Genomic DNA, 72,089 nt, shown 5'->3' on the forward strand with positions numbered 1-72,089 from the left:
GAGGATGAGATGGTTGGATGGCATCACTGACTTGATGGACGTGAGTCTGAGTGAACTCTGGGAGTTGGTGATGGACAGGGAGGCCTGGCGTGCTGTGATTCATGGGGTCGCAAAGAGTTAAACACAACTGAGCGACTGAACTGAACTGAACATAACAAGAAGTCTATACATAATACTGGGTAGAATTTTGTACTAATTTTTGCCTAAGTGCTCTTAGGATTTGCTTGTGTGAAATTTGCAGCATTTGACAAGACAAATGCTTAGAATAAATCAGAAGACTCTTCCTCAGTTACTATTACGGGTACACTACAATACCCCTTTTGCCATATCATTCCCTGCCTCTCCATGTTCTGCCTTCCAGCATCTCGCCCGTTCTCCATTCATTTTCTGTCCATTGTAGACCCTTTGCTCACATCTATACAAGCAAGCACCTAGGCCTGAAGGATAACATTTTCTAATCAGCTTCACTCACACCCCATGGCTCTAGTCCCAAAATTTAAGAAATTTCAAGTTTGCCATTTATAGGGTCATGTTAGCTTTGTAGGTAAGATTTCTTTACTATAATCTTATGATGACTTAATTATAAAAATATGAAGAGTCAAGGTCATTTCTTCCAACAAACATTAAATTTAAGTATGAAAAATTCATCAATAGAAGTACAGAGAAATTGAGGAAAAGTTCAAGGTTAAAGTAATTCCTATTTTTTCTCTGGACTCTTGCTCTGGTATAGATGGCAGGGCCATCTGATGTCTTATTGTCTCTGACTTGTAAATTGCTTTAGAGACAAGTTTAGTTGTGTGTTCTCTCTTGGTTAACATTTTGTTTTTATTGAAAAGAATAGAACTCTGGTAGTTGGTGATGGACAGGGAGGCCTGGCGTGCTGCTATTCATGGGGTCGCAAAGAGTTAAACACGACTGAGCGACTGAACTGAACTGAACTGAACTGAAAGTTGTATCGATGCTTGGGCCATTCACTTGATTAATTTAACACGATAATATTGTTATAACTACTTTCATAATATATATACCAACAGAAATACATTGTTCTTATTCTTTATTTTTCTATAATTGATTTAGTACAACCAACACTCTCTGAACATGCAAGTAGGTTAAGAATTAGATTTTTTAACATATAAGAAAGTAAATCTAAGTTGCCAAGCTCAAATATGTACATAATACTATTTCCTTAATTATCATGCAATAATGAAAAGCCATATGAATGTTTAAATGGAATATCACAAGAATACACAATGTTTTTACATTGCTTTTCAAGTTTTACTACAAATGAATGATAAGTGTACAGTCACAAAACCTTAGTCTCCAGGATTCAGAAATTTCTTTTAAGTTATTTAAACCAATTTCCAAAACTTTATTAAAAATAGAAAGTAGGACTGGACAGATTAAAGCATTTAATTGAGAATACAGGGTAATCTTTTTATATATTCAAATACATGTCAAATTTGCATATCTTATTGCATTTACAGAGTTATTCAGAAGTTTCTTTTTGTAAGCAAAGTCATTAAGTCTTTTCCTCAGGATACTCTGCCCACTGACATAATTAAATATTCCAGTGGAACTCAGTTCATGTCTGTGCCCCGAATGACTTAACACTTTAGACTTTCAGACAAGTTATCGTAAATGAGTGCTTTATACATGTGTACTATCCCACTTCTTTTAATAGGAAAAAACTTTTGTGTTGATTTATGCATCAAAGGATGAATGTGTATGTCATTTTATATATTTAAATCTATTCCACGTCTTTATCTATGTATATGTACCTATGTGTATGTATGTATGTAGGTATGTATGAAAGGCATTTCCAAGCACAAGATTTATTAGTGTGATTAAAACATCATCTTTAATGTAACACATACCTTGCCTGTTCAGCAATGAAGGAAATAATAGCATTTTGCTCTCCTTTTAATTTATTCAAAATAATGAAAATAGACTCAGAGGTTTAGAATGAGAAGAAAACTTAGATTTTATCTAGATGTTACAAACCTGTTCATTTGAAAGCATAATCATTAAAATGCCAAAGAATAGAATGTCAGTCTTAAAGAACTGTGCATGAAGCCAACTAAAGTTTTGAATAAGAATTCTAAGTCATTTAATTATAAAAATTATGTTAACATACAAAACCAAGCATGAAAGAAAACATTTGTCACTGGACTCATTATGATGAAATTTTTATCCTGAAATTGTACAACTTGGGAAGGTATACAACATATTGGTTTTTTTGACATGCTCATTTTTCACTTGACCAAAATGTACATGTTTATTTTTTACATGATTGAAGTCTTGTCTTTGAGTTCTTCCAAAACTTGATTTGGTGAACCGACTCTCATTGATTACTGTGGCAGATCTTCTAGAGAAAAAACAAAACGGTGGTATTAAACACAATTATATTTAAATACAGTGGGAAATCAATTCATAAAATAAATTTCAGGATTCTATATTCTTACAGAGTTGTCCTTGAATACAACTGTTAGGAAATGAAAGGAATTTCTTTTCAGATTAGCTCTATTAGAGTTCTGTGTAGTGAAACAGAATTTCTTAGAAAATCTATTCTAAAAGCCTTAGAACTTAAGGAACAAACATAACTGCTCTTGTCCTAACTTCTGCAGAGACGAGAAACTAATAGAGAACTTGTGAAGGGGTGGAATAGAGTGTATGTAAATGATACATACAGTATCATGTATGTATCGTGAAAGCAGTAAATGGTAAGTGGGTGGAATTACACATACGTGTTTGAATTTAAGACAAGGTTCCTAGTTTGTAATCTCTTTCAGAAGTAACTGTTTTTTCTTAGACATAAGCACGGGCAAGGCTGTACAGAAACTCACTGCTAAATTCCTCTCTGATTCTACCATGTGAAAGAAGGGCCGGCCTCCCACACCAAGTGTGATATCCCCCTTTCCTTAGCTAGTAGGTTGGATTTATGTTACTTCCAGAAACTGTGTGAAACAGATGGGCTAAAACTTTGCTGTTATGGAAGCAGAGCATTTCCCACAGTCTCCTTTGATTGGGGAATTACAGGAATGGTGCACCCCCAAATTCTGCCATAGCAAATGGACTGGTAGAAGTCACATGTGGCCATCACTGTGGGCAGCTAACTCAGATTGACTTATTCTCATTTCCCACCAACCATTAATCCTGTGCAAGTTCAAGGAGGTAAAAGCAATTCATTCTTTATACCCCAACATCTCTTGTTCTTGTTGAGATGGCATGATCACTCCCATCTCTTATTGCCTTTGACTTGTGAGTTACTTTAGAGCAGTATTCTACAAAAATAGGGCTAACCCACTTCTTGAAATCTTGTGTGTTTTCCTAAATTTCCTGTGAAGTGGGGTCTGATTTGATAACCCATTTTGTTAGAACAGGCAGATAGCTAGAAATGAGCAGACAAAGGGAGGCACAGACCAAATGGCAGGAAACCCCACATCTTGTAAACAAAGCAGGTCCTTGGGCAGACAGAAAACAGGAAACCTTTGGACTGACAAGAACCCATACATTTGGGGGTAACAAGTGTCCTGGAGGCAGACAAAGAAAGGTAGCGAAAGGTGGAATCTCCAGTGTCCAAATGTACCTTTTGCTCATTATGTTCTTGTTGCAATACAATCAGCTGTGCAGATAAGAAGTTTCCATCATGTACTGATGCTGTGACACTTCTGATCAAGACTGAATAAGGACAAAGATCCCTCCTTTTCTTAGAAAGGTGGAGCTGGGTTAAAAATCAGGAAGTATCACTCTAAACCTCTCCCCTCCCAAATGAACATTCTGCCCACTCATTTTTACACCCCATATAACCAGTTTGTTAAAGGAATTCAGGGCAGCTACCCAACCTGAATATACTCATCCTCACCCGAGAACATCCTATCACTTAATAAACTCTATTTTCTTGAGTTACGTGTCTCATCTCCTATTTCTTTCTGCCAAGAATTTACTCTCTGGTAACAATTTCACTAACTTACTAGGACACATTTAATAACTTCATTTGCACAAATATGGAGAAATGAATTGAACCTAAAATCTGATTCATCTCACTTTCCACTGCCTTTATGTATATTTGAGACATAAATGAAGAACTGAGGCATTAATCTTGCTAATGTGGAAATCCAAAATCACTGCAGATGGTGACTGCAGCCATGAAATTAAAAGACGCTTACTCCTTGGAAGAAAAGTTATGACCAACTTAGCATATTAAAAAGCAGAGACATTACTTTGCCAACAAAGGTCTGTCTAGTCAAGGCTATGGTTTTTCCAGTAGCCATGTATGGATGTGAGAGTTGGACTATAAAGAAAGCTGAGTACCGAAGAATTGATGCTTTTGGACCATGGTGTCGGAGAAGACTCTTAAGAGTCCCTTGGACTGCAAGGAGATCCAACCAATCCATCCTAAAGCAGATCAGTCCTGAATATTCATTGGAAGGACTGATGCTGAAGCTGAAACTCCAATACTTTGGCTACCTGATGAGAAGAGCTGACTCACTGGAAAAGACCCTGATGCTGGGAAAGATTCAGGGCAGGAGGAGAAGGGGACGACAGAGGATGAGATGGCTGGATGGAATCACCGACTCAAGGGACATGAGTTTGGGTAAACTCCAGGAGTTGGTGAAGGACAGGGAGGCTTGGTGTGCTGCAGTCCATGGGGTCACAAAGAGTCGGACACAACTGAGCGACTGAACTGAACTGACTGAACTGAATGTGGAAATGCACACAGTTCCTTGACTACACCATATTCTGTCTTCTTTTATTATTTTGTTCAAGCTGGACTTTTGCCTAGAACGGACTCTTCTCTAGAAACATCTATCCATCCTTAAGACTGACCTCAGCTGATTTCATCTGCAGAAGCCTTTGCTATTAATGCCTGCCCCTATCTTTTTAGATACTAATGCCTCTGCTACCTTAAAACCTGTTCCCTACAATGACCACAGTCTGTTTCCCCCAAAGATGCTCAACTTCTAGAGGACAGAGACTCCTATTGGTATATCTAATAAGCATGTAGGTGCCCAAACCACAGTAAGCATTTGGAAAATATCTGTTGCACTTAAACTTACAAGGATATTTTAATGAACTTTGATGGATTAAATTGTCCCAAATTTTGTGGGCTATCGCACAGAAAGATTCAAGATTATATGGGAAAAAAATCGGACAAAACATTAAACACTAAAATCATCACCAAAATAAATCAGTAGTTAAAAGCATATAGAAATTTAGGTAACCAAACATTAGGTCTTGCCTAGTAATTGCTCCATTTTAAAAACAGCTTCAAAGCATTTTTTTTTTTTTTGGAAACAGTGCAGAATGTAGGTAAAAGAAATAACACATATTTGTCCTAGCTTCAAATCCTATAATGAAGTAACCCTAGTTAAAACAAGTGAATCTGGTTCAGGACTCAAAATGTATGTTGTTTAAGGTATCTGCACTTTGGGGTTTTATTAATCCTGCTAGCTGAGAATGACATGTACGCCATTCACCCTACCAAGCATGAACCTTCTATGACTAAACAATTACATACTAATCATCTTCAAGCTTTAAGAACCTACAAGGTAGTGTGATGAACCTAGTTCTGCATATAGGTTACGTGGCTGGGTTGGAGAGTTTAAAATTCTGTTTTTTATGACCCCAGAGTCTAAAAAACCTAGCAAGTCCTTTAAAGATAAGTGCTAGGTCTAGGGTTAAATATTTGAATCTGGGAATTTACAGCCCCTAAGATCTGTCACGATTTTTGATAATTATGGGAAAAACTTCAATTTTGTAGAAAGCAGGATCAGTTCCCTTTTGCTTGAGCATTTAAAGCCCATTCTACAGCGACTTGTGTTTGGTTATTATCTCCCGAAACACATGTCATTTGGGTTCACACCTCAGGCAAAATTTAATAGTAATAGAACTATATACTCAATTAGTGATATTATATAACAGGTCATAATTAATAAAATTAGTTAGGTATTAAAAACACATAGCAGAGGCAGCAACTACTACTCAGCTCTTATGAATTTGCTCTCATGTTGATAATGGATACTTCAGTCTTGTTAGAGTTTACATTTTTTTTTTCCTGCAGGAAAGTACTAATACCTGGGTGTTTGTAAATGTAAAAATTTCACACTTTTTAAGGTTGTCTCTTTTTGGAAAACACTACTTAAGTCAATAGTGTTCTGGGTGAATAAGATACACCTGCTGTTTTCACCATGTTTATGTATCCCCTTTCCACCTGAGAGTGGAAATGATAAAGGAGCCAAGTGACTGGCAGAGATCATTGGGTGTGGAACCTGCAAAATTTTTAACAGCTACTAGGCATTGGAGAAGTCAATGGCACCCCACTCCAGTACTCTTGCCTGGAGAATCCCATGGACGGAGGAGCCTGGTAGGCTGCAGTCCATGGGGTCGCTGGGAGTTGGACACGACTGAGCGACTTCACTTTCACTTTTTCCTTTCATGCATTGGAGAAGGAAATGGCAACCCACTCCAGTGTTCTTGCCTGGAGAATCCCAGGGACGGGGGAGCCTGGTAGGCTGCCGTCTCTGGGGTCGCACAGAGTCGGACACGACTGAAGTGACTTAGCAGCAGTAGTAGCAGGCGTTGGGTGCTTACTCAGTCCAAGAACTGCTCTAGGCACTCTAGTACTTATGGTAGTTCATTCGATCCTCATGAAACTCTGTGAGGTGAACACCATCATTATGCCCATGTTGAATTATCAGCCCACTCACTATTATTATCTCCATAAGAATAGCTGGCTTAGGGTTACACAGCTGCTAAGTGGTGGAGTACGGATTCAAACCAAGGTCTGGCTCCAGATTTGGGGCTATTGAACTAGCCGCCTACAGGTTCTCCTATACTCAACTTTGTAGCTTGAAAAATAAAAAGTACAGAAAAGAACTTGTTTTTTGCTTTATGTGTAGCATTTTTTTTTACTTTTTTTTAAAAGATACTTTACACCTAAGAGAGAATTTTATTATATTGAAGAGTATAAAAGTAAGTTATTAATTTATTTTCCTTCCAAAATGGCAAAAGGCAATAAAAATATTAGCACCAACCTTTTTGTTCTGTTTGTCCAGGAGTTTCAGAAACACGTGGTGATACTTGATTTCTCTATGAATAAAAGGGAGAAGAATGTTAGTGCCACAATTTTATACACTTAGACACAGTAAGAAAAATACCTCAGATTAAAAGCACATTTTTTTGGCTAAAGTTTGTTTTCTTTCAATTAAATTCACGTTGTAGAGTTCTTTTGTGGAGAAAGCAGTTATTTTATAGATACCTATAAACTTTGGTTTAAACTTGTATTTGTAAATAGTATTTGTTATTTCCATAGGAGAACTATTACTCCAAACACTGACTGTGTCATAGTTCCCTGCTGTAATGAAAAGCTGAATTGAAATTTTTTTTAAAAAGCGATAGTTCTTTTAGTCATAATAACCATGACCCAATTCTACTATATTCGTATGCAAGATGTTCTCTGAATTTTGCCAACCAAGTATGTCATTGTCTTTTTCAGATTTAGGTCATCAGCCAAGAGAGAAGACAACTAAATTTCTCATCTGTGCCCAAAAACAAGGGGATGACTTTGTCCCCAACATTTAAACTGCAAACAGAGGAGTCATCTTCCACTCAAGTCCTTACAAAATCTCTCATATTAGAGCAGACACTCTCAATTACTTTACTTTTAATAAGAAATTATTATTTAGAGAAGATAAATTTACATGGAGTAAAGCTAATCAACCATAGATTTGAATGATTATCAAACTCACCTAACAAAAATAGTTAAAAAAGAAAAGGGCAAGGGAACTCTATGTAGATTTACTATCAATCTTGTTGTTATAGCCCTGACATTGCAGTTTTGTGAGCTCTCGAAAACAAGCATTTTATAAAGAATATATACGTATATAGAATGGCTGTGGTATGGAGATCACAAAGAAAGATAAAAATAGAGGGTGAATGAGAACTCAATTGCACCACTCTTTTGTGACTAGGTACTTAATGACCTAGGATTATAATTCCAAATTACTAGCATTATAATCACACACACAAATGTTGTGTCTGAACTACCTTAAACAGGAGGTTATAGCAAAGGTGATGTGCTTTAGAATGCTGTCATACAGACTCAAAAGTATCTTTAGTGATGAAAAACATTATTCATGGCTGAAAATTCATAGGTGGAATTTGAAAAATCTGTCCCAGGAAATAGAATAAAAAAGCAAATATTTTCAGCATTAGTAAATATATCGTGTTATTTTAAAGATTTTTCATATGCAAATTAAACTAGATACTATAATTAGACATTTGACTATTTCATACACATCCATCAAAATATATTAAACCAAGTTAGAAGCCTTGGAGGATGTTTCGTTGGAAAACAGGTAGATTGGTATTTGGGGATTCTTCATAGGCAAATGCCAAATAAAAAATTCTGCTAGAGTAACTCAGTGACTTCTCTGTGTTCAGTTGAAAAAGATGGAGTTTCATGCGGTTTGTTTTCCTTTTGAGTTTAGTTGAAGCCGTAGAGTTAAACCCTCCTGGAGCTATTTATACCAGAACTTAAAATTAAAACTGAGTCCTCACCATTTGCAGTATGAAAAAAAGGCTGACACTTCCGATGGTAATTCCAATGATACCAGCAATCAGCGCAAGAATAGCGATTACCATTGCTATAGGAGAAAAACAGAGGAGCAAATTATAAAAGTGTAAAGTAAATGACCACACAGCATATGTAAAATAAAGCAGGTAAAATCAGGGTAATATCGCTTTGTCTTTTTATAGGGGAAAGTGATAGTCCACAAACAGTGTTGGGAAGGTAGCTCCAAAGTGGTAGCACAGAGTCTAAAACAAATCTGGACTAAGACAGGAAGGATCTGTATTTATTCTGGATGTACCCACGGTTGGCTAGAAAGCTGAAGATATATAACTTAAAATAAAAATGATGATCAGATTATATACTGCTGTTTCTAAAATGTTTAAGGAAATTGGAAATGCCTATTTTGGTTCTGAAAAGAGCATATTTTATTTGTTTTTACAATTTGTGTCATTGAAATAAGTAACACTCTTGTTTTTGAAATTAGCTAGTGGTTACCAGTGGGGAGAGGGAAGAGGGAAAGGCAATATGGGGATAGGAGAATAAGAGGTACAAACTGTCATGTGTAAAATGAGCTGCAAGGATATATTATTGTACAGGGCTTCCCTGCTGCCTCAGACAGTAAAGAATCTGCCTATAGTGCAGGAGACCTGGGTTTGATCTCTGAGTTGGGAAGACCCTCTGTAGAAGGGAATGGCAACCCACTGCAGTATTCTGGCCTGTAGAATCCCACGGACAGAGGACCCTGGTGGGCTACAGTCCATGGTGTCATAGAGAGTTGGACACGACTGTACAACTAAGCACAGCACGTATATTGTATAGCACACAGGGAATGCAGCCATATTTTATAACAACTATACATGGAGTGTCACTTCTAAAAGTGTGAATCATTATATTCTACACCTAGAACAAATAATAATGTACAGTAACTATACTTCGATTAAATTTTTTTAAGCAAAATCAGAAAGAAAATAAACTTAAAAAAATAAAATTGATGCTTCTGTTCCAAGGCATTTAAAACTCTCAAAACAAAATGTTAAATGGAATGATCATCATTCTTTGTCAAATATTAACAAACCTGGCTGTGTCAAATCAGGTTGAACTACTATCATTTGTCCTAAAAAGACAATATTGAAAATAAGGTCAGAAAACATATGTCATATTTAAAAAATACCCCTTTGGAATTAGACTGTCTAGTGGATTTTTGTTATTCCTTAACTGTGTTTAAAGAACTACATAGTTTATCTTTCAACAGTGAGTAAGTAAAATATATGAGGTGATGTGTCAGTCTTAACATTAATAATCCCAATATCTACTTTCAGCTACCCAACAAGTTTCCATTCATCAGGAATTAGTAAACTCCCTCATGCACTAAAGGGAAGGATATGAGAAACTATTTGAAGAACCATCTATGGACTTCCACAAGAAGCAGTGCATTTTTTAAAAATGTAAAAATAGTGATCAGAAAGAGATATATTGAGCTGTAATCCCACATGAACATCAGTCCAATCCTCAAAAAGAGCTGGACATGACTGAACATCCATTCAGTTAGAACTGGACATGGAACAACAGACTGGTTCCAAATCGGAAAAGGAGTATGTCAAGGCTGTATTCCGTCATCCTGCTTATTTAACTTATATGCAGAGTACATCATGAGAAACGCTGGACTGGATGAAGCACAAGCTTAAGTCAAGATTGCCAGGATAGATATCAATAACCGCAGATATGCATATGACACCATCCTTATGGCAGAAAGTGGAGAAGAACTCAAGAGCCTCTTGATTAAAGTGAAAGAGGAGAGTGACAAAGTTGGCTTAAAACTCAACACTCAGAAAATGAAGATCATGGCATCTGTTCCCATCACTTCATGGCAAATAGATGGGGAAATAGTGGAAACAATGGCAGACATTATTTGGGGGGCTCCAAAATCACTACAGATGGTGACTGCAGCTATGAAATTAAAAGACATTTATTCTTTGGAAGAAAAGTTATGATCAACCTAGACAGCATATTAAAAAGCAGAGACATTACTTTGTCAACAAAGATCCGTCTAGTCAAGGTTATGGTTTTTTAGTAGTTATGTATGGATGTGAAAGTTGGACTATAAAGAAAGCTGAGTGCCAGAGAATTGATGCTTTTGAACTGATGAATTGATGGTGTTGGAGAAGACTCTTGAGAGTCCCCTGGACAGCAAGGAGATCCAACCAGTCCATTCTAAAGGAGATCAGTCCTGAATATTCATTGGAAGGACTGATGCTGAAGGTGAAACTCCAGTATTTTGGCCACCTGATGCGAAGAGCTGACTCATTTGAAAGGTCCTGATGCTGCGAAAGATTGAGGGTTGGAGGAGAAGGGATGACAGAGGATGAGATGGCTGGATGGCATCACCGACTCAATGGACATGAGTGAGTAAACTCCAGGAGACAGTGATGGACAGGGAGGCCTTGCGTGTAGCGATGTGTGGTTTCACAAAGAGTCGGACATGACTGAGCAACTGAACTGAACTGAGCTGAATTCTTTGCTAGAGTTAATACCCCCTTACCAGTCCACAATAATATTTCTTTTTCTGCTGTCTCCCAATGCCATTTTATGTCATTTCTTAAATTTACTACTAATAACATACTGCACTACATTCCATGACCTCATCAAAGACTTGATTATAGTGGGTCATTCTTTAGCCACTCACTATTTACAGGATTCATGGCATGTGTGCTGTGTGTGTCTGCAGTGGACCCATGAATGTTTCTGGTTTGACACTATCATGTGGGCTTCACACTGAAATCACTTTGAAAAGTAGATTATTTAACTGGATACAAAAGTCCAGTAATGGGTTCTAAGCACTTAGCCTAATTTTCTTCTCTTGGTCTCCATCCTCCTGAAAACCCATTGCTTCCCTTTTTCTGTGTTTCCACTAGCTAATGATCCAAGAGCTATGCTGTCTTCCTTGAGACTTTACTTTAAATCCAGAGGACCCTGCTGAAACCCCACCTACAAAAGACCTTCTTCTTTTCTACTTTCAACCTGCTCTTCAAAGTCATCTTCTTCTCCATAGAAGAATAATCAGAGAGACAGTGAATGCCACCTGATCATCCTTATCTCAGGACCCAGATGGCTTATACTTTACTGGGCACATATGATGTCTTGGGCTCTCAGTCAAGCAATTTTACACACATTTTCTTATTTAATTCTTAGAGAAACACTGTGAGATAGGTATAATGAGCCCCATTTTAAAATTAAGAGATGGAGACCCGTTGGAGAACTCAGGGCTCGATCTACTCAGGTCAGCACCTGGGACAGGGCCAAGCTCAGGGCTGATTCCAGCCAGGTTTGACCGTAAGCCCCTCTCACCACTGCACTACTGGATCCCTTATACCTGGCCTACTATTTCATGCTCACATTCATCATTTATGTGTTTTTCTAGAATGTTTTAATGTCTTTAATCTACAGTATTATTCTTGTCCAACATTCCAGAAGCGAGAGTTCCTCTAGAGGAGAGAGACTTTGACTATTTTGCTTTCATTTCTCGGTCTTTGTCAGTTTCCCTGCAGTAGTCAGTCCCATTAAGTAGAGCTGCATCATAACAGTGACTCCAGAGAAAAACTGTTTTAAAACATCAAGAAACCCCTTGTTGCTGTTTCAACAATTATATGCTCAGGAGCGAGTGGCGCTGTACTAGGAATGGCACTGGTCGAAGAAGGCACAGCTGTATGAAAGAGAAGTTGAGAAAGGGATTAAGGTTGAGGGAATGAGTGGACCACAGAGCACATCACACAAGACAAATTCATCCCACATCTCTCCCAGTGGCAGCTCCAGAATTTTCATGTGGCAGGGCCTTACAGGTGAAGAAGGCGAGCCTTGATTTCCCCATCTGTAAAATGATAATACTTCAAAATGTCATTGAGAGGACTAAGTTAGTTTAATATATAATTTGTGTGCCTTCACACACACACATTAGTTAGTATAGTGTGTAGTTAGTTGCTCGGTCATGTCCGATTCTTTGTGACTCGTGGACTGTAGCCCCCAGGCTCTTCTGTCCATGGGATTTTCCAGGCAAGAATACTGGAGTGAGATGCCATTTCCTTCTCCAGGGAATCTTCTCAACACAGCGTCTGAATTTGCATCTCCTATGTTGCAGGTAAATTCTTGACCACTGAGCCACCTGGGAAGCTCCACCTGACTCATTCAGATCAGATCAGATCAGTCACTCAGTCGTGTCCGACTCTTTGCGACCCCATGAATCGCAGCACGCCAGGCCTCCCTGTCCATCACCAACTCCCGGAGTTCACTCAGACTCATGTCCATCGAGTCAGTGATGCCATCCATGTATATAAAAAATTATTACACAAATTAGGTATCAATTCAGTTTAGTTCAGTCGCTCAGTCATGTCCGACTCTTTGCAACCCCATGAATCGCAGCACGCCAGGCCTCCCTGTCCATCACCATCTCCTGGACTTCACTCAGACTCACAGGCATCGAGTTGGTGATGCCATCCAGCCATCTCATCCTCTGTCATCCCCTTCTCCTCCTGCCTCCAATCCCTCCCAGCATCAGAGTCTTTTCCAATGAGTCAACTCTTCACATGAGGTGGCCAAAGTATTGGAGTTTAAGCTTTAGCATCATTCCTTCCAAAGAACACCTAGGACCAATCTCCTTTAGAATGGACTGGTTGGATCTCCTTGCAGTCCAAGGGACTCTCAAGAGTCTTCTCCAACACAACAGTTCAAAAGCATCAATTCTTCAGTGCTCAGCTTTCTTCACAGTCCAACTCTCAACCATACCCTTGACTAGATGGACCTTTGTTGGCAAAGTAATGTCTCTGCTTTTGAATATGCCATCTAGGTTGGTCATAACTTTCCTTCCAAGGAGTGAGCATCTTTTAATTTTGTGGCTGCAATCACCATCTGCAGTGATTTTGGAGCCCAAAAAAAAAAGTCTGACACTGTTTCCATTTTTCCCCATCTATTTCCCATGAAGTGATGGGACCAGATGCCATGATCTTCGTTTTCTGAATGTTGAGCTTTAAGCCAACTTTTTCACTCTCCTGTTTCAATTAGGTATATGGTGTGACAAATAACTAGTATCTCTAAGTTATCCTTCATCATTTTGATGCAAAGGTGTAAAGTATAATGTAAGAACAAGTGCTTTTCTCAATTGAAATATAGTTGATTTACTATAATTCAAAAAGAATTCAGTTATACACACACACACATACACACAGACATATATGTATATTTTCAGGTTCTTTCCCATTAAATTATTACTAAATATTGTATATAGTCTCCTGTGCTATACAACAGGTCCTTGTTGTTTATGTATTTTACACATAGTAGTGTGCATCTGTTAAGACCAAGTGTTTTTAAACAATAACTAGATCATAGGAATGTTGAGGTTCAGCAACTATTGAGTTTAAAATCATGGAAAGAAAGATTTTCATTAGGAATCAATGAAAGCATGTAAAAACAAAATAGAATAGCTAATGAACAAAAATGATCTGTCTCTCTAGTTCAGTGCAATTCACTCACATTTAGGGCACACATTTATAACCCCTGTGGATACCAGTGAGCTTTTCTGAAACAAGCTTCCCTGGGCTCCTAGATCCCAGGCCTGGCACATTTTGAATCTCTTCCACACTAGAACAGGGCTCCGTACATGGTGGGTATTCAGTGAAATACTAGCTGTTGTAAATGTTTGGCCAATTTCCTTTCTTTTTTAAAAAGATCTTCTCATTTTCTTGAGATATAATTCACATACAGCAACGAATTGTTTGACTAGGTTCTTATGGAGAGACAGGGAGGTGAGTGTCTGGATAGCGCCTAAAATAAATGTACTGATGAATGAAACAAGCCACATGCAAAGGGGCATGCACGGAATGAGTGTAAGAATAGTGGAAACCTGCCTCCACAGCAGACTGACACAATATTTTGGATGTTTCAATAACAAGCACACAATTTTACAACTACGAGAAAAAAAAAATCCCAAAGTGAAAAACAAAAAAATAAAACCACACCAAATTTAAAGTTTTTAAGAAGTGCATGCATGCTAAGTCACTTCAGTTGTGTCCGACTGTTTGCAACCCTATGGACTGTAGCCCACCAAGCTTCTCTGTCCATGGGATTCTTCAGGCAAGAATACTGGAATGGCTTGCCATTTCCTCCTCCAGGGGATCTTCCTGACCCAGGAATCGAACCTGCATCTCTGGTCTCTTGCATTGGCAGGCGAGTTCTTTGCCACTAGTGCCAACTGGGTAGCTAAAAGTTTACCTGAAGCCATCTAGAATTTTCACTGAGTGCAAAGATTGCACTACCCCAGGCTTTCTGCCTGTCTGAGTCCAGAGTTTCAGTGGTTAGTTAGGGAGGTGTGCTCAGTCTATGGGATGGTGCCCCCTCCTCTTTATGAACACCTACAAGACCCTGCCTGCCCCAGCCCCTGCCTGCCTCCCCATCAGTGCTTGCAACTTCGTTCTCCTTTGGGGTCCAGGCATCTGGACAGCTCTTGGTTCCTCAAATGCAGCACACTCTTCTCCAAGCCCACACCTTTGTACCTAGTCTTCTCTTTGCCTGATATATCCTCCCGTCGTCCCCTTCTTGGCTGGCTATCCACTTTTCAGGTCCCAGTTCAAGGACATTTTTATTGGGAGGTCTTCTCTGACCTCCCCTACTTTCTGCTACTGCTGCTAAGTTGCTGCAGTCGTGTCCGACTCTGTGAGACCCCATAGATGGCAGCCCACCAGGTTGCCCCGTCCCTGGGATTCTCCAGGCAAGAACACTGGAGTGGGTTGCCTTTCCTTTTCCAGTGCATGAAAGTGAAAAGTGAAAGTGAAGTTGCTCAGTCATGTCTGACTCTTAGCGACCCCATGGACTGCAGCCTACCAAGCTCCTCTGTCTTTGGGATTTTCCAGGCAAGAGTACTGGAGTGGGGTGCCATTGCCTTCTCCGTCCCCTACTTTGGTTTAGGCTAAAAACTCCACAAGATCCCAGTGCTTAGCATAGTGTGTTAAAGCTAAATGAAATCCTATGATTGTTTAGAATCCAGATGTTTTTCATAGGCCTTGATGGTGTGGATGAAAAAAAATTGCCTGCCGTATCAGTGAACAAAGGATGTTGCAGACACCATGCTTTCAGCCATTGCTGCCCCTGCAGACTGTAGACCCTGAGGGGATTCAGGATGCAGAGAAGCAGGCTCAGTTCAGTTCTGTTGCTCAGTCTTGTGACCCCATGAATCCCAGCATGCCAGACCTCCGTGTCCATCACCAACTCCCAGAGTTCACTCAGACTCATATCCATAGAGTCAGTGATGCCATCCAGCCATCTCATCCTCTGTCATCCCCTTCTCCTCCTGCCCCCAATCCCTCCCACCATCAGAGTCTTTTCCAATGAGTCAACTCTTCGCATGAGGTGGCCAAAGTATTGGAGTTTCAGCTTTAGCATCATTCCTTCCAAAGAAATCCCAGGGCTGATCTCCTTCAGAATGGACTGGTTGGATCTCCTTGCAGGCCAAGGGACTCTCAAGAGTCTTCTCCAACACAACAGTTCAAAAGCATCAATTCTTTGGTGCTCAGCCTTCTTCACAGTCCAACTCTCACATCCATACATGACCACAGGAAAAACTATAGCCTTGACTAGATGGACCTTTGTTGGCAAAGTAATGTCTCTGCTTTTCAATATGCTATCTAGGTTGGTCATAACTTTCCTTCCAAGGAGTAAGCGTCTTTTAATTTCATGGCTGCAGTCACCGTCTGCAGTGATTTTGGAGCCCAGAAAAATAAAGTCTGACACTGTTTCCACTGTTTCCCCATCTATTTCCCATGAAGTGATGGGACCGGATGCCATGATCTTCGTTTTCTGAATGTTGAGCTTTAAGCCAACTTTTTCACTCTCCACTTTCACTTTCATCAAGAGGCTTTTCAGTTCCTCTTCACTTTCTGCCATAAGGGTGGTGTCATCTACATATACGAGGTTATTGAGATTTCTCCCTGCAATCTTGATTCCAGCTTGTGCTTCTTCCAGTCCAACGTTTCTCATGATGTACTCTGCATATAAGTTAAATAAACAGGGTGACCATATACAGCCTTGACGTACTCCTTTTCCTATTTGGAACCAGTCTGTTGTTCCATGTCCAGTTCTAACTGTTACTTCCTGACCTTCATACAGATTTCTCAAGAGGCAGATCAGGTGGTCTGGTATTCCCATCTCTTGAAGAATTTCCCACAGTTTATTGTGATCCACACAGTCAAAGGCTTTGGCATAGTCAATAAAGCAGAAATAGATGTTTTTCTGGAACTCTCTTGCCTTTTTGATGATCCAGCGGATGTTGGCAATTTGATCTGTGGTTCCTCTGCCTTTTCTAAAACCAGCTTGAACATCAGGAAGTTCATGGTTCACGTATTGCTGAAGCCTGGCTTGGAGAATTTTGAGCATTACTTTACTAGCATGTGAGATGTGTGCAATTGTGCGATAGTTTGAGCATTCTTTGGCATTGCCTTTCTTTGGGATTGGAATGAAAACTGACCTTTTCCAGTCCTGAGGCCACTGCTGAGTTTTCCAAGTTGGCTGGCATATTGAGTTGCAGCACTTTCACAGCATCATCTTTCAGGATTTGAAATAGCTCAACTGGAATTCTATCACCTCCACTAGCTTTGTTCGTAGTGATGCTTTCTAAGGCCCACTTGACTTCACATTCCAGGATGTCTGGCTCTAGGTCAGTGATCACATCATCGTGATTATCTGGGTCGTGAAGATTTTTTTGTATAGTTCTTCCGTGTATTCTTGCCACCTCTTCTGAAGTGTTTGAACCAGACTTTCATTTGGAGAAGATCATTGTCTATGGCACAAAGGAGGATGTAGGAAAAAAAAAAGAACAAGCCAAAAAACCATGGCCTGAGCTCTTCATAAGACGATCCCATCTTGTGTTCAGTACTGGTCAAGATAAATCATTTTGCAAATAGGCTGCTCCTCCTTACAGAGGGTCCTTATCACTTGTCAGCACAGCCTTTGGTAGGGAAGGCCTGTGGACTAAGACCTTCAAGGACAGAAAATTGCAGCAAGTTGTAAAAAGAATATGCCACAGAGCCGACGGTAAGATCTCACACCTCTAAAAACTGGCACTTTCAAGCCTCTCATTTTAAGCAAAGTCAGAGAAGAGGAACATGGTGTTCGCCAGGGATAATCAGTTCTGTGTAACTTTTTGCTATCCAAATAAGAAAATGCTTAGGGAGAGACAGCTCATTAAAATTAATTTGAACTTTAGCAAAGCAATTTTAACAGTCTAGCCTGAACCTCTTATGGGCTGGATTCCAGGAGGCATTTCTTTCCTGCCTTTTTTCCCCTCTTTTGCTCTAGGCCCTTCCCTTTCTGTTACTTGTTGTTCAGTCGCTCAATTGTGTCTCTGTCCTCTGTGCTCAGACTCTGTGCGACCCCATGGATTGCGGCACTCCAGGCTTCCCTGTCCTTCACTGTCTCCCGGAGTTTGCTCAAACTCATGTTCATTGAGTCAGTGATGCCACCCGACCATCTCATCCTCTGCTGACCCCTTCTTCTGCCTTCTATCTTTCCCAGCATCAGGGTCTTTTCCTGTTTGCCTTGTTCATTGATTAAAAGTCAATCTCAATTTTGTCCTAATTAATTCAGAATATACTTTTACATTTTACCTTCAAGTCCCTTGGAACAGTTAATCTAACTTGCTTATTTTACAGATAATAAATTTGAAAATTAAATGATTGGCTCAGTTTAACAAAGTAGGTAAGGAACAAAACTGAGACCGAATTCTGCTGTTTTCCAATAATATTCCTACTTCACAGATCTCCACCTGGTTGAGATCTTGTCAGCAGGATTTCTTCGATGTTTTAGCATATTAGCTGGTGAACATTGGGATGCATTGTACACACAAAAATGACAACTAAGTTCCTTGAAATTCCCAGATACCCTAAGGGCTAGAATTGATAGAATAATCACGTAGTCTTCATTTTGATGATTTGTTCACACCAATTTATTGTATTACTTCCTTTATACCTCTTAGACTTCCATGTCCTCTTGTTAGAGCCTCTAAGAAAAACTGTTTTCTGCTCTAGCAATATTGACCTGAGGGTCTTTTCCTTAACCCTTTTACTTCTTTTTCAGGAACATATCCAGACTATACCTGAAAAATTCCACTCTGTCTCCAAGAGAAGCACTTTTACCTCGAGGCATAATGGAAGATGTGTCCAGTGTCACACTACCTAAGGAACACATGGGTCTTGGACCAACACGGCACAGTTCCTGAGCTTCACTGGGCTCCAAAGACTTACTCTGAAGCCTCACCCTTCGCCTGCTTGCACTGAGTCACTGGCTGAAACTTGAAGGATGGATAGAGTTTTAGGCGGAAATGTGGACGAGGTCGAATTAAGGTGAAGAAGTGACCTTAAAATGGGCTAAAATATGAAGAAAGAGAATACAGTGTGCATTTACGTGGGCCTTAGAGGGCAGCCAGTAGGCAAAGATGGCAAACCTCTCAGACTGACACGAGTTTCATGTTCAAGTGGCAAATTAGTGCAAACGGGAATAAAAGGGTAGGTTTAGCAAGGCCTCAAACTCCTAGCTTAAAAAAATTTTTATAGTGCCCAAATACTAAAATGACATTTGCTCTGGCACTTTGCACAAAGTATGTATTTGTTACTTGGACTGAATCACTTTAATTTTAGGTTTCAGAGGCAGGAATGAATGAATGAATATGCCACCCAGAATCTTAAATATTCCAAATTTGTGTGGTGGTATCATCTCATACTTGCATAACATCTGAATTGTTCCAGAACATTCATCTCTTTTGTCTTGTATTGTCACGGCTCTGACCTCACAGTTGTTCAGAAAAACTCTACCAGCCTGAGATGTCTGGGTATTGCAGGAGGGAGCACGACAGTGCGGGAGAGGTGGGTTGACTCATGGGTTAGAGACACAGTCGGGCATGGAGATCTAGTCTCCCAGCTCTCTGCACTATGCTCTAACTGCTAGGCACACAGCTCTCCCAAACAACTGACTTTCTAACATGGAATGTCATTAGAAAGAATATAAAATGCAATGTTGGACCAACACCCTGTAGTTTTGCTCTCTGCCCAAATTTCTAGCTGCTGAGCTCCTGTCATGAAGTGATAAAGTCATCTCATGCAGTCGTTGGTTTTAGCTTGGTTCCCTCCTGCCTTGCAACTGATAGAAGTCTTATCTCAGCAAAGCAAACTCTTACAAGGATACACCCCACCTATGAAAGGCCTTCAATAGTTTCCAAGTCAGAAAGTGACATTTTCTAAGTGTTAGACTTTTCTGGCACTGGGATGACCAGGAAAACTGATCGGTAATGTATTTGTGAAAGTTCTGAACAGCTTATTTGTGGTAAAACTGGGAAAAACTCACATTTGCTGGCTTCCAACTCAATGCCTTTTCTTCCAGACCTTATTATTTTTTTACAGAATGGACAGGACTCTTCCTTATTCCAAAAGATATTTGGAGAAAGCTATTGCCATGAAGCAATATTTTAAAAGAAATACTCAGTTTTGCCCTTGAACCAAAGGGTTGACAACATCAATCTGATCAAGTTGTGATAATATAGTTAGATGTCCCTTTTGTCTGCTGTTGTTCACTTTTATTTTTTGGAGAGATTTAGTAAGTCAAAGTAGCTAGTTACAATTTAGAAAAATTGAACTTTCTAAAGGATAAAACGAGATGCCAGTCCAGGTTCGATGCACGATACTGGATGCTTGGGGCTAGTGCACTGGGACGACCCAGAGGGATGGTATGGGGAGGGAGGAGGGAGGAGGGTTCAGGATGGGGAACACATGTATACCTGTGGTGGATTCATTTTGATATTTGGCAAAACTAATACAATTATGTAAAGTTTAAAAAAAAAAAAGTTGATGGGATAACATTTGCACTTAAGTGTTTTGAATAGCCCTCGAAATTTTGTGTGAAGTCTCTGGTTAATGACTCTTAGAGAGCATGTCCACTGGTGCAATCAGTGGACCGGATGTCAAATGCAATGACCCAGTGTCTGCTCACCTACAGAGTGGCCTGCTTGGACAGTTCCCAGCAGCCAGTGGGTCACAACTCTGTCTTCCCCAGCTTGGTAGAGAACAGCTCCTCACTAAGTCTGCCTTGAAGCTGTTATTGCCTCGGAGGACAGTGGTTTCCCTGACGGAACTTCATAGCCTGGCCCTGTCAGTCTATGTCCTGCCCAGATTCTAGTCACTCTCGCTGTTCCGAACTATTACTGAACCAGCCAGTGAGAGAGAAAAACCAGCCTATAATCCCAGCCACTGTGCATTCTTCAGCCTCAACAGATAGAAAGCAAGGGATATTTCTGTTCATTGCCCCAGGGAGAAAGGAGATCAGGATTCTAGTCCTGGCTTTGCCACCAAGGGGTGGAAGACCTGAGTAAGTCACCGAATTTTCTAAGCCTCCATGTCTCACTTATAAAATGCGAGTAAACGGCAGGGGTCCCCAAACTCTGGGATCTAATGTCTAATGATCTGAGGTGGGGCTAATGTAATAATAATAATAGAAATTAAGTGCACAATAAATGTCATGCAATTGAATCATCCCAAAACCACCCCTCCCACTCCTGGTCTATGGAATTGGTTGTCCATGAAACTGGTTCCCAGTGCCAAAAAGGTTGGGGACTGCTACCTAAGGTACTCCATTATTCCAAAATCATAGACATTTGCATGTCTGAGACAGTAATATTCATAACAAACAAATTGTGTATTAACTACATTCTAGGCATTTTCTCTTCAAAACAATTACCTGAGAGTATATTATTATGTATTAATTTATTATGTGTAGAGGAAAAAAAACCCAAAGATCAGAAACATCGCTTAACTTGTCTAAGATCATAAAGCTGATAAATGGTGGAGGTGGTGTTTCATTTCCCACCTATTTGACTGCAGAACTCTCTGCCAAGTTCTGCCATGATCTATGCAAAATAAAAAAGGTTGAGAGCACCAAATAAGTGTCATTAAAAGAAGATGAAACTCTCACCAAGTTATGTAACTAACTCTCAAGTAAGCCATCCCTTCTAATAAATCAGGGCTAACTGAAAAGATGCAAAACCAATAATTTCTGTTGTGCAGAAGCTGAGGGTGGGAGGATTAGTCCCTTAACATAGAGGTAGAATGATATCCAGTGTCATATCCAGCTTATGGAAGGACAGATATTTCTGGTTGATAACAATTTATAACCTGAAATATCATTTTTTTCCCTGCTAAATATCTTCTAGTCCAGTTACTCTTGCTTTACCATGAATCCTCAGAATTAAAGAAGATTTCACGTATTTTAGATATGCCAGCTTTATTTTAAGATATGGGCATTTGTGTAGCTAAACTCCCTAAACATATTAGATATGGGATTAAGGAAGTTAGACTGGATGAGAAAAATTCTAATTAAAAATGAAAGTTCTCACGCACTGATACTTCTCATGCCTGGCTGGACAATAATGAATGGGAAAACAGAAACTAAATCAGTATGCTCACTCTTGTTGCTGTGTATTAGAATCATCTGTGTACTCAGACATTGGAGTCTAATGCACTGCCTGCCGCAAGAATATTGCTCCAGACTAGATAAACATGTAGAAACTTCATTTTCCTAATCATTAGGACTATGTCTTACATTTTCAAAGGTTCTAATATCAGTTGCTGCTGCTGCTGCTAAGTCACTTCAGTCGTGTCCGACTCTGTGCGACCCCATAGACGGCAGCCCACCAGTCTTCCCCGTCCCTGGGATTCTCCAGGCAAAAACACTGAAGTGGGGTGCCATTTCCTTCTCCAATGCATGAAAGTGAAAAGTGAAAGTGAAGTCGCTCAGTTGTGTCTGACCCTCAGCGACCCCATGGACTGCAGCCTTACAGGCTCCTCCATTCATGGGATTTTCCAGGCAAGAGTACTGGAGTGGGGTGCCATTGCCTTCTCCATCTAATATCAGTAGTCCCTAATCTTTCAGGCACCAGGGACCGGTTTCATGGAAGACAATTTTCCCATGGATGAACGTTGGGAGAAGAGGGTTTTGGGATGAATCACCCACATTACACTCATTGTGCACGTTGTTTCTATTGTGACTACACTGAGATTAACCCCTCTACTCATTATAGTCTCCATTTGCACCGCAGATCATCAGGCATTAGATTCTCATAAGGAGCACACACCTGGTACCTTCCATGTGCAGTTCACAGCAGGGTCCATGCTCCTGTGAGAATCTAAAGCTGCTGCTGATTGACAGGAGGTGGAGCTCAGGGAGCGATGTGAGGGATGGGGGTGGCTGTACATACAGATGATAGTTTGCTCACTCCTGCTATGTGGCCCAGTTCCTGACAAGGGTTGGGGTCCCTGTCTTACATCACCCTTATCTTGTGTTGAGTAGATTTATAAAGCAATCGGATATTAGCCTGATTCACTTGAGAAGAGTTGGATATGATTTAGCGACTGAGACTGTGTCTCCTGGTGAGACACAATGCCATTTTCCTGGTCCACCTTCCCAGTGGCCTTCAAAAGATGCACTATGTTCACCTTCTGTGCTCTGGATTTATTTTCTTTCCTTTTGACTTTAAAATATCATCATGAATGAGAAATAAGTAGCAATATCAAAGGGAGAGCCCTAGAGAAAAAGATCACTTAGCCCAGATAAAAATGAGCAAAAGGTTACCATCATAGTCATAAAATTAGGGTTCATTAGCTGTACCAATGGCACCCCACTCCAGTACTCTTGCCTGGAAAATCCCATGGACAGAGGAGTCTGGTAGGCTGCAGTCCATGGGGTCACTAAGAGTCGGACATGACCAAGCAACTTCACTTTCACGTTTCACTTTCATACATTGGAGAAGGAAATGGCAACCCACTCCAGTGGTCTTGCCTGGAGAATCCCAGGGACAGGGGAGCCTGGTAGGCTGCTGTCTATGGGGTTGCACAGAGTCGGACACGACTGAAGTGACTTAGCAGCAGCAGCAGCTGTACCAAAAGGAGAAGACAGACTAAGAGCCTTTATACAGGCTTCACTTTACTGAAAGCATGAGTAGAACATTAAGTGACAATGTTGCAAGAGTATGGAAGAGCCAGGACTTCCCTGACAGTTCACAGGTTAAGACTCTTCACTTTCAATGCTGGAGGTCTGAGTTTGACCCTTGGCCTAAGAATTAGGATCCCACATGCCAAATGGTGCAACCAAAAAGAAAAAAAAAAAGTTAAAAAGGAAAAAAGAATAAGATAGGGCCAAGCTCAGAACATCAATGTGGATGATGAATAAGCAGTTTAATGTGTGGATTAAATGCACAGACTCTAGAGCCTGAATGCCTGGTTTCAAACTAATTTCACTAGTTATTAGCTGAGACCTTGGGCAGCAGACTTATACTCTATACTTTTGGTTCATAATTTACAAAATGAGGATAATAATTGTCAATCATGCAGAGTTACTGGCTAGTTAAATGAATTAAGTATACACAGATATACTTATATAAAGGTTTACAAAAATAGAAAAATTGGTCTTAAAATTATATGGAACTTGTAGGGACCCCAAATAGCCAAAATCATCTTGAAAAAGTACAGAGGTGGATGACTTACCTTGCATCATTTCAAAACTTACTACAAAGCAATGGTAGTCAAAACAGTATGGTGCTGCCCTAAGAATCAATGGAATAGAATTGAGAGTCTAGAAATTAACTCCTATATCTGTGGTAACTGGCTTTCATCAAGGGTATTAAGACCATTAAATGAGGAAAGAAGAGTCTGATCAAAATATCAAGGAAGACAAGGCTCTAGACACACTGAGGTCGGAACTCTCCTTCACTATGTACTGGAGGTTGGTATGGTGCTTGGGAACCAAGAAAAGAATGTATAGTGTTTTGTGGCTTGGGGCTTTTAGTATATTTGGAGTCATTTGCTTTTCTGAGACAGACATGGTCAGAACATTGCCCAACTCCCAAGGTGTGGTAGAAGTCTCTCCATGAATTCCTTCGTAAGATTCTATATGCTGCCACTGTCCCATGACTCTTAGCAAGTACAGTGTGGCAACTGGGGACTTGTGGGTGAGTTACTGTATCACAGGAGAAACAAGTCCTACAATAAAACAGAAAATGGGCCTTTTCCAAAGAAGATGTATATATGGCCAGCAGACACATGAAAAGATGTTCAACACGGCTAATCATCAGAGAAATGCAAATCATAGCCACAGTGAGATACTACCTCACATCTGTCAGAATGACTATCAAAAAAATCTACAAAAGTTGGCGAGGATGTAGAGAAAACAGAATCCTTGTATAATGCTGGTGAGAATGTAAATTGGTGAAGCCATAATGGAAAATACTATGGAAATTGCTCCAAAAATTAAAAATAGAGCTACCATAGGATCCAGCAATTCCATTCCTCAGTATATACGCAAAGAAAAGAAAACACTAACTCCAAAAAATGCATGAACCGCAATGTTCATAGCAGCATTGTTTACAATAGCCAAGGTATGAAAGCAAGCGAAGAGTCCATCAACAGATGAGGGGATAGAGAAGCTGTACAACACACACACACACCCACACAGAGACAGACACACACAGACACACATACAGATACACACACACACACACACACACAGAGAGACACACAGACACACATAGACATACACACACACAGACACACACACACACAAACACACACAGACAGAAATAGACACACACAGACACACACAGACACACACAGGAATATTATTCAGCTGCAAAAGAGAATGAAACTCTGGCATTTACAACAACATGGATGGGCCTAAAAGGTGTTATATTTAGTGAAATAAGTCAGAGGAAGACAAATATTTTATATCACTTATATGTGGAATCGAAAAAATAACATAAATAACTATAACAAAACAGAAATAGATTCCCAGATACAGAGAAGAAACTAGTGGTTACCAGTAGGGAGTGGGGGCCGGGAAGGGCAAAATAGGGGTAAGGGATTAAGAGGTATGAACAATTATGTATAATATAAATTAGCTAAAAGAATGTATTGTAGAGAACAAGGAATATAGTCAATATTGCATGAAACTCTAAATGCAGCATAATCAATAAAAATTTTGAATCACTATCTTGTACACTTGACTACTATATAACACTGTAAATCAACTATATTTCAATTAAAAGAAACAGAAAATGGGAAAATATTAACCCTGGGTTACCTCATATGTCTACTGTCAGTTCTTGCTCTTCTCTCTATCAGATCCCGGAAATCAGTTTCCGTATCCATCACAACCAAGTTTCTTTGAGCAGTAAATAAGGACATGAAATGAGCGTGCTGATGTCCAGGTTTTTCTCTGTTAGTGTTTGTCACTGTTGCTTAATGACAGACACAGCTTAGAAAGCAGAGGTTGTATATGTTTGGCTTAATTTGAAAAAATTTAAACCTTTTCCTAATTATATTTTATGATTCATTTCACAGAGAATTTAGAAAGCATTAAAAAGCAGAAAAAAATTACCCCAATTCCAATAGCCAGAGTTAACCCTGAAATGTTCCTTTTTAGTGTTGTTGCTTTAATTTGACTTATGTATCATAAAAAACCACACAGATAGGTGCTTATTAAATACACAGATATGATACTAATGGCTGGAAATCTATTACCTGTCTGCTTTGGTTGGTAACTTACCTGGCAAACCAGGAGTGTCAGGTGGCCCTGGAGTCTGTGCTGCAACAGGTTTTGTGAAAATATAACCTATAAAGACATTTGGGAAAATTATCTAAAATGTACTTCCCCAATAGGTTCATAGATGTTTTCAGTCATCCTCTAGAGACCAAAGTACAGAGAAATTCATCACAATGATGTTAAATCCAACTTCCCAATTTGAAACCAGTGCAAGTTGATTTTGAGATACTGTGCCTCCTTCCCCATCTTAGAAATCCTTCTCCAAGGGTTCAGAATGAGAGTGTTCATTTCTTTCTAAAAACCCAACTTCACACCAACCTAGAGATTTAGAGATTTGGAAACTAGCCTATGGATCATCTCAGGCTGACCTTTGAGGCACCGCTGAAGATTAGAGATGAAAAGGATTTTGATGCCATCTAGTCTGTGTTTTATTTGATAGGCAGGACGAAACTGAGACCCATGCGAGTCAATCAGTTCTCCACACTTAAACTGGTCTGCAACAAATTTCTGATCATTTGTTGTTTCTGCAACTAGTATTAACTGAGAGCCTAGTACATGCCTGGCAGGCTTCCCTGGTGGCTCAGATGGTAAAGAATCTGCCTGCAATACAGGAGACGTGGGTTCGATCCCTGGGTCAGGAAGATCTCATGGAGAAGGGAATGGCACCTACTCCAGTATTCTTGGCTGGAATATTCCATGGACAGAGGAGTCTGGTATGCTACAGTCCATGGGATCACATGGATGAAACTGAGAGACTACACACATATGTAAGCCTAGCAGAGTGGGGGAGACAAAAATGAAGACACAGATTTGGCTTTTAAGAAATTTAGAGTGCTGTGGTCCCTGAATCCCAGTTCAGAACTCAGTCCTGAAACAATTAAATTGAGAGAAATGTTCTCTTCCTAGATTACTGAAGGAAAAGGAGAAGCCTTGCTTCTTTGCTGAGTCATTCTAACGGGGTGCTTGCAGGCGTGTGTAGTGAGATGCACACAGATCACCAAGGCCTATGGACCCAGAGCTCTCTCCAGGTGCTGTTTAGCATCAGGACCCTATACTCAAATCAGAGCTTTGGCTTTTCCTTGAACACACTCTGCCTTCTTCTGCCTCAGAATTTTCGTCCTTCTCCTTTCTACCTCCACCACCCTCCCGAGATTTTGCAAGTGTGGCCTCTTCTCATTGTTCAACTTTCATCAGAAACATCACCAACTCAGAGAAAAAGGTCCTGCTACCCTTCTCTATGTTGGCCTTCTGTATTATGTCCAACACCTTCCCTAGTTTATTTCTGGGTGCTATTTTTCACTCTTTTTTATTTCAATACTTCTTCTGCTGAATGCCTCTGTTCCCTCCCTCTCCCTGCCCCCACCTGCCCTGAACATGAACTCAGGAGCTCATTCGTGGCACTGTCGTGGCCTTGGTATAGGGTACCTCATGCATAATTACTGAAGGCACAAATGAGTGAAGGAATTGAAGGATTGGGAATCAAATCATAGAAAAGAAAATTACTCTCCACAGGAGGATGATCTCTGATACACTTAGAAATACTGGCTTTATCCTTTAGATTACTGGAGAAAGCAAACAAACTCTTTTTCCCCTCATTTCCTCACACTTTTCATGTTCTCTTCATCTAATGAGTAAGGGTGGTGGCAATCATTTCCAATACTTTCCTTTTATTTTCTAAAGTAGTCACATCAAGAGAGTTTCTTTGGAGGATTCCAAAAATGCAAAGCTGATGACAGCCTTGGCACTGGATACCAAGGCAGTCTGTGGAGTCACTTAAACTTGCTGACCTCATGAAGTCTCATTAAGGCTTTAACTCACTCTGCCTGAGCGTTTGTAGCATGAATTTCTTTCTTTTCCAGGAGTCCTTTCCAAAATCGTGTCCCTCCGCTTCCCCAAATGGGTAACATGTCTACTTCGGGACAGTAACCCCACTCTGCCCTCTGGAACCACACCATGAATACCTCTGGTCTCCTCTGTGTGAAACCTTTACATATATTTGGATATATTTAAATATTATGTCATATTTCTGGCATGTATTTCCTTTTCCTCAAGCTAACTGTCTTTATTCTTTGCTATTTACAAAAATTCGAGTAACTCTGTGCGTGCATCCTAAATCCCTTCAGTTGTGTTCAACTCTGCAACCGTATGGACTGAAGCCCACTAGGCTCCTCTGTCCATGGGACTTTCCAGGCAAGGATCCTGGAGTGGGTTCCCATGCCCTCATCCAGGGGAATCTTCCCGACCCAGGGATCAAACCCGTGTCTCTCAGGTCTCTTGCTTTGGCATGAGGATTCTTTACCACTAGTGCCACCAGCGTGGGTGCTAAGTCGCTTCAGTCGAGTCCGACTCTTTGCAACACTATGGACTGTAGCTAGCCAGGCTTCTCTGTCCATGGGATTCTCTAGGCCAGAATACTGGAGTGGGCTCCCATTTCCTTCTCCAGGAAGATAACTCTGCTAGTCTTCTGTTTCCTGGAATTTCCCCCTTCTCCTTCACTTCTCAGAAGTCACCATCCTATACCCAGGTTTGTTTCCTAGGTTATAATTGTTAGCATAGCTAAATACCTCTTCACTACCACCAGACGCTGGAGTAAGGACATTACGGTAATGATTTTATTTAGTCCTTAGGTGACTACTCGTTGACAGCACTAGGCAGGTACCAATATTTCCTGTATTTCTCAGATAAGAACACAGGCTGAGGGAGGGAAAGTAACTTGCCTTAATTCTCCCTGGCTTTCAGATGTGAAGCCAGGTTTGAAACTTTCATATCTGTGCTTTAACCATTACACACTTTATCCCCTAGTGCAGGGTCAGGCAAAAAGTTTGTTCAGATATTTTCATAACATGAATGAGTGAATTTTTTAGCCACACTAATATCTAAGAAATTCCTGAATCCCTCCTCTAATTCCTAGAGGGCTCAGTTGATTCTTGAGACTCTGTAAACTCAAATTACAACCACGTCTGAGGGGGCTAAACACATTTCAAATAATTACCTGCTCCTTATTTAGGTTATGGGCACTAGTATTTCTGACACATAAACGCTGTATTTGAGAAGAACTTTTAATCTTAACACTCTCAGGAAGAGGCCAAAAATAATGCTAATTTGATACTACTTCATAATGCACCTATGTTACTTTTTATTTTAATGAACTGATTTCCATTTCTGTCCAAACCACACAATCCCTCAGCCAATAAGAGTTCTTTATTTCTTTCTTTTTTTTCCCCTGTATCACATCTCAGTAATGGACCACAAAATGGAAAATAACGGCGCCCCCACGGCCGCGCCATGGATTCAGGGTTCATACTTGTTGCTTGTAATTTTTTGGCAGGTGAAGGAGGAAATTATAATTTGGGGGAAAACTTTTTGAAAAATAAGGAACATAGACCCACCATCACCTTCATTAATGACTCTAATTTAAAAGTTAAACTCATGAAAATGCCATAAAGCAAAACATTCTTTCACACAGACTTGTTTTTTAAAGTATTTGATTACATTGTTTCAAGGCTGGCTAGGCTTGTAATTGAACAGCATACCTCTCATCCAGCAATGGGTAACTTCACCACCTTACCAACCCACTCACAATAAAAAATCCATCCACCAGACTGGGCTGGGATCCTGGTGGCTCAGGCGCAAAGAATCTACCTGCCAGTGCAGGAGATGTGGGTTTGATCCCTGGGGCGGGATGAACCCCTGGAGAAGGAAATGGCAACCCACTCCAGTATTCCTGCCTGGGAAATCCCATGGACAGAGGAGCCTGGTGGGCTACAGTCCATAGGGTCACAAAAGAGTCAGATGTGACTGAGTGACTAAACAACAAGACTGGGATCTGAATACTACTCATTCAGTTATTCAGTTAAGTCAAAGAGGACTAAAATGAGATAGTTTTTCTTGTAGCTATAATCCTATGTCCCATAAAACAGCATCCTGCTAAGAAAAAAAAAATCCACCTACCTGACAATAGTAATACAAAGATCAGTTTTCGGTCCATTCTGAGATCATAAGCTGGCTTCCCAAGGTCAGTGCAAGAAAACCGCCAAGGATGACTGATGTGACATCTGTGGCCTCAGCCTACACATTGTTATCTTTCAGGTTCACATTCTCTAGGCATCAGTTTATAGGCTGGGTGGCATTTTTAAATGATGCAAAGTTGCACACCATCTGTCCATGAAGATATGTGGGTATCTGCTTAACCAGGACTATTAAAGCCTTCAGTCAAGTCTCCACTTCAGGGAAGTGCATACATGTTAAAATTACTTTGCATAAACTCAGTGGGCAGTTCAAGGTAATAGCAGTCAGGAGCCACCCAATTAGACAAATGAGAATGAGACTGTGAAGGCCTGAAATTGGACTTCCTGATGGCTCAGCTGGTAAAGAATCTGCCTGCAATGCAGGAGACCCCAGTTGGATTCCTGGGTTGGAAAGATCTCCTGGAGAAGGGATAGGCTACCCACTCCAGTATTCTTGGGCTTCCCTGGGGGCTCAGATGGTAAAGAATCCTCCCACAATGCCAGAGACTTGGGTTCGATCCCTGGGTTGGGAAGATCCCCTGGAGGAGGGCATGGCAACCCACTCCAGTATTCTTGCCTGGAGAATCCCATGGGCAGAGGAGCCTGGTGGGCTACAGTCCATTTGGCCACAAAGAGTTGGACACGATTGAGTGACTAAATACACACATGCAGGCCTGAGACTAAGGCCTGAATCAGGCTGAGGTAGCCAGGAAAATTGTTTTAATGTGGAGATTCTTATGGGTCACAGAGAAAATGGCTTCTTACATGAGATAAGTGTTTGAGAACTGGAATTACTATTAGAGTGCTATGAGGTTTGAAAAACTCTCTAGATCATGGCAAGTCATACAGCAACATAATAATATGAGATGCAAGAAATCTTTAATTCACAATGGAATTTGAATGGAACAGCTAGGGCCCACACCGAACCAGTGTGGTGATTTCTCTCCAAACACGCCTCATTATGGAGGCATAGGGTGGATAATTAGGAGATTGGAATTGACATATATAAAATACACAATGAATGGGAACATATTGGATAGCTCAGAGAACTCTAGACAATGCTCTAAATTGGAAGGAAAATCCAAAAATGAGGGGATATATGTATATGTATAGCTGATTCACTTTACTGTATAGTGGAGACTGACACAATGCAATGAAACAATTATGTGGTGATAGTCAAGTCACTTAGTTGTGGTCGATTTTTTGTGACCATATGGACATAGCCCACCAGGCTCCTCTGTTCATGGGATTATCCCAGCAAGAAGACTGGAATGGGTTGCCATTTCCTCCTCCTATAGTTGATTCATTTTAGTGGAGACTAGCAGCCATGAAATTAAAAGACGCTTACTCCTTGGAAGGAAAGTTATGACCAACTTAGACAGCGTATTTAAAAGCAAAAACATTACTTTGCCAACAAAGGTTTGTCTAGTCAAGGCTATGGTTTTTCCAGTGGTCATGTATGGATGTGAGAGTTGGACTGTGAAGAAAGCTGAGCACCGAAGAATTGATGCTTTTGAACCATGGTGTTGGAGAAGACTCTTGAGAGTCCCTTGGACTGCAAGGAGATCCAACCAGTCCATTCTAAAGGAAATCTGTCCCAGGTATTCATTGGAAGGACTGATGCTAAAGCTGAAACTCCAGTACTTTGGCCACCTCACGTGAAGAGTTGACTCATTGGAAAAGACCCTGATGCTGGGAGGGATTGAGGGCAGGAGGAGAAGGTGACGACAGAGGATGAGATGGCTGGATGGCATCACAGACTTGATTGACGTGAGTTTGAGTAAATTCCGGGAGTTGGTAATGGACAGGGAGGCCTGGCATGCTGCGATTCATGGGGTCTCAAAGAGTCGGACACGACTAAGTGAATGAACTGAACTGAACTGAACAGAATATTACGAAAAGAATCACAGTCCGGTAAAAATTAATTTTAAAAAATCTAAGGCATTTTAGATATGTGTGGATCACAAATACAAAAGACTTTGTGCTAGCAAAAAAAAAAAAGAAGCATAAATGAACGAATGATGAGACAATAAATGTGAACACTCAAAATCAAAAAGGATGACCCAAAAAAACTTGTTGCAAAACAGATTAAAATGAGATGTCTAATCACTGATTATAGTAAAGTTGCAGGATATAAAATCAACACACAGAAATCCCTTGCATTCCTATACACTAATAATGAGAAAACAGAAAGAGAAATTAAGGAAACAATTCCATTCACCATTCCAACGAAAAGAATAAAATACTTAAGAATATATCTACCTAAAGAAACTAAAGACTTATATATAGAAAACTATAAAACACTGGTGAAAGAAATCAAAGAGGACACTAATAGATGGAGAAATATACCATGTTCATGGATTGGAAGAATCAATATAGTGAAAATGAGTATACTGCCCAAAGCAATTTACAGATTCAATGCAATCCCTATCAAGCTACCAATGGCATTCTTCAGAGCTAGAACAAATAATTTCACAATTTGTATGGAAATACAAAAAACCTCGAATAGCCAAAGCTATCTTGAGAAAGAAGAATGGAACTAGAGGAATCAACTGCCTGACTTCAGGCTCTACTACAAAGCCACAGTCATCAAGACAGTATGGTACTGGCACAAAGACAGAAATATAGATGAATGGAACAAAATAGAAAGCCCAGAGATAAATCCACGCACATATGGACACCTTGTCTTTGACAAAGGAGACAGGAATGTACAATGGATTAAAGACAATCTCTTTAACAAGTGATGCTGGGAAAACTGGTCAACCACTTGTAAAAGAATGAAACTAGAGCACTTTCTAACACCATACACAAAAACAAAATCAAAATGGATTAAAGATCTAAACATAAGACCAGAAACTATACAACTCCTAGAGGAGAACATAGGCAAAACACTCTCCAACATACATCACAGCAGGATCCTCTATGACCCACCTCCCAGAATATTGGAAATAAAAGCAAAAATAAACAAATGGGACCTAATTAAACTTAAAAGCTTCTGCACAACAAAGGAAACTATTAGCAAGGTGAAAAGACAGCCTTCAGAATGGAAGAAAATAATAGCAAATGAAGCAACTGACAAACAACTAATCTCAAAAATATGCAAGCAACTCCTACAGCTCAATTTCAGAAAAATAAATGATCCAATCAAAATATGGACCAAAGAACTAAATAGACATTTCTCCAAAGAAGACATACAGATGGCTAACAAACACATGAAAAGATGCTCAACATCACTCATTATCAGAGAAATGCAAATCAAAACTGCTATGAGGTACCATTTCACACCAGTCAGAATGGCTGCGATCCAAAAGTCTACAAGCAATAAATGCTGGAGAGGGTGTGGAGAAAAGGGAACCCTCTTACACTATTAGTGGGAATGCAAACTAGTATAGCCACTATGGAGAACAGTGTGGAGATTCCTTAAAAAACTGGAAATAGAACTGCCTTATGATCCAGCAATCCCACTGCTGGGCATACACACTGAGGAAACCAGAAGGGAAAGAGACACGTGTACGCCAATGTTCATCGCAGCACTGTTTATAATAGCCAGGACATGGAAGCAACCTAGATGTCCATCAGCAGATGAATGGATAAGAAAGCTTTGGTACATATACACAATGGAGTATAAATCAGCCATTAAAAAGAATACATTTGAATCAGTTCTAATGAGGTGGATGAAACTGGAGCCTATTATACAGAGTGAAGTAAGCCAGAAAGAAAAACACCAATACAGTATACTAATGCAAATATATGGAATTTAGAAAGATGATAACAATAACCCTGTATACAAGACAGCAAAAGAGACACTGATGTGTAGAACAGTCTTTTGGACTCTGTGGGAGAGGGAGAGGGTGGGATGATTTGGGAGAATGGCATTGAAATATGTATAATATCATATATGAAACGAGTCGCCAGTCCAGGTTCAATGCATGATACTGGATGCTTGGGGCTGGTGCACTGGGACGACCCAGACGGATGGTATGGGGAGGGAGGAGGGAGGAGGGTTCAGTATGGGGAACACATGTATACCTGTGGCAGATTCATTTCGATGTATGGCAGAACCAATACAATATAGTAAAGTTAAAAAATAAGTCAAAATTAAAAAAAAAAAAAAAAGATCAGTTTTACAAGGAGGTGGAACAGCAACAACATGAACTAGATCTGAAACAGCCCCAAAGAAGGTGTTTGGATACTCTATCACAAATGTCTTACTTCCTCTAAGAATTGTGGAAGTCCTTCCTGCTTGACTCAGAAAATAAATTTGTTAAATCAACAACTTGTTAAATAGAGTCTACGTCTATTTTTACCCACATATTTTTATTTTTGGCTGTGCTGGGTCTTTGTTGCTGTGTGGGCTTTTCTCTGGTTGTGGAGAGTGGGGGCTACTCTCTAGCTGTGGTGCTTGGACTTCCCATTGCAGAGACTTCCCTTGGTGTGAAGCATGGGCTCTAGGGCACACGGGCTTCAGTAGTTGTGGCTCCTGTGCTCTACAGCACAGGCTCAATAGCTGTGGCAAGCAGGCTTAGTTGTTCCATGGCATGTGGGATCTTCCCAGATCAGGGATCAAACCTGTGCCTTCTGCACTGGCAGGAGGATATTTTCCCACTAAGCCACCAGAGAAGTCCCACAGATGGTTTTTTTTTTTAATATAAATTATTTATTTTAATTGGAAGCTAATTACTTCACAATATTGTATTGGTTTTGCCATACATCAACATGAATCTGCCACGGGTGTACACGTGTTCCCTATCGTGAACCCCCCTCCCACCTCCCTCCCCATACCATCCCTCTGGGTCATCCCAGTGCACCAGCCCCGAGTACCCTGTATCATGCATCGAACCTGGACTGGCAATTCATTTCACATCTAATAATATACATGTTTCCATGCCATTCTCCCAAATCATCCCACCCTCTCCCTCTCCCACAGAGTCCAAAAGACTGTTCTATACATCTGTGTCTCTTTTGCTGTCTCACATACAGGGTTATCGCCACATGTGGTTTTAAAGAAAACTTTTTATGAAACTGATATTTGCAGTTTCAGGAAATGGAGCCACCGCAAACAATATATTTACTGGGGAAAAGATGGAGATAGATATCTGTTGACATCCAAGCTCCCTGAAACTGGGGGATAGAGGAAGTGTTGAGATGCAGACAGGGAGGAGGCTGAGGGGCACAAAGGGGCCCCTGAGGACCAGTGCAAAGTCCGAAAGCCCCAGAATCCTGGAGCCCCTCTGAAGGCCCCACCGATGCACGTGAGACAACTGCAGAAAGGTTTATGATAAATCAGCATAACCAATCTTCAGCAAAACAGTAACCTGCTTAAATTCACTGTTTGCTGCCGGGGTAATACCAGGTTGGGCTGCAGAACTTTTTCTCAACAGATAACCAAGTCAAAGAGACCTGAGGGGGAATTAATATGAGCAAAAAAGATTATTTCAGATAGACATTTGCAAGAGGAAAGCAATTAACATGAGCCTTAAAATGCTTATTTCCTTTTGAAAATGGGTATATAAATGAGCAGCTATCCCCACAAGAGACTAGTAAGCAGCTATTAAAGTGTTTTCAAAATAGTTGATATGGAGACTCAGGATAAAATAGAGAAGTGGAAAACAGCCACCTCAAAAACTGTATACACAGAAATAAAATCCTGCTTGATTCTTTTCTGCTTGATGCTGTGTGTGAAGTATATGACCACACAGCATTTGTAAAATAAAGCAGGCAAAATCAGGGTAATATCACTTTGTCTTTTTACAGGGAAAAGTAGAGTTCAGTTCAGTTGCTCAGTTGTGTCCAACTCTTTGCGATCCCATGAACCACAGCACGCCAGGCCTCCCTGTCCATCACCAACTCCCAGGGTCCACCCAAACCCATGTCCATTGAGTTGATGATGCCACCCAACCATCTCATCATCTGTCGTCCCCTTCTCCTCCTGCCCTCAATTTTTCCCAGCATCAGGGTCTTTTCCAACGAGTCAGTTCTTCTCATTAGGTGGCCAAAGTATTGGAGTTTCAGCTTCAACATCAGTCCTTCCAATGAATATTCATTTCTCCTTTGGGATGGACTGGTTGGATCTCCTTGCAGTCCAAGGGACTCTCAAGAGTCTTCTCCTTTGGATGGACTGGTTGGATCTCCTTGCAGTCCAAGGGACTCTCAAGAGTCTTCTCCAACACCACAGTTCAAAAGCATCAGTTCTTCAGCATTCAGCTTTCTTCACAGTCCAACTGTCACATTCATACATGACTGCTGGAAAACCATAGCCTTGACCAAACGGACCTTTGTTGGCAAAGTAATGTCTCTGCTTTTTAATGTGCTGTCTAGGTTGGTCATAACTTTCCTTCCAAGGAGTAAGGATCTTTGCATTTTATTGCTGCAATCACCATCTACAGTGATTTTGGAGCCCCCAAAAATAAAATCATCCACTGTTTCCACTGTTTCCCCATCTATCTGCCATGAAGTGATGGGACCAGATGCCATGATCTTAGTTTTCTGAATATTGAGCTTTAAGCCAACTTTTTCACTCTCCTCTCTCACTTTCATCAAGAGGCTCTTTAGTTCTTCACTTTCTGCCATAAGGGTGGAATCATCTGCATATCTGAGGTTATTGATATTTCTCCCGGCAATCTTGATCCAGCTTGTGCTTCTTCCAGCCCAGTGTTTCTCATGATGTACTCTGCATAGAAGTTAAATCAGCAGGGTGACAATATATGGACAACTAACCAATCTGATCGAATGGACCACAGCCTTGTCTAACTCAATGAAACTAAGCCATGCTGTGTGGGGCCACCCAAGACGAATGGGTCATGGTGGAGAGGTCTGACAGAGTGTGGTCCACTGGAGAAGGGAATGGCAAACCACTTAGTATTCTTGCCTAGAGAACCCTATGAACAGGGGAAGGTTATAGTCCTCAAATACAGTGTTGGAAGGTAGTTCCCAACTGGTAGCACAGGGTCTAACTAAAGATATATAACTTAAAATAAAAATGATGATCAGATTATATACTGCTGTTTCTAAAATGTTTTGAATTGGAAATGCCTATTTTGATTCTGAAAAGAGCATATTTTATTTCCTTTTACAATTTGTGGGACTGAAATCAGTAACACTCCTATTTTTAAAATTAGCTAGTGGTTACCAGTGGGGAGAGGGAAGAGGGAAAGGCAATATGGGGATAGGAGAATAAGAGGTACAAGCTGTCATGTGTAAAATGAGCTGCAAGGATATATTATTGTACAGGGCTTCCCTGTTGGCTCAGACAGTAAAGAATCTGCCTATAGTGCAGGACACCTGGGTTTGATCTCTGAGTTGGGAAGATCCCCTGTAGAAGGGAATGGCAACCCACTGCAGTATTCTGGCCTGGAGAAGCCCATGGACAGAGGAACCTGGCGGGCTACAGTCCATGGTGTCATAGAGAGTCGGACACGACTGAACAACTAAGTACAGCACATATATTGTACAGCACACAGGGAATGTAGCCATATTTTATAACAACTATAAATGGAATATAACTTTTAAAAGTTGTGAATCATTATATTCTACACCTAGAACAAATAATAATGTACAGTAACTATACTTCAATTAAATTTTTTTAATCAGAAAGAAAATAAAATAAAATTGATGGTTCTAGTTCCAAGGCATTTAAAACTCACAAAACAAAATGTTAAATGGAATGATCATCATTCTTTGTCAAATATTAATATACCTGACTGTGAGAAACCATGTTGATGTTCTGGGTTTGGTTCTAAAAAGACAATATTTCAAAATAAAGTAAAAAACATGCAGCATGTTTAAGAAACACCCCTCTGGAACTAGACTGTCTGGTGGGTGTCTGTTATTACTTAATGTGTTTAAAGAACTACACAGTTCAGCTTTCAACAGTGAGTAAGTAAAATATATGAGGTAATGTGTCAGCCTCAACATTAACAATCCCAATATCTACTTTCAGCTACCAAACAAGTTTCCAATCATCAGGAATTAGTAGACCACCTAATGCACTAAAGGGAAGGATATAAGAAACTATTGGAAGAACCATCTGTGGACTTCCATAAGAAGCAGTGCATTGTAAAAATGGTGATCAGAAATAGATACTGAGCTGTTATCCCACATGAACTTCAGTCCAATCCTCAAAAAGAGTGGACATGACTGAATGTAAGCTCAGTCATGTTGCTATCCATTTTCCACCATCAGAATCCAAACCCTTACTTTGCCTCAGCTGAGTTTTTCCCAGCAGTCTCACTCAATTCCACTCTACAAACGTTCCTAATATAGTTACCTTAAATGGTATGGACCTAACAGAAGCAGAAGATATTAAGAAGAGGTGGCAAGAATACACAGAAGAACTATACAAAAAAGATCTTCATGACCCAGATAATCACAATGGTGTGATCACTCACCTACAGCCATCCATCCTGGAATGTGAAGTCAAGTGGGCCTTAGGAAGCATCACTACGAACAAAGCTAGTGGAGGTGATGGAATTCCAGTTGAGCTATTTCAAATCCTAAAAGAGAATGCTGTGAAAGTGCTGCACTCAACAGGCCAGCAAATTTGGGAAACTCAGCAGTGGCCACAGGATTGCAAAACGTCGGTTTTCATTCCAATCTCAAAGAAAGGCAATACCAAAGAATGCTCAAACTATAGCACAATTGCACTGATCTCACATGCTAGCAAAGTAATGCTCAAAATTCTCCAAGCCAGGCTTCAACAGTACCGTGAATGTCTAGATGTTCAAGCTGGCTTTACAAAAGGCAGAGAGGACCCAGAGATCAAATTGCAAATGTACGCTTGATCATCAAAAAGCAAGAGAGTTTCAGAAATACATCTATTTCTGGTTTATTGACTATGCCAAAGGCTTTGACTGTGTGGATCACAATTAACTGTGGAAAATTCTTCAGGAGATGGGAATACCAGACCACCTGGCCTGCCTCTTGAGAAATCTGTATGCAGGTCAGGAAGCAGCAGTTAGAACTGGACATGGAACAACTGACTGGTTCGAAATAGGAAAAGGAGTACGTCAAGGCTGTATATTGTCATCCTGGTTATTTAACTTATATGCAGAGTACATCATGACAAATGCTGGGCTGGTAGAAGCACAAGCTGGAATAGATTGCCAGGAGAGATATCAAGAACCTCAATTATGCAGATGACACCACCCTTATGGCAGAAAGTGAAGAGGAACTAAAAAGCCTCTTGATGAAAGTGAAAGAGGAGAGTGAAAATGTTGGCTTAAAGCTCAACATTCAGAAAACTAAGATCATGGCATCTGGTCCCATCACTTCATGGCAAATAGACGGGGAAACAGTGGCAGACTTTATTTCGTGCGGGCTCCAAAATCACTGCAGATGGTGACTGCAGCCATGAAATTAAAAGAGGCTTACTCTTTGGAAGATGTATGACCAACTAGATAGCATATTCAAAAGCAGAGACATTACTTTGCCAATAAAGGTCCATCTAGTCAAGGCTACGGTTTTTCCAGTAGTCATGTATGGATGTGAGAGTTGGACTAATGAAAGCTGAGCACCGAAGAATTGATGCTTTTGAACTGTGGTGTTGGAGAAGACTCTTGAGAGTGCCTTGGACTGCAAGGAGATCCAATCAGTCCATCCTAAAGGAGATCAGTCCTGGGTGTTCATTGGAAGGACTGATGTTGAAGCTGAAACTCCAATAGTTTAGCCACCTGATGCTAAGAACTGATGCATTTGAAAAGAACCTGATGTGGGAAAGATTGAGGGTTGGAGGAGAAGGGGATGACAGAGGATGAGGTGATTGGCATGGCATAACCGACTCAATGGACATGAGTGAGTAAACTCCAGGAGACGGTAATGGACAGGGAGGCCTTGCATGTAGGGATGTGTGGTTTCACAAAGAGTCAGACATGACTGGGCAACTAAACTGAACTGAAACTGAGTGCTCTGGTAGAGTTAATCCCCCTTGACCAGTCCACAATAGTATTTCTTTTTCTGCTGTCACCCGATGCCATTTTATGTCATTTCTTGAATTTACTACTAATAACGTACTGCACACATTACATGACCTTGTCAAAGACGTGATTACAGTGGGTCATTCTTTTGCCGCTCACTATTTACAGGATTCATGGCATGTGTGCTGTGTGTGTCTGCAGTGGACCCATGAATGTTTTCTGGTTTGACACTATCATGTTGGCTTCACACTGAAATCACTTTGAAAAGTAGATTATTTAACTGGACCCAGAAGTCCAGTAATTGGTTCTAAGCACTTAGCTTAATTTTCCTCTCTTGGTCTCTGTCCTTCTGAAAACCCATTGCTTCCCTTTTTCTCAGTTTTTCCACGAGCTAATGATCCAAGAGCTATGCTAAGTCTTCTGTGAGGCTTCACTTTAAATCCAGAGGACCCTGCCGAAATCCCACCTACAAAAGACCTTCTTCTTTTCTGCTTTCAACCTGCTCTTTCTAAGTCATATTCTTCTCCATAGAAGAATAGTCAGTGAGAGAGAGAATGCCACCTGATCATCCTTATCTCAGGACCCAGATGGCTTATATTTTACTGGGCACATATGATGTATTGGGCTCTCAGTCAAGCAATTTTACACACATTTTTTAATTTAATCCTTAGAGAAACACTGTGAGATAGGTGTAATGAGCCGCATTTTAAAATTAAGATGACAATGACCTTTTGGAGAACTCAGGGTTCAATCTACTCAGGGTCAGCACCTGGCACAGGGCCAAGCTCAGGGCTGAGTCCAGCCACGTTTGACCGTAAGCCCCTCTCACCACTGCACTACTGGATCCCTTTTACCTGGCCTACCATTTCATGCTCACATTCATCATTTATGTGTTTTGCTAGAAGCTTTAATTTCTTTAATCTACCGTATTATTCCTGTGCAACATTCCAGAAGCGAGAAATCCTCTAGAGGAGAGAGACTTTGTCTATTTTGTTTCCATTTCTCGGTCTTTGTCAGTTTCCCTGCAGTAGTCAGTCCCATTAAGTCGAGCTGCATCATAACAGTGACTCCAGAGAAAAACTGTTTTAAAACATCAACAAACCTCATTGTGATGCATAAACAGCAGGCCCAGGATTGCGTGACTCTGTACTAGGAATGGCACTGGTCGAAGAAGGCACAGCTGCACAAAAAAGAAGTTGAGAAAGGGAGTAAAGGTGAGGTAATGAGCGGACCACAGAGCACATTACACAAGACAAATTCATCCCACATCTCTCCCAGTGGCAGCTCCAGAATTTTCATGTGGCAGGGCCTTACAGGTGAAGAAGGCGAGCCTTGATTTCCTCATCTGTATAATGATAATACCTACTTCAAAATGTTATTGAGAGGACGAAGTTTAGTATATAATTTGTGTGCCTTCACACACACATCAGTTAGTATAGTGTGTAGTTAGTCGCTCAGCCGTGTCCGACTCTTTGTGACTTGTGGACTCTAGCGCATGAGGCTCTTCTGTCCATGGGATTTTTAGGCAAGATTACTGGAGTGAGTTGCCATTTCCTTCTCCAGGGAATCTTCTCAACCCAGGGTCTGAATTTGCATCTCCTGCACTGCAGGCAGATTCTTGACCACTGAGCCACCAGGGAAGTCCCCAGTTAGTATAGTACAGGCATGTAATGAACATTACATTCAAACCGGCTATTATTATTGTCCTTATAAATGGGGACGTGAAGCTGCTTTTGCATAGCATTTTACATAACTTTGGAACATTGCCCACGTAAAGAAAGATGGAGACTCATGACAATTATACAAAGACTAATGTTCTGCTCCATGCCCCCCTGCCTCCATCTCTCAGGTACAATCCTACTTCCCCAGTAAAAATGAAAACAAAGACACCATTAAATTTAGTTTTCTTCTAGCTAGAGAGTGGGTGAGGCAATACAAAAATCATCCATCATCCCACCACCCAATAATAGACATTTAATCATCTTGGTATATAGCTATCTGAACTTTTAGCTATTGTGTCTAAATATGGAATAATTGTGTTTAAATATATATAAATATGTAAATAGCATTTAAAAAATATATATTCTCTGAGCATATGCCCAATGTTTTGAATCCTCCTCTATTACAAGTATTTTAATTGCTGCATACTGTGCCATTGTATGAATATTGTACTTTATCAGTCTCTGAGCATTTATGCTGTTTTTACTCTTACGAAATTTGATACCATTCTCTGATAAACATCAGTGCACTAAACTTTGTGATGCATCTCTGCTCTTTCTTTTAGGACATTGTAGTAAAGGAACTAGTACTCAAGTGTGATGTTGTAGGGGTGGAACGACCTCACTTCTCAGGACAGCATCACCTTGGCTCCTCAGCTAAATGTGCATGGATTCCTGGAGAATCCATAAAGAACTGAAAGTGTCGTTGGCACTTCTGCTCAGTCTATCTAAGGACAGATTTCCAAGGCTTTATCCTCTTTCTACCAGCTGCCAGCTACTCAGTTCACCCTCAAATAATTCAGACAAGATTCATTGCCCCTAAACTAAAATATCTTCTCCCCTCTTATAAACCCTATTTCCACCTTGTTCCTTGACTTGTCCTACTACTTGATTCATTGTTGTGGTTGTTGTGTTGCTCAGTTGTGTTCAACTCTTCTGCAGCCCCATGGACTCTAGCCTGCCAGGCTCCCCTGTCCATGGAATTTCCCAAGCAAGAATACTGGAGTGGGTTGACATTTCCTTCTCCAGGGAATCTTCTCAACCCAGGGTCTGAATTTGCATTTCCTGCATTGTAGGCGGATTCCTGACCACTGAGCCACCTGCGAAGCCCCACCTAATTCATTACATGTATATAAACAATTATCATACACATTAGGTATATGGTGTGACAAAATGACTAGTATCTGTAAGTTATCCTTCATCATTCAGATGCAAAGCTGTAAAATATAATGTAAAGACAAGTGCTTTTCTCAATTGAAAATAGTTGATTTATTATAATTCAAAAGTAATTCAGTTATACACACACACATATATATGCAATTTTCAGGTTCTTTTCCATTAAAGTTATTACTAAATATTGCATATAGTCTCCTGTGCTATACAACAGGTCCTTGTTGTTTATGTATTTTACATATAGTAGTGTATCTGGAGAATCCCAGGGATGGGAGAGCCTGGTGGGCTGCCATCTATGGGGTCGCACAGAGTCGGACACGACTAAAGCCACTTAGCAGCAGCAGTTAAGACCAAGCATCTGTTAAGACCAAGTGTTTTTAAACAATAACTAGATCATAGGAATGTTGAGCTTCAGCAACTATTGAGGTTAAAATTATGGAAAGAAAGATTTTCATTAGGAATCAATGAAAGTATATAAAAATAAAAAAGAAAAGCTAATGAACAAAGATGATCTGTCTCTGTTTGTTAATGTTACATCTTCCTTTACAACTTTCAGTTCAGTGCAATTCACTCACATTTAGGGCACACATTTATAACCCCTGTGGATACCAGTGAGCTTTTCTGAAACAAGCTTCCTTGGGCTCGTGGATCCCAGGCCTGGCACATTTTCACTCTTTTCCACACTAGAACAGGGCTCCGTACATAGTGGGTATTCAGTGAAATACCAGCAGTTGTAAATGTTTGGCCAATTTCCTTTCTTTTAAAAAAAGATCTCATTTTCTTGAGATATAATTCACATACAGCAACGAATTGTTTGACCAGGTTCTTATGGAGAGACAGGGAGGTGAGTGTCTAGATCGCGCCTAAAATGAACGTACTGATGAATGAAACAAGCCACATGCAAAGAGGCATGCACACAATGAGTGTAAGAATAGTGGAAACCTGCCTCCACAGCAGACTGACACAATATTTTGGATGTTTCAATAACAAGCACACAATTTTACCAGTACAAGAAAAAAAAAAGTCCCAAAGTAAAAAGCAAAAAAATAAAACCACACCAAATTTAAAGTTTTTAGTAGTGCGTGTGTGCTAAGTCACTTCAGTTGTGTCCAACTGTTTGCGACCCTATGGACTTCTCCATCCATGAGATCTTCAGGCAAGAATACTGGAATGGCTTGCCATTTCCTCCTCCAGGGGATCTTCCTGACCCAGGAATCGAACCTGCATGTCTGGTCTCTTGCATTGGCAGGCGAGTTCTTTCCCACTAGTGCCACCTGGGTAGCTAAAAGTTTACCTGAAGCCATCTAGAGTTTTCACTGAGTGCAAAGATGGCGCTACCCCAGGCTTTCTGTCTGTCTGAGTCCGGAGTTTCAGTGGTTAGTTAGGGAGGTGTGCTCAGTCTATGGGTCGGTGCCCCTCCTCTTTATGAACACCTACAAGACCCTGCCTGCCCCAGCCCCTGCCTGCCTGCCCATCAGTGCTTGCAGCTTCACTCTCCTTTGAGGTCCAGGCATCTGGACAGCTCTTGGTTCCTCAGATGCAGCATACTCTTCTCCAAGCCCACACTTTGTACCTCGTCTTCTCTTTGCCTGAAATACCCTCCCGTCGTCCCCTTCTTGGCTAGCTATCCACTTCTCAGGTCCCAGTTCAAGGCCATTTTTATTGGGAGGTCTTCTCTGACCTCCCCTACTTTGGTTTAGGCTAAAAACTCCAAAAGATCCCAGTGCTTGGCATAGTGTGATAAAGCTAAATGAAATCTTATGATTGTTTAGAATCCAGATGTGTTTCATAGGCCTTGATGGTGTGGATGAAAAAAAGTTGCCTGCTGTATCAGTGAACAAAGGATGTTGCAGACACCACGCTTTCAGCCATTGCTGCCACCGCAGACTGTAGACCCTAAGGGGATTCAGGGTGCAGAAAGCAGGCTACTGGCTCTAGATGGTTAAGGTGTATATCAAAGGAATGACTGTAGTAAGCCCAGACTCTTGCATCTTCCCATAGAGGGAAAAGCGCTATATTTATTAACTTGAGATGTCTGGCTTTCTTTAATTAAAAGTAATCCTTTGACTTTCTGACTACTTGACTTCTGCCTAAGGTACGTCATCATTCTGAAATCATAGACATTTGCATTTCTGAGACAGTAATATGCATAACAAACACATTGTGTATTAACTAGATTCTAGGCATTTTCTCTTCAAAACAATTACCTGAGAGTATACTATCACGTATTAATTATTATGTGTAGAGGAATAAAACAATGACCAGAAACATTGCTGAACTTGCCTAAGATCACGAAATTGATAAATGGTGGAGGTGAAGTTTGAATTCCCACCTATTTGGCTGCAGAACTGTCTGCCAAATTTTGTCATAATCTATGCAAAATAAAAAGTTTGACAGCACCAAATAAGTGTCATTGAAATTTGAAATTCTCACCAAATGAGGCAACTAACCCTCAAGTAAGCCTTCCCTTCTAGCAAATCAGGGCTAACTGAAAAGATGCAAAAATAATAATTTACATTGTGCAGAAGCGGAGGATGAGAGGGTTATTCCCTTAACATACAGGAGTAGAATGACCTCCAGGGTCAGATCCAGCTTATGGAAGGACAGGTATTTCTGGTTGGTAATTTATTTCAGGTTATAATAATTTCAGGTTATGAATTTTATAATTTATAATAATATTATAAATTTATAACCTGAAATCTCATTTTTTTTCCTGCTAAGCATCTTTCAGTCCTATTACTCTTGCTTACCATGAATCTTCAGAACTAAAGAAGATTTCACATACTTTAGATGTGCCAGCTTTATTTTAAGATATCGGCATTTGAGTAGCTAAACTCCCTATACATATTACATGTGGGATTAAGGAAGTTAGACTGGATGAGAAAAATTCTAGTTAAAAAAGGAAAATGTTATCCAAAACTTCTCACAGCACTGATACTTCTCATGCCTGGCTGGACAATAATGAATGGGAAAACAGAAACTAGATCAGTATGCTCACTCTTGATGCTGTGTATTAGAATCATCTGTGTACTCAGACATTGGAGTCTAATGCACTGCCTGCAGCAAGAATATTGCTCCAGACGAGATAAACATGTAGAAACTTCAGTTTCCTAATCTTTAGGATCTTTTCTTACATTTTCAAAGGTTCTAATATCAGTAGTCCCCAATCTTTCAGGCAACAGGGATCAGTTTCACGGAAGACAATTTTCCCGTGGACAAGGGTCGGGAGAAGAGGGTTTTGGGATGAATCACCCATGTTACATTCATTGTGCACTTTGTTTCTATTATGATTAAATTGAGATTAACCTCTCTACTAATTATAGTCTCCATTTGCACCACAGATCATCAGGCATTAGATTCTCATAAAGAGCACACACCTGGTACCTTCCATGTGCAGTTCACAGCAGGGTCCATGTTCCTGTGAGAATCTAAAGCTGCTGCTGATCTGACAGGAGGTGGAGCTCAGGTGGCGATGTGAGTGATGGGGGCGATGTACATACAGATGATGCTTTGCTCACTCCTGCTATGTGGCCCGGTTCCTGACAAGGGTTGGGGACCCCTGTCTTACATCACCCTTATCTTGTGTTGAATAGATTTATAAAGCAATTGGATATTAGCCTGATTTGCTTGAGAAGAGTTGGATATGACTTAGTGACTGAGCGACTTAGCGACTTAGCGAATGAGACTATGTCTCCTGGTCAGACACAATGCCATTGCCATGGCCCACCTTCCCAGTTGCCTTCAACAGGTGCAGTATGTTCACCTTCTGTGCTCTGGATTTATTTTCTTTCCTTTTGACTTTTAAATATCATCATGACTGAGAAATAAGTAGCAATATCAAAGGGAGAGCCCTAGAGAAAAAGATCACTTAGCCCAGATAAAAATGAGCAAAAGGTTACCATCATAGTCATAAAATTCATTCGGTTCAGTTCAGTCTTTCAATCGTGTCCAACCCTTAGCAACCCCATGGACTGCAGCCTACCAGGCTCCTCCATCCATGGGATTTTCCAGGCAAGAGTACTGGAGTGGGATGCCATTGCCTTCACCTACAGCAGCTTCCTACCAGCTCTCTATTTTACACATGGTAGTGCATATATGTCAATGCTAGTCTTTCAATTCATCCCAACCTCCCCTTCTGTAGATTTGTTTTAGTTTTAGAGTAAGACAAACTACCAGCTACATTCTCAGATCCTCTTGAAGAGGAAATCTACTCGCCTATAGGATGTCACACATAACCTTGGTCAGGTAAAATACTTCAAATTAATTATTGAAAATTTTCATTGCTTTCCCTTCCTAAAAAGTGATTTGTCAAGGATGCTTTGGCAGAAGACTACAAGTAAAACCAAAGGAATTCATTTGGTGACAGTATGACATTACTGACTGTGATTACTATGTACATGATTTAATTCTTTTCCATCTCATACTGACTTTAGTTAACCAAGACTGCCAGGTATGGTCTCAATACTGACTTACCATTGTCTTCAGCAGAGAAGTAGAAGATGTCTTTAGTTGCCTTGCTGCCTTCATTCAAGATGTAGTAGATCCTCATCTCATCAATGTCATCTAGCAAAAGAGCAAGCATCATACACACACCGTGTTGGCACAGAGAAAATGAGTATGATAAGAACTTCAGTGTTTTTTATAGGGCATGAAAATACTACAATTAGTAAATTTAAAAATGATTAAATGAACACAAATCTAACTTTTTAAAAAATAATGAGGTTAATAAGAATTTAACTTTTTCTAAAGTTGCAATAGCAAAAAAATGGAACCTTATAATTTAAAATTCTGTAACTGTGCTACTCCACATATGATCTCTGGGATGAGAGGTGGGCATCCAAGAAGGATGCCCAGGTTCCACCTATGCACACTTCACAGTACCATGGTCCTCTACAGGCAGCTTAATCCAGCTGGTGTTAGGTCTTCTATCCAAGGTTGAAACACTCGGATACTCACAAACTATTTGTTGAAAGGAATTTAAACAAGAATAACTATTGCATCCTCAGTAAGAAGGAAATAAGAATAAAATCATGATGTGTTTCTATTGCCCATTCTCTTGGATATTTGAGAATGTGTCAGTTGGGTCTATAATTGTGTTTTTGTATTGCTAATACTAGTATTTTCAAGACAATTTGCATTTTGGGGTATTCATTTGCAAGAACAATTTTTATAGAACCTGATATGATTTCACTTGGTTTAGAAGCAATTCTGAAAATGTAAAGAAACTGTTTTTTAAACAACCTTCTTTAGTTTTACTCTAAAATTGCATCCAGCTTTATGCATATCGGATGTGTAAAATTCCATGTATCTCTTCACATCTCATGCATAGAGTTACATGAAAAAGTTTTATGACTATGTGAAGAGCAGTCAAAGGTACCAGTATCATCACCTGGGAAGCCAGCGGGACCAGCCTTTAGTTCACCATTTGTAGTAACAACAAATGTAAAAGAAAAATGATCATTAAAACATATACTCCCATAGTTAGGCAAACTTCTGTGCCTGCATGTGTGTTAAGTTTCTCAGTCCTGTCAAGCCTCTATGCTATGGACTATAGCCTGCCAAGTCTCTCTGCCCATGGGATTTCCCAGGCAGAATACTGGGTTGCCATTTCCTTTTCCAGGGGATTTTCATTACCCAGGGATCAAACCCATGTCTCCTGTGTCTCCTAGGCAAACTTAGTTCTAGCATTTTCTACATATAGAAATTGAATTTGAGTAGTACAATAAAATGTGCAGTGTAATTTTTATATCTGGAATCAAGACACCAAACCACTATCTTCAGAAATCCAGACTTACTGGTAAACTATGCAAGTGATTCCTAGGTATCGTGCCAGTAGCAAACCAAGTTCTCGTTCAGGTCCCGTTGGGTGAAGGTGGTCACAGGACGACTGCCATTATACAAAATCCTGCCATGGATGGGGACCTGGGTGATGGTAAAGAGGAGGAGATCATCCGGGGTATCCTTGTCTTCCGCTGTCAACTCAAAGGGAGTGATGCATTTTCTTTCCCCTTCTTGCAGTATCAGTTAATGGATGGCCATGATAGGTTTCTTATTATTCACATCCGTGATGAAGATCCTGAAGGTTTGAAACACGGGATTATGTTCATCAGTCTCTTGAAACTCAAAGCTGTCCATCTTTATCTCATCATTTGAAGTGGGAACATAGACTATCTTGTGGCCAGCCAACTGCCACTGAGTGAAAGAGGTAATGGGTCCCCAGGGTGGTCAGAGATTTCCAAGTGTCCCAGGCTAGGAGCCCTTGTGATGCTGAAGTGCAGCTGTTCATCAAAGCTGTTGATGTCATTGGTGCTAAGCAGATCCGTGGTGAGGGTCACTCTGCCACCTTCTGTCAAGGTGACCCCTTTGCTAACCACCTCAGGGAAGAAGACCCTGTCTAAGCTGCCAATGGTGATGTTGAAATAGCGGTGTAGCAAAGGGTTAATCCCATCAGTCACATCAAACTTGATAAGGTCATGAAGTCCTTGGCTTGTGTGGGTGTAACAGATGAGGCCTCAGTCAGTCTCACCCAGGGTGAAGTTCATTCCCAGGGTGAGGTTGTTCCTCACCTCCACTCTGGGTTTTCTCAGTCACTGTAGAAGCCCTTGTTGAGGCCCAGAGCGGAGGATAAAACTGAGGCTCTTACCATCTGAGTCAAGATCTGTGGCTTTGAGGACCTGATTGGTGATGACCTCAGTGTGTCCAGTCTCTACTTCCAGCCCATTGTTGACGGTCAGCCGAGGGGTTTCATCGTCCACCAGGATCACCACAATGGGTACCATCCTGTGGGTGGCATGCTTGCCGTCACTCAGCCAGACCTCAAAACTGTCCTCTGTGGTCTCAGAGTCATCGTACTCATACACAATGGTGGAGGCTTCCTGAATCTCCTGTAAGGTGAAGCTACGGATGGGCTGGCTCTCTGTGGCCGGCTGCTGTATAATTCGCCCATGCCGAGGGAGGGCTGTGAGCTGAAAGTGAAGCTCGTTTGGTGGCAGGTCAGCATTGGCTCCATTGAGCAGTGGGGTGTCTATGATGATGCTCATTCCCTCTAGTACCACAAACTCATGGGCAAAAAGTTCAGGCTGCTGATCATTGGTGGGTCAGATCATTATAGGAAAGAAGACATTTGGGGAGAAGTTGATGCCATCAGAGCAATAAAAGGTGAATTGATCTTTTTGTGGTTCTACCCCCTTGTGGATACTCTGTACATAGTTGATATGTCTTAGCTGGACATCTCTGATGGAGAAAGCGCTGATGGGATAACCAGCTCGGGTCTCTTCTGATCCAGGAGCTGGTGTCATATTTTCCAGGTAGCCAGAGACTGGCTGACCACTTGCTGTGCAGAGAATTTCATCTTGGGGAGTGTCTACATCTTCAATGCTGAGATGTTGTAAGGTCAAGGCACCCTTCCCACCTTCATGGACAACGTAAGGCTCCCTGACCAAGACCTTGGCGGCCACGTTGTTGATGGGCAGCACCACCACTTGAACCTGTACTTCTTCCACTGTGCTGTCTCCCATCATCCGCTGATGAGATCCTTGGAGAGGGCAAGGCTGAAGGCATCGGGCTGCTTCTGGAATCCAACTTCACCTCCCGTGTGGGCACAGACTACTGTCCCACTGATGAGGTCCTCTTGGGTGAACCATTCTGTGGGTAAACCATTCACCAGAATAGTGCCCAATTTGGGGCTGTCTTTCACAGTGAAAGAGAGCATCAAGTTGCCTGTGTCCTTTAGACCATGGATGATGTCCATGGTGATCTCAGTGGCTTTATTTTCTAGTACATCTATGGACACATCTAATAATGCACTACCTATAATAGAGGTCCTGGGACTTTTGTCAGCTGCTGCAGGATGCACAGATATCTGGACAGTGATGGGTATGTGATGCACCTTGTCACTTACCTCCAGATGGAAGGTATCACTGGTCGCCTGGTTTCTGCGGTTCCGATAAGAGATACTCCCATTAACAATATCAGCTTGCGTGAAATATTCCCCTGGGACCATACATTTTTTTTAAGTACTGCAAATGTCCATGTTGGGGACCCCAAACTAATATGAAGACAATCTGGTCGATGTCTGTGTCAGGGTCGGAAACATGCAGCTCATTACTGCTGAGGCTGAAACTCTCTCCTTCTAAGACAGTAAAGCCTCTGTCGGTGACTTGGGGAGGCTGGTTGTGCACAGGCCTCAGGAACAATGTGAATGTGCCAGGTACACTATTGCCTGCAGCATCCTCCACCTGGTAGGTGAACTGCACAATCCATGGTACAATTCCCAGCTTCTCCCAGAGGGGCTGGTAGGCAACTTCATGGTGATTTACCTGGGCCTGGGTGAAGTGCACAGTGGGTGTGTCTGGTGAATCAGTGAGCACAATGTCTCCAGCCCGGACTTGGTGGTTGTCATCTGTGTCAGTAGGAGGCATCAGCAGGGTGTACCACAGGTGCTGGTCGTCTGAGTCCTGGTCAATATATTGGAGGAATTTCTTCTGGAAGTGAGTGAATTGGTATTGCTGCACAGTCATTTCTAGGGTAGTTCCTGCAAACAGCTCTGGACTCTGCAAATCCACTGGTTGGACTCTGATGGTGAAGAAATGTTGCTTTGATAGATTGGGTGGGTCATGGTCATCCTGCACATGGAAAGTTATCTGGGCCATTATGGATTGAGGGCCAAGGGGTCCAAAATGGCGGTAGAAGAGTCTCCCTTCCACTGTGTCTTGTCGAAGCCACTTAGTCACCACCTTCTCATAAAGTCCTTCCTTTCCCACGTAATACCAGCCTTCATCTTCAGGAGCCCGAGGTGGTTCTGACTGCCGTAGCAGCATCTCCCCCAGATGCTGCCTTGAGTTGGAAGAGTTGGGAGCCAGATCCCCCCTTCGTTCTTCCTCTTCTCCTTCCAGAGGTTCCTTCAGCACAAAGTGGATGGTCGAGTCCTCAGAGTCAATATCCATTGCACTCAGGACAAAGGGGGAGATCTGGACTGCCTGCCCTTCTGTCACCGCGAGCCCGGTGTCGGCAGTGACCATTGGTGGTTCATCATCAACAGGGATGATGGCGAGAGGGAAGAGGAATCCACCTGGTGGCGCCCATCCTCCATCCAGAAGACAATGTTGTCGCTGTAGGTGTTGCTGCCATCATGCTGGTACGCCACTCTCTCTGCTGCCAGGTCCGTTGGCGTGAAATGCTTGCACCCTGCTGGCGCCCCAAGCACGACCAGCTGCCACGTCTCAGCCCCTGATGGCAGCCACTTTCACCTCTCCCAGGTGAGCACTATCACTGATCTGAAGGCTGTTGGCGCTGGAGAGGGGCCTTGACTGACCTTCAAAAAGTAGTAGTCCCGGTCATAGCTAGCCACCGGGGCCAGGGTGTTCAGGGGTTTCACGACCACCATAAAGGCAAAGGGGTCTGAGGTGGCACCATCTGCATCCACCACCTCCATCTCCAGTTGGAAGAGGTGCTCCGCATCCAATTTCTCCGTAGGGAGCTGATAAGCAATTTTCAGTTCCCGCAGCTCCCGCTGGCTGAAGAAGGACATTGGAAGGCCCAGGGGGTCGTCAGTGCTGACCACGTAGCCCTGGTGTCCCGGCGTGGTGATGGGAGCATTGAGAATGTTGAAGACCAGGTCATCGGCATTAGACTCCTTGTCCTCCGCAGCCAGGACGTTGGGCGTCAAGGCTGTCCGCAGGAACTGATGGACCTCCAGCATCATCGGAGCTGCGAGGCTGGGCCTGGGCGCCGTGTTCTCGGATCCCTCAAGGATCCTCACCAGAAGCTGGAAATGTTCTCGGAGCAGCAACTCCTCTGACTCAGCTCCTGGGTCCCCTGGCCCTAGCAGCTCCGCCACTATGGGCACATAGTCCCGGTTGGGCGAGGGGGTGGTGGAGGTGTGCTGGTAGCGCACTCCAGCCCGGATAAAAGCCTCACAGTCTATGGCCTTGGCCCTGGGGAGAGGGGCCCCCGCGGCAACCACCAAACGCCCATACTTGGGCAGTGGGCCACCCTCGGGGGGAACAGGGGTGAGCCGGCACCTGCGGGTGGCCGCGGTCCCGGGTTCCGGGGAAGCAAAGGCCAGCACTCTCCTGTCAATGGCATGGCTCCAGCCGCGCAGCTCCTCCACCGCCAAAGGCCTGCTGCGCGTCACCAGCTTCAGCCGGTGGAAGACCACGTCCACCGCGAGCATGAAGGGCAGCGCGAGCGTGGAAGTCGCGGCGTCGTAGCGCAGCTGCAGCCTCACCCGCGCGCGTCCGGGGCTGCGGGCGCCCCAGCGAGTGTACAGGACCTGTCGGGGCCCGAAGGCGCAGGGAAGCGGCGCTGGGAGAGCGCGCCGTGGCGCGGCGGCAGGGCGTCCAACACCGTCACCTCGCACCGGTCCCCCGGCTGCACTCGAATCACCAGGTCCCTGAGCGGGTCGAGCCAAAGCGAGCGGCCCACGGGTACCCGGAGCCCGGGGTTGGCAAGGAGGATGCTGGGGCTTCGGGGCTGCTGCGGCCAAGGGCGCCCCAGGTGGGCAGGTAGGGCGCCCGAGGGGGCTCAGCCTCAAGCGAGGGTGTCTGTCCCTGTAGGGCAGGGCAGCTCAGGAGCAGATAGGCCAGCGCGGCGGCAAGCTGCCGGGGCGTCCCAGCAGGGCGCGGAGAAATGCCAGCCATGGGACCTTGGCTGCCTGGAGGGTATCCTGTCTTCAGAGCGACCCGTTCAGCAGCAGGTGCAGGCGGTGGAGACGGTGGCTGCTGTCCATCTGGAGCGGGTGAGCGGACTCAACAAGAGCCCGGGGCTGCGCTTCAGCCGCGGCAGGTAAAAGCAGCGGGGGATGGATAGGGAAGGCGGGGAAGGGGCGCAGCCACCTCCGCCCCTCCCCCTCTCCAGGCTGTCCACTGCAGGCACCAGGCGTTGTCCAGTTGCCCCAGCGCGCGGAGACCTAGGAGCGTGCGGGAGCACTCCCCTCTGCCCCTTGGTACCTTTACCCAGGGTATCTTACCGACCTTCGAGCCTGGAGGGGTGACCGGGCACCATGCAACCCTGGGCTGCCTGCCTCAGACCAGCCGGTCTGGATACTCTCCTTCCCGGGCGGCTCAAAGGGATTGTCCTCCAGGGCCCGAGACGGTGACCATTGCCGGGTCAGTTCTGCTCCTGTGAGACACTGCGCTCCAGCGGTCCATTCATCCAGGCAAAGGTCTTTCTGAGAGTGGGGAGAAATCCCATACCTCTTCCTTACCGCTGACAAGAGTGCATTTTCCAGCCAAAATTGAGTCTCACTTCGGACATGAAAGATGCTAGTCGGAGCTATTTTACAAATATGATTTTCTAGCTGTCTGCCTGATAAAGCAGCTTATTCCAGATCCTGTGATTCCTTGCTTACAAAATAACCCAGACATTTCTCCTTCTCAGTTGTGGGGGGAAGAGCACTAGCATCCAGACTGCTGAATTCGAACAGCTTTTGTTTCTAGTCAGTGGGTCTCACATACCACACAACTGGATGGACCGGATGGCTTTTATTTTCTTAGAGCGTGATTTCCATATCTGATCAACAGTGACTGCCTGTGAGTTTATTAGATATGCTTTTTCCTAATTACTTTCTTTGTAGAAAAATATATCGGTAGCCAGAGGGGAGGATGTCAAGAGAAACAGTAACAGAGAAAATACCACAGTTACTTGGATCAATTTCTGTGAATTAACCTATTTAACATCTGTAATGGAATTTGGCTTTCACATCTGCGATGCCTACCCTCCCTGGTGTGGGGTTAGGTTCTTAGCCTCATACTCATGTTTTAAGTATCAGAGGTGTCCATTTAGCCACAATGTGGAGTAATTTCTTCCTATAAATAAAATGGTAGTTACTGTGATTTTTAGAAAGCAATTAATGTAAATGTGAGAGACACCTATTGATGATGGAGAAATAGAGGCATCTAAAACTGTACTGATAACAATGGCTTTAAGGGGAATATAAATCTATAGAATGTTATTCTTAAATTATTCTTTTGATTTTTTTTACAATTTTTTTAACAGCCTGTTTTATTCACTTGAGTAGCAGCAGCAACAACTGACTGACTCCCAGAGCAGGAATAAACTGCTAGTGGATTGAAATAGTTAATTTCCTCCCTAAATATTTCATTTAACCAACCAGTGACATGCTATGGGTCTATATAACCCACCAAAGTAGAATACTACTTAACACACAGAACATTAAGAGATGGTAAATTTGAAACAATATATATTCGCCTAATTATGTGGAGCTACTCTGGTGTGTCTGGAAAGTATTTATTAAGAATATTTTAATTGAAACAGGGTCAAATTTCTCTGTAAATGAAAGAGGCATTATATTTTATAAAACTCCTACCTTGTCCAAATTTTTTTAAAATAATAAAACTCTTATTTGTCTCCATATATTAAATTTTACCAAGTGCATGTTCTTGTGTGAGTGTAATTTTGGTTCCCATTCAAGCATCACTCAATCTGGGCAACTATCTTGCTCATGTGCTATTATCATTATAGGCAGAGGAGGGCAGTTGAGCTGACAGTCAAACTATGTTGATGTTTTTGTCCTTGGATCCACCCCTTCCAGCTAACATTCCTTCTCTTCTTCTTCGCTATGAAGCTTCTTGAAGGTGGTACTTTTTCTTCTTGTGTTTTGTTTGTTTTTGCTTACTATCTCCATTTCATAACCTCCTACCAACTCCCTCTTAGCATGCTTCCATTTCAACAAACTCCTGCTAAGGTCATTAGTAATCTAGATGGAAAAATCCAATAGCCATCCTTGGTATTATCCATTTGCCATACCCTTCTGGTTTTCCTCTTTTCTTTCCTCACTCAAATCCTAATTTTTCAAAAAGTCTTTTTCCTATGATCCCCAAGCCACATTAAATCTCTGCAATTCTACATTTACAGACCATTTGATTAAGATCTGTCTTCTCCACTAGACTTTAAGCTCCACGAGAGTGGGGCGTGTACTCTGTTCACACCTGATACCTAATGCTTATGCCCCCCATCCCGTAGAAGGTACATGATAACTGTTTGTTGACTGAATGAATGAATAAAAGAATGAAAGTCTCTGAATTAGTAACTGACATGCTGTAAAGCCAAGGTGTTAGGTAGAAAAAACCCAGTGCAAATGTAGGATCACTTCTTTCTTTCTGCTTCATACTATGGCAGTTTATTAGAGGCTGGTGATGGTTCTGTTCAGAGGACACAAATTTGATTTCCAACAATTATTTATTAGAGTTTTCTTTGCACAGAGCAATTTCAGTTATCCATGTTGTATTTCTTTTATCTCTTGTCTTCCGAAATTTCTCTTTTAAACCTGAGCTGCATTTCAAGTCTATATTAAGTGGGAAAGAAAAGAACTACAGCATATGCTGCTGCTGCTGCTAAGTTGCTTCAGTCGTGCCCGACTCCCAGCGACCCATGGACTGCAGCCCACCAGGCTCCTCCGTCCATGGGATTTTCCAGGCAAGAGTACTGGAGTGGGATGCCATTGCCTTCTCCAGTCTACAGCATATAGATGTGTATATATATAGAATCTAGAAAAGTGGTACTGAAGAACCTATTTGCAGGGCAGGAATACAGACGCTGACATAGAGAATGGACTTGTAGACATGGGGCAGGGTTGGGGGGTAAGGAGAGATTGGGACAAACAGAGAGCAGCACTGACATATATACCCTGCCGTATGTGCCATAGCTAGTGGGGAGCTGCTGTATAGCACAGGGATCTCAGCTCAGTGCTCAGGGATGACCTGAGAAGACCGGGATTGGGGAGTGGCATGGAGGCTCGAAAGGGAGGGGATATATTTATTCATATAGCTGATTCATTTTGTTGCCCTGCAGAAACTAGCACAACACAACACTGTAAAGCAATTATAAAGAAAACGAAGAGAGAACCAGAGACTGTGCACTATGCTGGTGGTTTTCATATGCCCTATGTCACTGGATTCTTTTGGAACCCTGCAAGGTGGCTGTGTGTCTTATTTTTAAATTATATGTAATGGTAGACCCCATCTCATACAGCTATTATAAACATTAAATAGATCACTGCACACAAAAAGCTTTGAATAGTAGCTGGCACACAGTGTTCAATAATGAAGTTACTATTGCAATTACAGATGAGAAATGGAGATTTACAGGAGTTAAGTAGAAAATTTTTACCTTGTAAACTAATTCAACTATCACTAAAAGTGTGTCCTGAGGAGAGGAGTCCTCACATGCCCCTGTCACCCCAGGAGACTGTCATGCCCCCTCCATAAATATTTGGCTCTGCCTGAAGTTCATAAATGGTATTTAATAGGTCACCCGAAAAGAGACTATATGTGCAAATATTGTGCTTGTGCTTTGGCAGGGAGACAGTCCATTTTCAGTAAAGTCACATTCAACTTCAGGAAAAATGACTGAGAACAGGTGGAAGGCGGTGCCTCAAGAACTAGGAAGTTCCACACCACTATTTCTGTTCCCCATCCAAGGCTAATGGAGCCCAGTTATTCAATCTGATCTTTGCTGAAGCTACTTTTTCTCTACTAACTGGAGAAATAAAAGGGCCTAAACCCTAAATTTTGCAAGATGAATGCCTCTCCACAGTAAAACCTACCCAGAGGCTTTCCTCTAGTCGACCTTGGGGCCAACAATGGATTCTTGAACATTAAAGAACATGTTCCAGTAAGGCAACAGGTTAAAAAAAAATAACCCCCTCCTCCCCAAAACTTTAAAATGACCTCTATTGGCTGTGTAGATCCTCTATTGGCTGTGTAGATCCTACATCATCTGCCAAGACAGCAGCTTCAAGAGGGGTTAAGCACAGTGTCTGGCATTGGCCAAGCCAACTTTGCCCCCATTACACATGGAGTTAATTGGAATCTATGTTCCTATTGGTCCCTCCCAGCCTGAAGAATGCAGTGGCCACAGCTCCACCTCAACGGCTGTATCCCAGGACCACATCTTCCTTTGCATAATCGACAACGGTCTCCCTACCCTACAGGCTGGGCACCACTGTTTTCTGTGCCTCCACTTACTACAGGGTGTTGTTAAAGGCAGGCCCCACCCAGTTGGCTACCCAACGGGAGTAGCCACAGAGCCTGTATCAGAGATATGATGCGGGACTCATTAACTTAAACTCACCCAGTGAATACTGCCGCTGTTGTTGTTCAGTCACTCAGTCATGTCCCACTCTTTGTGATCCATGGACTGCAGCGTGCCAGACTTCCCTGTCCACCACCACCTCCCTGGAGCTTGTTCAAACTCATGTCCATTGAGTCAGTGATGCCATCCAACCATCAATTCTTTGGTGCTCAGCCTTCTTTATGTTTCCAACTCTCACATCCATACATGACCACTGGAAAAACCATAGCCTTGACTAAATAGAGCTTTGTTGGCCAAGTCATGTAGCTGCTTTTCAATATGCTGTCTAGTGTTTGCCACAGCTTTTCTTCCAAGGAGCAATCTTCTAATTTTGCAGCTGTACTCACCATCTGCCATGATTTTGGAGCCCAAGAAAATAAAGTCTGTCACTGTTTCCATTGTTTCCTCATCTACATGCCATGAAATGATGGGACCAGATGCTGTGATCTTTGTTTTTAGAATGCTGAGTTTTAAGCCAGCGTTTTCACTCTCTTCTTTCACCATCATCAAGAGACTCTTTAGTTCCTCTTTGCTTTCTGCCATAAGGCTGGTGTCATCTGCATATCTGAGGTTATTGATATTTCTCCCAGTTATTGATATTGATACTGCTGCTGCTAAGTCGCGTCAGTCGTGTCCGACTCTGTGCGACCCCATAGACTGCTAGTTATGCTATTAATGTGAAGTCAGCACATTTGGGAACTGGGTGGTATGGGGAAGGAGAGAGAAGAGGGGATTCAGAATATATTTTCCTGCTCTTCTGAGATTCCACCTAATGTCTGGAAGAGAGCAGATGACAGAGAGAGCTGCCCTTCAGGCTGTTGTGTTCATGATCCCCCAAAGAAAGGGCTCCTATGCAGATTGCAGCTGCTCAGGGAAAATGCTTGAAGGCTAGGGGTTAAGGGCAGGGGAGCTTATGGAGTTGAGTGAGGAAAGGACTCTTCTATTTTGCATCAGGACAAAGAACTGATTCAAATGCTTTCATTCCTGATTGAAAATAAGACCCTGGAAGACCAGAAGGGATTCTTCTAACCTGCCACATGATAATTGATTATCTTACTTTAAATCATACAACACTTAAGGAAGTAACTATATTTCATTTCAAAGGAAGGCATTAAGGACATATGTTAAAAGAAGAATCAGAGCTAAAAGATTGAGTGATTTTCTAATCTAACTGATATTCTTTGCTCCTTGATTGTGTATTTTGATATCATGTCCATTTAGCAGTGATTTCCTTTAAAGTAGTTTCAAAGATTTAGGAGCCAAAGCTCACATGATGAGGAAGAGTGATACTATTTAATTAGCAGTGTTTCTTTTTTGGGGGTGGGGGTGGAAATCTTAGTTGAATCTGATGTCAGAATAATCTAAAGAGGGCAATATTTTGTTCTTTATCCTGGCTTTCCATTAATAGAATTTGAATGATTTAATAGGAAGTCTGGCTTTTTAATAAGCAGTTCTATTTGTCTTCAAGTTTTATGTGATGGGGAATTATTTATTTTTAGTGTCAGCATTTCTCTCTCTTAAGAATTGATCTGTTGCGTATTATAATCATGGCTTCCATTCCAAAATTTACAGCTCAGCCAAATTGTAAAAATGATTCATTACTGTACTTATCAATTACATATAGTTACTATTGTTGCTGTGGTTCAGTTGCTAAGCCACATTGCCTCTCAGCTTCTTTTCTTTTGTTTATACTTTCAGAGTATTATATTTTTACTTTTTTCCTTTCAATCAATAAGATAAGTATGGAATATGCATACGAAATACAGAACTAGTAAGGTATGATTCTACCTTTATTAAATATATTTTATAAGGAGATTAAAACTAGCACTAACTTACTGCAAGAAATTATCAGTTGTTGTTAAACACATTCAAATGTCACAAAAATTCTATGATTTTAAGATCAATATGTTTTCTATGTTAAATTGTTATAATTAAATGGTGTTGTGTGTGTTTTTTGGGCTGCTCTAATACAGTGCCACAGACTGGGTGATTTAAACAACAGAGCTTATAGTCTCCCAACTCTGGAGGCGCGTGGTTGGAAATCAAGCTTGATTCCTTCCAAGGGCTGTGAGGGAAGGCTCTGTTGCAGGCCTCTCTCTGTGACTTGTAGATGGCCATCCCATCCCTGTGTATCTTTTTTGTTTAAATTTATTTGGCTGTGCCAGGTGTTAGTTGAGGCATGCAGGAGCTTCAGTTCATGCAGATCTAGTTCCCTGACCAGGGATCAAACCCAAGACCCCTGCATTGGGAACATGGAATCTCAACCACTGGACCACCAGGGAAGTCCCTTTCCTGTGTATCTTTGTATCATCTTCCCTCTGTGCATGTCTCTGTGCCCAGATTCCACTTTTCTTGGGACACCAGTCATATTGGATTAAGGGCCACTCTAATGACCTCACTTTAACTTGATTACCTGGGTAAAAATCTTATCTCTAAAGATCGCATTCTGAGGCACTAGGGTTAGAACTTCAACATATGAATTCGGGCACAATTTAACCCAGAACACTCATGGTCTGGTCCCTCTAAATTCATGCCCTTTTCATATGCAAAATACAGTCACCCCATTTCACCATCTGTGAAAGTCTTTAACCCAATCCATCATCAGCTCTAAGTCCAAAATATCCGAATATCATCTAAATCAGTTATGTGTGAGGCGTGGGGTCTGATTTATCCTGGGCAAAATTCCTCTCCCTCTGTGAACTTGTAAAACTGAAACTGAGCAGAACCCTGACTTTCCAGGGAACAGACATCTCTTGTTTGTAGAAAAACTCTGGCCTCCTAAATTTCCCCCAATTTCCAAAGAGCAAATTTAATCAAAGAAGTGAGAAACTGTAGAAACAAAGCGGAAAAAATAAAGAAAGACAAAATAATACTTTAGCCAGAAAACAAAGTCAAGGACCTTTAGTTCTTTCTCAATGTCTGTAGATAATATCCTGAGCTATCTGCTCGAGTAGTTTTGCAGATACTAAGATCTCTGACAGGTGGAGGAAGTCAACTGTGGGCTGAGCATCAGCACATTGACTGGTTGGAACTAGAAAGCTGATGAATAAGATTCTTCAAACATAGCCTGTTGCCTCACCATCAACCAGAGAGTTCAGCACCAGCTGATCTTGCACCCTGTGACCCTCTCTCTCATACTGTCTTTAAAACACTTCCCTGAAAGCCATTGAAGAACTTGGGTCTTTTGACCCTGAGCTGCCCATTCTCCATGTTTGGTTCCTTCCAATAAACACGGTACTTTCTATCACTAAAATCTGGTATTAGTGGATTGGCTTTGAAGTATTGTTGAAGTATAGGACAATGTTATATAAGTTATAGGTGTACAACATACTGATTTCAATATGAGTTTTAGAAGCTGAATTATTCCAAAATTCATGTTCAGCTGTCATGGGTCACACGATTATACAATATTTTATAAGTGGATTTTTCCAGGCTTGGCCTTATTCTCTGTGTAATACACAGAAGAATAAATACGGTTTATGTTTTGAAGAGTGTTTCTATTTTTCTATTTTCCTCCTCAGAACTTTTTGAAGCAGAAATCTTATAAACAGATGAAATATGTAGTATATGAATTGCATTAAGTTTCAACCACATCCATTTAATATATTTGAACATGTAGACACTGCAATATGAACACTGCAACAGAACAATTAAAATTTATGTTTTCAAGTTTAAAAAGTTACGTTTTTGAGTTGTAAGGGAAAACTGTTAAAGTAGTGCAAATGAATATCACATTTTGAAAAGTCTAGATTGCTCTGGTGTCAGTTGCAAATGTAAAATTTTAATAAGATAAAGCAGCTGCAGTGGAAGAGGAGCACATCGTGCCAGCTGCTTTCTTTTGTTATTGTTGATGAATGGGTTTATTTTTAGTAATGTGACATGTTGATTATTCTTTTAAAGTGATTGTAAAAGCAAATGTTGAATAGATGCTCTAAGCACATGCATAAATTCTCTATGAGTTTTCTTATTGAACACATTATCTTGAATAATGTTATTGGTTTAGTTGCTCTCAAAACATTTATGGTGTTTGATACCATTACTTTCACTTATGTGCCTTATAATGTCAGATGCGCTAAATTAAAGATGTGGTTGGTAATTACATAGCTATTTGAATTTGTGAGCTAAGTTTACAAACTGTGGACTTTATGAGAAAGAGTTGGATAACATTTTCAGACTTGGTAGAAATAGAGAATTTCCTTTTATATAAAAAGGCCCACAAGAGCATTAATAGAAAATGATGAACAATTGAGAGAATGCTTCCAACTAAACAGTCTGCTTTCTGGAATAAAAAATCTTGTTTTGGTTTTAAAATAGCTAAATTCATGGGTAGGACTCAGAGTAACAGTTTAACTATTTCTCTGTACCAGTGATGCAGTTCAAGACATGCTAGATACATTTCATGTTTGGCATAATTACAGGTCCCTGAAATCCGAGGTCTGTAAAGCTGTTGCCAGGGTTATCTTTTATTTCCAATGTTTAGCATAGCCAGACGGCACTCCCACCTATTGGGCCTTTTTGGGTGCTGTAGTTTAGGCAAAGCATGATCAATACATTTTTCCCTTTCTCTCCTTAATTTCTTCATAGAGTCACAGAAGTTTTTAAAGGGTGCTAGGAAATTAGGAAAGAAGACAGTGATCACGAAGAAAGTACTGACTCATATTATTGCAGAAATGATAGCAGGACCCAAGAATACTTTGGTAGTTCAATTACAGATCATGTGTGTTTAAGAGGAGCGTGTGCTAAGTCACTACAGTCGTGTCTGACTCTTTGCGATCCCCTGCACTGCAGCCTGCCAGGCTCCTCTGTCCATGGCATTTTCCAGGCAAGAATACCGGAGTGGGCTGCCATTTCCTTCTCCAGGGGATAACACACATCTCTTATGTCACCTGCCTTGGCAGGCAGGTTCTCTGCCACTAGCGCCACCTGGGAAGCCCATTAAAGGGAATAGGACAGCAGAAGTATTCCAAGTTTACATCATTATGGAATTTCATTATAGTTGTTTAAATCAGAATCCTCCCACCACTGATTTTTCCCATTTTAACGAATAGTGACATTGTTCTTCTAAGTGGCTCACATTCAAAAGTGAGTAAAATCTTTCCCTTGTCTTGCCTTCTGTACTTACTGGAGAATTCCAAGGACGGAGGAGCCTGGCGGGCTACAGTCCATGGTGTCAAAGAGTTGGACACGATTGAAGCAACTAAGCATGCACGCATGCATCTGTCCTGTAGGGGGCATAGAGTCTACTCAGATGTTTGGCTAGTTATTACTTCATTTCTCATATCGTTGCCTGCCTTTCCCTTTCCCTTGTAACTACCCTCTTTCAGATATTGTCACTTTATGCCTGGAGTATGATATTATTTTCCAAGTCTCTAATCATCTTGCACGACTACTGCTCTGATCATGCTTCTCTCTTATTTGCCATAAAGTGGTATAGACTTAGCATAATACCTTGTTTTCCAAATACTTGATTCTAATTTTGTCATTGTGTGTATGTGTAGCTTGGGCTTTCCAGGTGACACAGTGGTAAAGGATCCACCTGCCGATGCAGAAGATGCAGGAGACATGGGTTCGATCCCTGGGTCTGGAAGATTCCCTGGATAGGAAAATGGCAACCCACTCCAGTATTCTTGCCTGGAGAATCCCATGGGTAGAGGAGACTGGCTGGCCACAGGCCATAAGGTCGCAAAGAGTCGGATATGACTAAAGGACTGAGCACTCACACACACATACATATCTCTATATGCATCTCTATATATGCATATATATATATATATGTATGGATGTACATACAGACACTATTTAAACTGTGTTACAAAAGCAACAGGTACCTTAATTGGAGATAATCAAGGATGCAATATGTGGGGTTAGCTTATCTCAATTTTGTGACGTTGTTGGAAAAATGCTTTTCCTGCAATCTTTCTTTATTGGAATTTTCCTGAAATTGCAATGGGAGCTCTGCAAAACCTGTTATTTACAACTGTGTATCTGTTTGAAACAGATTTCCTTCCACACATAAAAAGAAACAAACAGGATCCCAAGCCCATGAACCATCTGGAATTTTCATGGTGAGTAGGAGAAGATGTGGTAGTTACCAACAGTAAAGTGAGGTGACTCAGGTTATGACAGGTGCAAATCTGAGTTAATGGAAAGAGCCCTGGACTTGTGGTGGGAAGAACTGGACCTTGCTTATTAGTGATGTTCCTGCAGGCAAGTGCACAGATCACTGTCCCCCTTCTGGGTCTCTGTCCTACTGATGGCGATTTGTAGTTAATAATGCCTGAAAGTGAAAGTGTTAGTCGTTCAGTTGTGTCTGACTCTTTGTAGCCCTACTGACTGTAGCCCACCAGGCTCCTCTGTCCACAGGATTCTCCAGGCAAGAATACTGGTGTGGGTTGCCGTTTCCTCCTCTAGGGGATCTTCTGACCCAGGGATTGAACCTGGGTGTCCTACATTGTAGGTGGATTGTTTACCATCTGAGCCACCAGGGAAGCCCTTAATAATGCCTGCCTTGACAGTGAAGTCTGGATAAAGTCATCTATGCAAAAGCTCTTCTGTGATGTAAATGACAACCAGGTCCAGAACCCTGTTTTCTGTATTCTTTCTCATGTTCTCCATTGCACAATGACCTCTGTCCTCTGGGACTGTTCCCTGACCTCTGACCTGACCTGGCTGTTGGGAATTGCCCTGTTCCCCTTGGTGCTCTCGGCTTCCCTCAACAAACTGACTCCTCCCTAAGTCTCCCCTTTCCTGACAGATAGACAATGTCTGTGGTGGGTTTTTTAATGTTGATGTTGAACTGTGGATTTGAGGCATGAGATATGTTGTATTCCTGAGATGAGACATTTGGTAAAGGGCTATGAAATGCTGCCCTTACCACATTTCATCTTTAACCTTTCAGTGATAACAAAAGATACAGCTTTCACATTACCATTAGATGATGAATTATAGGGAGAATTTGTCTCTGGGTCACTCATGTCAGGCACTGAAATTTTACCCAGATTTAGAAAGGCTGCTGGTGATAGTCCAAACTTTATGATTTTTAAATTCAGAAATACATGTTTTAAGAGTGATTAAAAATTTCTGAGTCTTCGGTGGAGATAAAAATTTCAGTTCCTCCAAAGGAGGAACTATTATAATGATAATGCTAATAGTTAAGAATTGATGACTTCAAGATGAGGTGCTGGAGAAGACTCTTGAGAGTCCCTCAGACTGCAGGGAGATCTAACCAGTCAATCCTAAAGGAAATCAATCAACTCTGAGTATTCATTTGAAGGACTGATGCTGAAACCAAAGCTCCAATACTTTGTCCACCTGATGGGAAGAGCCAACTCCTTGGAAAGACCCTGATGCTGGGAAGGATTGAAGGCAAATGGAGAAGAGGTTGGCAAACGGAGAAGAGATGGTTAGATAACATCACTGACTCAATAGACATGAATTTGAGCAAACTCCAGGAGAGTGAAGGACAGGGAAGCCTGGCCTGCTGCAGTAATGGAATTACAAAGAATCGGACACGACTTAGTGACTGAATAATAACAATAACAGCAATAGTTAAGAAGGTAATGGGATCTTTGTCTCAGTTTCTATATTTGAAAAGGTAGAAATGAGTTAGAATTTTTATTGTATGTTGGGAGAAAGAATGAAAACGAAGCTTTCTAGAATCTAGAGCAAGTAAGAGAGATTATATATCAAATGTGTGCTAAAGGAGAAATTATTTCATAATTATATCCTCAGTGTGCTATGGAAAAATAATTTAAATCTTTGGAAACAGATAGAAAGGGCATGTTTAATCTTTCTGCAAGAAGAGTAGGAACTATAGAATAAAATGAAGTATTTGTAGTTGGGAGTAGACCTTTTATGAAGTATTTGATAATTTGTGTTACATTTGTGAGTAATGTAATCTTCAATGAATTTGTGAAGCATTATTTCATGTGATGTCAGTTTATTGATAAAAATGGAATAATTTCACTGGCATAGCACCAATTAATTTGGCAAACATCACAAATAAAATGTGCTGGAGAAAATATTTTTAAAATCTATAAACAGTAAATGCTGGAGAGGATATGGAGAAAAGGAACCCTCTTGCAGTGTTGGTGGGAATGTAAATTGATACAGCTGCTATGAAGAGCAGTATGGAGATTTCTTTAAAAACTAGGAATAAAGTTACCATATGACCTAGCAATCCCACTACTGGGCATGTACCTGAGAAAACCAAACCACAATTCTAAAAGACACATACACCTCAATGTTCATTGCAGTATATTGACAATAGCCAGGGCATGGAAGCACTCTGGATGTCCATTAACAGATGAACAGATAAAAAAGTTGTGGTACATACATACAATGGGATATTACTCAGCTATCAAAAGGAAAGAATTTGAGTCAGTTCTAGTGAGGTGGATGACCTAGAGCCTGTTATACAGAGTGAAGTAAGTGAGAAAAACAAATACTGAATATTAACATGTGTATGGAATCTAGAAAGACGGTACTGATGAACCTATTTGTAGGGCAGCAGTAGAGAGGCTACTCTCTACTGGGGGAAGAGAGAGGTGGAAGTGCAGCAGTAGAGAGGCTACTATCTACTGGGGGAAGAGAAGGTGGAAGTGGAGGGTGGGATGAATTGAGAGAGGAGCATTAAAATATACACATTTTCACATGTGAAATAAATAGCAGTAGGAATTTGCTATATGATGCAGGAAGCTGAACCTGGTGCTGTGTGACAATCTAGAGGGATGGGATGGGGAGTGGGAGGGACGTTCCAGAGGGATGGGACATATGTAAACCTATGACCGATTCATGTTGATGTATGGCAGAAACCAACACAGCGTTGCAAAACAATTATACTCCAATTAAAAATAAAAAACGAAAATCAAATCAAAACAAAGCAAAATATCTACCTTTTACTATCTGTTGCATGTCATGTTAGCTAAACTTCCATTTGGCTACTGGTAGGAATGACTTCACTTTCACTTTTCACTTTCATGCATTGGAGAAGGAAATGGCAACCCACTCCAGTGTTCTTGCCTGGAGAATCCCAGGGACGGGGAAGCCTGGTGGGCTGCCGTCTATGGGGTCGCACAGAATCGGACACGACTGAGTGACTTAGCAGCAGCAGCAGCAGCAGGAATGGTTTTACAGTTTCTTTATCTTTTAAAGCATTTCCCCTTGGCTTTTTTTTTTATTATTTTTTAAAATTTTCTTTCTCTCTTTTTTTAAAAATTTTAATTGGAGGCTAGTTACTTTACAATATTGTGGTGGTTTTTGCCATACATTCACATGAATCGGCTTTAATATTCTATAGCTTCCCTGGTGGCTCAGATAGTCAAGAATCCGCTTGCAATGCGGGAGACACCAATTTTGATTCCTGGGTCAGGAAGATTTCCTGGAGTAGGAAATGGCTACCCACTCCAGTATTCTTGCCTGGGAAATCCCAAGGACAGAGGAGCCTGGCATGTGACAGTTCATGCGGTCTTAACCAGTCAGACACGACTGAGCAACTAACACTTTCACTTTCTTTAACACTACATTTTGCTAAAAGTATGAAATTTTCTTTTCTTCCCAACCATGTTTGACTCCCTGGTCCTTCACCTTGAAGATGCAACAAAGATCCTGTTACCTCCATATTTTACAATCCAAGAAGTTCCTTTTTTCTTGTTCTTCTCTTTTAAAGCACGTTGCAACAACTTTGTAATAATTTAATTAATTATTTGCGAGTCTGGTTAATCTTTATCTACTCTGCAGAACAGTAAGCTTCCTGAGGGCAGGGACCTGCCCTGCCTAGTGTGCAAGGCATTCTGATGTCTGGTACAGGGTCTGGCTGGATACTGCACACCGTGTGTGCACCACAGAATTTTATTCACTCACTTAAGTGGTGGAGAAAACTCAGGCTCTGACACTTCAGTGAGTTAGTGAATGAATAAATCCCACTCCCTCAAGAACTGGCAAGTGTGCTTAAATGAGAGTATTCTCTATGAGATGAAAAATGGTTGAGAATATAGAATATTCACTGCCGCTGCTGCTAAGTCGCTTCAGTCGTGTCCGACTCTGTGCGACCCCATAGATGGCAGCCCACCAGGCTCCCCCGTCCCTGGGATTCTCCAGACAAGAACACTGGAGTGGGTTGCCATTTCCTTCTCCAATGCATGAAAGTGAAAAGTGAAAGTGAAGTTGCTCAGTCATGTCCAACTCTTAGCGACCCCATGGACTGCAGCCCACCAGGCTCCTCTGTCCATGGGATTTTCCAGGCAAGAGTACTGGAGTGGGGTGCCATTGCCTTCTCCGAGAATATTCACAGGGATGCTTAAATTGTTGTTGTTGTTCAGTTGCTAAATCACGTCCAACTTTTTGGGAACTCATGGACTGCTGCCTGCCAGACTTCCCTGTCCTTCATTATCTCCCAGAGTTTGCTCAAAGTCATGTCTATTGAATCAGTGATGCCATCCAACCATCTCATCCTCTGATGCCCTCTTCTCCTTTTGCCTTCAGTTTTTCCCAGCACCAGGGGCTTTTCCAGTGAGTTGGCTTAAATTGTTACAAGATGAAGATACTAAGCAATACAGTACGCCAGAAGACTACCACTCAGTATTTTAGGAATTCTGTGGCTTTCTGATCTAAGCTCCTAGATATTCATTTATGGTAATTAAGGTGCAGTTAGAAGTAGAGTCTGAGTCTCAAAAATTCTCAGGTTCAAAGAAAGAGGTAATTTAGGGAAGGACAGATAATTTACCTGATTGATTTAATCTGACTAAGAAATTGTGTTCCTTTTCCTCGCCCCCCTTCAGCTCTATTAAGATATAATCGACAAATTAAATGGTAATATATTTAAAGTATACAATCTGATGATTTGATGTAAGTATACACCGTGAAAGGTTTTTCACCAAGTTAATAAACACATCCATCACCTCACATATTTACCTTTGTGTGTGTGTGTGTGTGAGGAACATCTAAATTGTACTCTCTTAGTAAATTTCAATTACACAATACAGTGTTATCAACTATAACCACCATGTTGCATATTAGATCTTCAAACCTTATTCATGTTTAACCTGAAAGTTTGTATGCTTTTATCAAGTTTTCCCTATTTTTCCCCCACCCTCAAGCCCCTGAAAACCACCTTCTACTCTCTGGTTCTATGAATTTGAATTTTTTTCTTTTCTCTTTTCCTTTTTTAGATTCCACACATAAGTGATGGGCTTCACCGGTGGCTTTGATAGTAAAGAGTGGTTTAGTTGCTAAGTCATGTCCCCATGACTCTTGCAACCCCATGGACTATAGCCCGCCAGGCTCTTCTGTCCGTGGGATTCTCCAGGCAAGAATACTGGACTGGGTTGCCATTTCCTTCTCCAGGGTGACGGTAAAGAGTCTGCCCGCAATGCAGGAGACATGGGTTTGATCCCTGGGTTGGGAAGATCCCCAGGAAAAGGGAACGGCTGCCCACTCCAATATTCTTGCCTGGAGAATTTCAAGGACAGAGAAGTCTTGTGGGCTACAGTTCATTGGGTCACAAAGCACTGGACATGACTGAGCAACTGACCCTTTCCCCTTCTTAAGTGATAATGCACAGTGTTTATCTCTCTTTGTCTGGCTTATTTCACCTTGTGTAATCCCCTCCCAGTTCTTCCATGCCATCACAGATGGCAGGATTTCCTATTTTTTTTTTAACTGAAAAATATTTTTTAATGTATATAAAACACTGTATATATTTGAATATATACATAGAATTTTTTTCACTCATTCATCTGTCAATGGATACTTAGACTATTTCCATATATTATGAATAATGCTGCAGTGAACACAGGAGTACAGACATCTTTTCAAAATAATGACTTTGTTTCCTTTGGGTATATATGAAGATGTATATATCTGGGTATATTGCTGGAACGAATTATGTTTCTTAGGAGCAGTGTGAGCAATACTTTTTCCTCTGTACATCAGAATCTTAGTACTAAAATTGAGTTTAGTATAAGGTGATCCTGTTTTGGACTTCCTTCCAAGGCCTAAAGGTATTCTAAGATCTGAGGGAAAAATATATAAACAATTTATGTGACATTTTTATAGTCTGTAGCATTAATGGCTCATTTAAAATGAACTATTTTGGGAGGAGGGGAGAGACCAAGTGTTCTAATAGGAGCAGATATATTATTTTAAAATTTTTCTTAATTTCCTTTTGAAACATATTTCCAGAGCATTGACTCACATAGAGTAGGGGATCTTTCCTCCCTCTGCAGATAAGTGATGTCATCCCTTTACAAACTGCCCAGTATTTCAGTCTCCAAGAACCCAACAGACAGTTTTAGCATCATTTATCCTCTCTGGAGTATTTCTGGGACCATAGTATTCTAAAGATTTCTTTTGTCAGAGTCCTGGTTGTTTCCTCATCTTGACCCACCATACCTGTCTAAACTTTTCCTTCATCTATCGATATTTTTTAATTACTTATTATTGTGATAAATGCCAAACGTGCAAAGTAGAAAGAATATCATAACAAACACTCACATCTACAACCCTCAGATATAACAATTATTAGTGTTCTGCAATACTTTTTTTTCCCCAAAGAAGACTGCATATACCACCACACTCTATCTCTAATTACCACAGTGTGAATCTTCAAAAACAAAGACTCCTTTTTACAAAATCAGACCACCACTGCCATCACCATACCAAATAAACCCTCTCCCTGGCAAAAACCCCATATTATACACTGTTTAACATACAGTCCTTGTTTATATTTTTAAATTCATTCCAAAATGTTTTTTACAACTGTTTTCTTCAGAATCCATTCAAGAACTACTCATTGCATTTGGTTCCTATGTCTCTTATAAACGTTGGTCTAGGACCTGAATATCAGAGAGGAAGAGTGGAATTTATAGCCTCAACAAGTCTTCTAAGCCAAAGCAAGACCCTAATGGGGAAGTAATGGGACTCAGAATTGGGAGAGAAATGTCAGGGTAGATGTGCTGGAGAACAGCAATCCCCAAATGTGTGGAAATGGATGTTGAGGGGGCTGGACTAGGGTGTGGAGACAGAAGGTAAGGCTGGTTAAGGATGAATTTATTGATATACATCATTCCCCAATGGCTTAGATTATAATGCTCAGGCAGGGGCTCCTGGAGCCATCCTTGTACTGCTAGGATGACTCCTAACTTTGGAATAAAAAATAGCCCACATTAAATGTTGAGGAATGGCTCAGAGAAATATGAATTTTTGAATGGATCTATTCAATAAGATACATCTGAGAATCTCCAGATGATGTTCTTTAGGAGGGTCCAGAGGACACTGCCTTCACTAAAGTGGTATCATTAGATGACTGGTGTCATTTAGAACCCCACTAATGACTGTTGCTATACTAAAGGCTTTTTGCAAGATTTTCTGTGATGGAATGTGACTTGCTAGTGTAACGGAAATGACAGGATTTCAGAACAGAAGAGGTCAGATGATAGCACTGAATCATCAGAGGCAAAATGGAAATAAGTAATGGGAGCAGGGTCAGAATGGCAGCCAAGGACATAGAGATGCATGTTGATGACTAATAGATCATTACATTCATAAGGACATCTGAAGAGAGTATGACTTACTATATATAATCAGAAGGTATCAGAACAGATGAGAGTCAAGTCAGATGTTGGCCACCCCAGGGGGTTTTCATAAGTGAGCCAGTTCTTGGACACAAAGCTCATGGTGCATCCTCTTGGGAAAGGACTTTATAATAGCCCAGCGAATGTATACGGTAGCCATTCCCCTGATGACTCCCCAAACAGATCTATGGCCGCTTCATATCAGGGTACTAACAGTACACTAGCTGTTTTGAGGGTGGTTGGATACAGAGTCTGAGCTAACATTGACACCTAGGGACCCAAACCATCATCATGACCTCTGTGTTAGAGCAGAGGCGTGTAGAGGTCAGCTGATAGACACATTCCTGGCCCTGGTGATTAGCCGTGGGACAGATGTACTTAGTAGTTGGAAGAATTCTCATTTTTGATTTATCAACCCATGAAATAAA

General features: G+C 41.4%; 1 protein-coding gene and 1 pseudogene across 2 annotated transcripts; both read right to left on the reverse strand.

The window, feature by feature from the left end:
* Positions 1 to 1,043: 1,043 nt before the first annotated feature.
* On the reverse strand, positions 1,044 to 30,236 carry GYPB (glycophorin B). 2 transcript variants are annotated; one of them, XM_010813729.4, is made up of 5 exons: positions 30,140 to 30,233; positions 26,192 to 26,257; positions 8,560 to 8,645; positions 7,035 to 7,089; positions 1,044 to 2,362 (listed from the first exon to the last, which is right to left on the reverse strand). In XM_010813729.4, exons 1-5 carry the CDS (start codon positions 30,174 to 30,176, stop codon positions 2,349 to 2,351), a joined length of 258 nt encoding a protein of 85 aa, XP_010812031.1. In that variant the 5' UTR covers positions 30,177 to 30,233; the 3' UTR covers positions 1,044 to 2,348. The 2 variants fall into 2 exon arrangements, with proteins under 2 accessions (XP_010812031.1, NP_001171880.1); NM_001184951.1 differs by having other exon boundaries at positions 1,914 to 2,365; positions 30,140 to 30,236.
* Positions 30,237 to 48,798: 18,562 nt separating this feature from the next.
* On the reverse strand, positions 48,799 to 53,801 carry LOC100337185 (FRAS1-related extracellular matrix protein 3-like; annotated as a pseudogene).
* Positions 53,802 to 72,089: the final 18,288 nt, after the last annotated feature.

The sequence above is a fragment of the Bos taurus genome, chromosome 17, assembly GCF_002263795.3.
Source record: "Bos taurus isolate L1 Dominette 01449 registration number 42190680 breed Hereford chromosome 17, ARS-UCD2.0, whole genome shotgun sequence".
NCBI classification, from domain to species: Eukaryota; Metazoa; Chordata; class Mammalia; order Artiodactyla; family Bovidae; genus Bos; species Bos taurus.

Excerpts from the sequence above, each read along its gene's own strand:
- GYPB (NM_001184951.1), bottom strand. The coding sequence starts at position 30,176 with ATGGACCGAAAACTGATCTTTGTATTACTATTGTCAG. Across the intron at positions 26,258-30,139 it reads CTTTGTATTACTATTGTCAG|GTTATATTTTCACAAAACCT; the intron begins GTAGGTGGATTT and ends ATGTCTTTATAG. Across the intron at positions 7,090-8,559 it reads TTTTTTTCATACTGCAAATG|AGAAATCAAGTATCACCACG; the intron begins GTGAGGACTCAG and ends TTTTATTCATAG.